This window comes from Archocentrus centrarchus, unplaced genomic scaffold, assembly GCF_007364275.1.
Source record: "Archocentrus centrarchus isolate MPI-CPG fArcCen1 unplaced genomic scaffold, fArcCen1 scaffold_68_ctg1, whole genome shotgun sequence".
Lineage (NCBI taxonomy): Eukaryota > Metazoa > Chordata > Actinopteri > Cichliformes > Cichlidae > Archocentrus > Archocentrus centrarchus.
In genome coordinates, this window is record NW_022060284.1 from 1 (window position 1) to 72,089 (window position 72,089).

General features: G+C 43.8%; 3 protein-coding genes across 3 annotated transcripts in view; 1 reads left to right on the plus strand and 2 right to left on the minus strand.

Annotated features, from left to right (window-relative positions):
• Positions 1–228: 228 nt before the first annotated feature.
• On the minus strand, positions 229–13,710 carry LOC115777724 (vimentin A2-like). Its single transcript, XM_030725686.1, has 9 exons — positions 13,675–13,710; positions 10,913–10,950; positions 10,330–10,446; positions 7,667–7,823; positions 5,754–5,918; positions 4,741–4,866; positions 2,474–2,691; positions 1,940–1,965; positions 229–1,034 (listed from the first exon to the last, which is right to left on the minus strand). Exons 1-9 carry the CDS (start codon positions 13,708–13,710, stop codon positions 919–921), a joined length of 999 nt encoding a protein of 332 aa, XP_030581546.1. The 3' UTR covers positions 229–918.
• A 30,104-nt stretch (positions 13,711–43,814) lies between these two features.
• Positions 43,815–72,089, plus strand: part of fam163b (family with sequence similarity 163 member B) — a 44,468-nt gene continuing 16,193 nt past the window's right edge. Inside the window, exons 1-2 of the mRNA XM_030725706.1 lie at positions 43,815–43,926; positions 65,882–65,997. Of these exons, the coding sequence (XP_030581566.1) occupies positions 65,905–65,997 (93 nt within the window). The 5' untranslated portion in view covers positions 43,815–43,926; positions 65,882–65,904. The remainder of the gene's footprint in view (positions 43,927–65,881; positions 65,998–72,089) is intronic.
• LOC115777725 (uncharacterized) lies at positions 47,644–53,841 on the minus strand. Its single transcript, XM_030725687.1, has 3 exons — positions 52,943–53,841; positions 51,048–51,141; positions 47,644–47,772 (listed from the first exon to the last, which is right to left on the minus strand). Exons 1-3 carry the CDS (start codon positions 53,839–53,841, stop codon positions 47,644–47,646), a joined length of 1,122 nt encoding a protein of 373 aa, XP_030581547.1.

Here is a 72,089-nt window from a genome sequence, read left to right on the forward strand (position 1 = left end):
ACTAAACAAGCATAGTTTCATAAACTAGAGATACCCTTACCGTTTAAATACAGTCTCTTGCATGCATAAAAATATTCATGATACTGAAAAATAACATTTTTTATGCATTTTATTTACAGAATCAGCTCCTAAATAATTATTTCTCAGACTGCAGAACTAGAATATGTTAATAATGAAATGCTATTTTAGAAAATAGTGGCAAGAATTTGATTTGCAATGAAAACAGGTTTAAAATTTCAAAGGAATTTTAGGAAAATAAGATTTTATTTAAAGGCTGTCTGAAAAGCACAACAGTGAACATCACAGTGAAGTCCTGAACTTTCTAATCTGCAGAGTGAAGCAGATCCAGAAGCTGTTATAAATTTTTAGTCAGGCTGAACTTTCATTTCATTTCAGTACATTTCCAAGATGAATCTGGCTGTTTCAGTGTACTGATGCTGACGATAACTGCAATATTTAAGATTCATCAAATATGTGCGTCATCACTGGTGATGATCCTAATCTTCACTCTGTGCTAGAAAAATCTGCCATTTTTGTTCTTTTCCAAATTACTGGATGGGACAAAAAAATAAAGTAATTAAGTAATATGCATCAAAGAAGTTATTTTTATATGTCTTCAGGACACAGAGTTTGGGTCACAGTTGGTGTTTTTGTTAACAATACGTGTGATTATGTTGTAAATTACTGTAATTCTTAATTTTCGTGCCTTTGTGTCTCAAACTTCTTAAATGTATTTTGAATGCAATTTTCCTCAAAGCACAAACTGCATAAACAAATATTTTTTTCTTTCTTTTTAAGGTGTCACAATAATGCCATTACTGTGAATTCTTTTGACCAAGATTATCATTTAGTGAAAATCTGATATTGTTGCCGCCCTACTTCAGACACAGTAAAGAGTAAATAAAAAGGACAATAATTTCATTTTTTGCGTTCCTCGATCTGCTCCACCTCACTGGACTCATCAACCACTTTGCCATTGATCATTGTCTGAGTGACGACCTTCACAATCTTCCTGGTCCTCACATCAGGGTCTTCTGTAACACAGGAGTTAACCAGGATTAGTCACATTAACGTTTCCAATCTGGAGCCACAAAAGCATCATTAACAGTGCAACACCTGCAGAAGTAGTTTATACTGAAGCTGCACTCTAGAAAAGGAATTCCAGCTGTGACTGAGTGAGTCATGATTTACTGTGTGCTGTTTTGGGTTTTATGATCATGAGTGGGTATTGAGTCGGAATAACTAAGGAAAGGATCTGATTTTTCTGGATTGTTGGCCTACTGGAGGGATGTAATATGACTACACATAACCAGCTTTACGAGAACAACATAAACGACTGTAGCAGAAAGAAAAGACAACAGCCCTCCGTTCTATGCTTCATACAGACTTTAAATAGAAACATGGAATCCTTGGAGCGATAATGGATCCTGGCCTCTGGTAAGACACTGAATACCATACAGCAGTGATTTTCAAACTTTCTGTGCCCAGAGCACACCAAAGGATGGGCCACAATTTCCAGGCTCACCATATTCAGGCGTATAGATTCTGTGGCCTGGGTCATATCTGCTAGTTTACATACACGCGCATGCAGAGAGCTGAGAATGCTGACGAGTACGCCTTTTTTTAAAATCTGGGTTTGTTGTTTATTGTGGGTGAAAATGAGAGGTTCTGAGTGATGATACATTTCATCATCAAAAGGGCTTCAACCTCCAGTTATTTGTCCATGCAGCACTACGCTACAAGCTACCGAATAAGCATGTGCTGAGCTGGAAACCTGTTAGACCCCGTTAGCCAACCTAAACTTACAGATGACACGCTCAGACTGAGGGAACCAGTCTTTGTGACCTGCAGCCCCACATGAGCTCATAAACAGAAGGTTCAAGTAGTTTTCCTTCTCTGCAAGAGATTTACTAACAATCATGGAACAATCTGAACTTACTTTTAGGAGGTGGAGTTTCTTTCACCCTGTAGGATAAAATGATATCAGATCATAATCAGTGGCAACAAAGCAGAAACCAGGTTCAGTCAATATTTGATATACACACAGTTCTACTTTGTGGGAAATTGACTTTGCTCTTATGTTTTTTTGTCTGCTTATTTATTGTATTTTAGCATCTATTCTTTCTCTCACTTTCTTTTTTGGATAGCATCATTTTTACACCTTAGCAACAGTTCACCTGTTATTCAGAGCTGAATATGAAACCACAGCTGCTTCTAGTTTAGCTTTAACTGTCCAAAGTTTAATCCATATAACACATGTACAAAAGCAAATAACAAATAAAGATATAAGGTGTTAATTATTAACCAGTCCATTAATATGAAGTCTAAATAAATACACAAATGCCTTCTGTGTAGCAGAAAGTATGAGTCACTTGTTTTTTCATTAAAAAAAAATCATTTGACTCAATCCTGGAAAGGCTGTTGTTATAAAACTGTGTATCCTTGAGGTTCCCTTTTCGTTTTACTTGCTTACACTTCCTCTCCTTCCAGCAGCCTCCTGTAGGTGGCAATTTCCATTTCCAGGTTCTGCTTGACACGCAGCAGCTGCTCGTAGTCGGTCTTGTTGCGCTGCATGTCCAAACGCAGCTGTGACAGCTCATCCTCCAGTTGCGTCAGAATGGCTTGAAGACGGTCCATCTCCACGGAGTACTTATGTCCCATTTCTCCAAGGTTTCCCTCCAACACGCTGACCTGGAAACACAACATACTGGTGATGAACGGCCATAGAAGATGCACTATGTCACCACAAGTATTCATCTCATTGACCTTCACGCACACACACACGAACTTGAGTGACATCCCATTCTTAATTCATAGGTTTTAATATAATGTCAGTCCACCCTTCGCAGCTATAACCGCATCAAATTTTCTGGGAAGGGTTTCCACAAGATTTGTGGCAATTTTTGACTATTTTTCCAGAAGCGCATTTGTGAGGTCAGACACTGATGTAGGCTGAGAAGGCCTGGCACAGTCTCCGCTCTAATTCATCTCAAAGGCGTTTTGTTGGGTTGAGGTCAGGACTCTGTGCACGCCAGTCAAGTTCTCGTTAATTCATGTATTTATGGCCTACTGCTTCGTGGCTGATTTGCTGTCGTTCCCAATCACTTTCACTTTGCTATAACCCCACTAACAGCTGACTGTGGAATATTTAGTAGCGAGGAAATTTCATGACTGGACTTGTTGCACAGGCAGCATCCTATCACAGTACCACACTGGCATTCACTGAGCTCCTGAGAGCGACCCATTCTTTCACTAATGTTTGTAGAAACAGTCTGCATGCCTACAGGTAGGTGCTCGGTTTGATTAGAACACTTGAATTCAGTGATTTGGATGGCTGAGTGAATGCTTTTGGCAATATAGCGTAACATCTTTTCCTCTGATATTCCACCTGGGTATAATTTCAACATACCTTCAACAGTAAGAATTCTCTGTATGCCATCAAGAACTGAGTTTAAGGAATAACATTTCCATCCTGGGAAGCAGAGATAACAGTCTACACAACTGAAGCACACACAGGCAAAATACACACTGAGACAACCCAGTCTGATCCCCAAGGTTCTCAAGGGAGATCAGAAGAACCCAAAGCATCATTAGGAGGCAGCATTATACTAAGGAATTCTGAGGCAAATGACTCAGTAAATGTGTTGCTATTTAATTTATTGCAATTTCTTAATCAGTGAGATGGACAGTGGTGCCTGTCAGACAACTGGCACAATGTGGTAATTTAAATAATGCATTTAGGTGGATTTTGATATTGTCTTTGCAAACTCCATGTTTCAAGTCAGTTATCTGATATGTGGTCCTTTCTTTACTTTATCTACGTTGGCACTGCCCTACCCCTGAGTTTAAGTGTAACATTAAAAGACAAAACAAAAATAAGCATTTTTAAAGTTTATTAAAAATGCTTATTTGCAATTTTTCAGACAGCCAAATGAAATGATCACTGTTCTCATGATCAGTGTGCTGAGGGGCAGTGACTATCAGAAGGAAGAAATAATGCTGTAAAAGGATTCTCAACACCAACAAGCAAATGTTCAGGAGATTAAAACGAACCAATCTAAGCATAAAGAAGGAAATACTCCATCTTGGGTTCACAAAACGTTGTATGGCAGTCTTAATTTGGGGAGAAAATATGAAGGTGTAACTTTAAAAACCTGACACCGCTCCTCTAAAATGTAATTAAGTCTTCAGGCAACAGCAGGAACATTAAGGATGAAGGTAAATACGATGAGGGTGAAATTTAAAGCATCGGGATTAACTCTCACTGTTCGCAAGCACCATGCAGAGTGCCACCACTGTCAGACAATCAGTCAAATGACTTTACCACCCAGTGCTGCTTTGTAAGTTTACCTGTTGAGCAGTTTACCTGTCAGCATAATATTATGTCTGCACCGACTGTGCGATCAGGCTGCACAAAAGTCTGAGAGCTACATCTCTGTATGCTGTTTGATCTGCGTTCACATGCTTTTTATGTCTTGTCACGCTGATTGATTATAGAAACATTATGAATTTGCCATGTACATTGTATCTCTATAAAGTAGCAGGTCTTTGCTGACAAAAAGAAGGCAGCTGTTACGTACAGCTAGTCCTGACATGTGTGCGATGCGGGGAGGACCGGTCATTGATGCGCCATCTCACAGGCTTTCTAATATCTCGATCTCACGGAAACCTTGAAGCTGAAGATGGCAAGGAGGTACAAAAGGAAATGATTCATATGCATGTGCACGAGCTGTACTGTACCTGTTTACGAAGGTTGTCGAGCTCGACCTCCAGAGCCTGCAGGAAACGTCGCCTCTCACTGAGCTCACTTTGGGCGCAACGCAGAGCTTCATTGCTTTCTTTGACCTCCGACTGCACTGCCTCTAACTGTAAACACACAAAATAATAATAATAAAAAATATTCAAAACAGTTCACCACAGCAGTCATTTCAAGGTGCGTTCTATTGTAAAGTAGAGACCCTACAACTAGATAGAGTTAGATAGAGAACCCCAAAAATCAGACGACACACTATGAGCAAGCACTTGGAAACAGTGGGGAGGAAGAATTTCCTTTTAACAGGAAGAGACCATGAGCAGAACCAGGGTCTGCTCCAGCTGGCTGGGGGGAGGAGAGGGGTGGGGGTGAAGGGAAAGAGAAAAGGGGCAAAAGTTAATGTAGTACCATAAAAATGCATGATGAGCAAAAAGGGGTGGTGGGAGGATAAGTACTTGATGTCGTCCAGCTCCAACTATAAGTTTTATCATAAAGGAAAGTTTGAATCCTAATTGTAAAAGTAGAGAGACTGTCTGTCTGCTGAACTCAAGCTGGGATCTGGCTCCACAGGAGAGGGTCCTGATGGCTGAAGGCTCTGCTTTTAAAATCTCTGGGAACCACAAGTAAGTCTGCAGTCTGAGAGTGAAGTGCTCTGATGGGATAATATGATATACTGAGGTCTTTAAGGATACAACAAGTTCAAGACTTTCTATGTGAAAAAGAAAGCTTTGACATTAAACTGTGTATTTAACAAGAAGCCAGTGAACAATTAAGTGAGACAAATTATCTCTATTGTACTCGCTGCAGTGTTTTAGACCAGCTAAGGGTTTTTCAGGGAGCTTCCAGAACAATTTAATAATTACATGGAGTCGTTTTTCAGCATCACCCTGAGACAGGATGTTTCTAATTTTGACAATATTGGATAGGTGAAAGAATACAGATATTTATTTATAGTGAAGAGAAGACAGAAGAGCAGGAGCTGCTTCATGCAGTGATGGACCTTCTTTAGGTACCAGGCCTCCGCCTCCTCCTTGTTCTTGCGAGTGATGCCTTCATATTGGACCCTGAGTTCAGCCAAGATGGCCCCCAGGTCAGGACCCTGAGCTGCATCCACCTCCACATTCACCTGCTCATTGGCCAGCCGGGCCTTCAGGGAGCACATTTCCTGCAGTAAATCAAAGAAGGGACAGAAGAAAAACAATATAAGGATGCAGCACACAGCTGGTATTTATCTTTATCTTACTTGTATACTTAACTTGCAACATAGCTTAAATATAGCACACTAACAAGACAACATGGACTGCACTTACAGCAGTAGCCCAACAGTTTTCTGCAACATCAGCTGATTGTTTAGCATTTGAAATCAGTGGTTACAGTAGCATGCAAACGATCCCTGTTTCAGAGAGATAGACACAGACTCTGTGTTCGATGGGTACAGTAAAAGCAGATTTCATCCGCTGTAGCCAGATAACAGCAACAGATTCACAGTTTTTCATCTTTCCATCAAATAATAGTTGCAAATGAAAAATTAAAGTTTCATTTTGTGAATTTAACTTTTTCAGTAACATTTTTCATGCGCTCCAAAGTTGCCCTGAAGTAAAATGTGAAGTCAAATTCATAAGTTAAAGTGCTTTTAATACACAGGACTGATATTTCAGAAGAAAACCACTAATATTGTTTACAGTTTATCATTTATAACCTCTGACGGGTCTGAGTGTGCCTCTGATGACTTAAGCTTGTGAACTGTGATGTTTAGGGACCGGTGTGAGTGTTGTAATTTAGAAAAAAGCCTGACATTCAGTTTAGCTCGTGCAGAAAAGCTTGTTGAGCAAAGTTTTTCTCACGCCACCAGCATGAGAGCAGGTAAACAAACTTTAACAGCATCCACTTTGCTTAATTTGCTCTTAGCTTTTAACAAGCTAGCCTGTCAGTGCAGCAGAAGTAGGTTAGATTCAGTTAAAATGCGAATGTACTTTGTCAGATTAGTTTTGCAGCTGCGTGTTTTTAGTGAAAACTTTTGCACACATTGTGAGGCAGCTTCCATGAAGGAGTGAACTTCCAATAGCTGCTGAATTGATGCACAACATGGACAAAAACCCCCACCTCTGTCTCCATCACTGTTAAGTAGCTGCATAATAATGTCTGCTATATGTTCAGCACTGATGCCACAAAATCAGATCAATGTTTCTAACACCGAAACTGAACTTAACAGCTCTTTGCTACGTTCTTCACTGTGTTTTAAATCTTTACTTGTAAAATTTGTATTCGCAACATGTGACGCCTCAAGGAAAAGCCAAATTGCTCCCTTAAAGAGCATCACCCCTGGCTGAGTTTCTCACATGCACCTCGCATCTGTTACAAACCAGTGGATTCATCTGAGATATTTATGTGACATTTATAAAGCAGATAAAACGGTGCCTGCATCAAACACACCTTGGGGTTCCTTCCTTCTTTTCTTTTGCAGTTATTAATTGCTGCAACAATTTTTTTTGTCCTTTTAAATTCAGGCTATGAGAAAAATTAGCTGTGTTGGACTTTAATTATTATAACACTATAATTACAGTCAATCTAATTTTATACATTTAAAACAACATGCAAATGACCTTCAACTCTACATCCTGCACACCACACCTGTGTGTCTAAACACACACAGTTGCCGGTTCCTTCTTTGTGTACATTGGCGTGATCCTGCTATCTTGAAGCCTTCTGGTTACAAAGATGAAGGGTGTGTCGCTGTGCTCAACACAATCGGTGCTTCAGACACTGAACACTGTTTAAAGCTTGTGGTGGAAAACAAACTGATCAGGTTTTATATGAACCTGTTTCATTTGAAAGGTGAAGATGATCAGAACTAAACTAATTTCACTGATAAGTAAACACTGATTAATCCGATTAATTTGTGAGCAGTCTCACCTCCTCGTGATTTTTCTTGAGGAAATAAAGCTCTTCCTTCAGGCTGTCTAGGTCTCCTCGCAGAGTGGAGATGATCTGGTCGTGGTCCGACTTTGCTCTCCTCAGAGCCTGACAGTCCCTCTCTACTGACTGGCAGAGGGTGGCCTCTGCCTCAAATCTGCAGATAAAAACGAAGAGGTTGAAGGACTAAATTAAATCAAATAAATCAGCTTTCACGCAGAGAATGTAAATGTAGTCAGACCAGGGTTATTATAGTTAACGAAAACGAACGAAATAACGAAAACTGAAATTGAAAAAACATTGTCGTTAACTGAAATAAATAAAAACTATAATTAAAAGGAAAAAACGATAACTAATTAAAACGGAATTGTGAGTTTACAAAACTAACTAAAACTAACTGAAATTATCGATAAGCTGACTTTCATTTACTTGTTTTTTTTTTTAAGCCTTGTGGATTGATATGAAATCATTTTTTCCGCTCTCCGAGTTTAAGCTGGGAGCGCCACAGGACAGCTGTGTGAGTGAGTGCGCATGTGCTGGTCCGCAAAGTAATGGCTGCAGTCTGCAGAGAAAGCGGCAGAGTCCCGTATGGAGGCTCTTTGAGTACAAACACCTGCACACGACCATAAGGTAATTAACACACACAATCCAGCTACACAAGCATAAATGTGGACATGAGGTCGGACACTTCCGTAGGTTATGTACAAAGACCCTGCAAGTCTAATCAGCAGCATCTAACCAAGCTAGCTCCAAACCAGAAGCAGCTTCAGGTGGTGAGAACATCAGGATGCAGCTGGAATTGAGCTTTGACTCCTTCAAAGAGTTTGTTTTTGTCAAACACCACATGTAGGTGTTATTAATCTGCTGCACTGATGCTGAACTTTATTGTGGAGTTTATTGTAGAATTTATTGAGTTTGGGAGTTCATGTTTTTCTTTGTTTCTCCCTGCTGATGTTCATGTGTGTCCTTAATATTACACACATTTAGCATGTAGTGCTTCTGTCTTGTGAACAGCTGGTTGTTGAATATATTTCTTTAAATGGTATCTTTTGTCAAGTTTTCATTACACAATAGTGTGGTGGCCACATATATGCACATTTCACACCAGAATGCCCCAAGCTCTTATTGCGAAGAGAGAGACCGGAATAGATAGGGAAAAGGCGGGAGAGAGAGGCCTAGGATAAAAGGGCTTGACTCCTCCTTTTGCAGGAGTTATATTTGGAGTTGTAGTTTGTTGTGAGTTTACCTAATAAAGCTGAGACTACATACCTGCTCGTGTCTCCTTCCACCGACTCCTACAATAGTCACTTTTGCGCGTTGAATCTTGCACCTGATTAGGTATGAAAATACTAAAACTAATACTGAAACTAACTAAACTAACTAAAACTACGCATGAAACCAAAAATAAAAACTAATAAAAATGAGAAAAACCACTCTGAAAACTAATTAAAACTAACTGAATTAGAGAAAAAAAAGTAAAAACTAACTAAAACTAAACTATAATGTAAAATCCAAAACTATTATAACCCTGAGTCAGACTGGACAGAATATGACAAAAATCAAAGACCCAGGTGTTGTGCTGAAGAAATTTATTGAAATATCAATTTGTACCACAAGATGGGGCAGCAAGTCAGCCGAGTAAGTCATTAAAAACACACATTTATTCACAATGACTAAAAAAAGAGTAAAAATGAAAAGAACAGAACCATACACCTGATAGAAAACTGGTGGGGTGGGTGTGGGTAATTTGCAGAGGGGTATCTTTAATCTGCCAGTTCCTTATTACAGTGTCAGTGTGGTGTTGAATTGCACAGATATGAAAATAACACAGCTAATATTGTAATGCATTCACCATGAGCAAGTGTGCTCCCTCCTTCCCACCTCATCCAGGTAACACCCTCATATAAACTGCACAGAACGTGTCTGAAGCCGACTTGTTCCTGCTATGTGAGACTTCTGTGACAAAGTATCCCAGCCTGATTCTTCCCATATTCCTCAAAGTTCAGCTTAATTTGTGGTCATCAACAGAAGTGCATTATTAGTGCAGGTTTGTACCTTTTGTGTACAGTCATATGATGATATCTGGAAATAACACAGCTCATTTAATGCAGTCTTTCTGCATGTGTAGATCAAAAATGTTCCTGCTTCTGCATAAAGAACCAAGTAGCAGATGTGGCACTTCCAGGTTGGTACCTCAGGTGGCCACTAGCTCCTGATTCAATTCCCATAAACTCCCATATTAAATGCTCAACTTTACAGCATTAAAAACCATATTTACAGCCAAAAAAGTTTTGAAATCGATGAATAGATTCCCTCTTTAAGACAACTCAGTGGAGGTGATTGTTTTTTTGTTTTGTGTTTTATAATTCATCGATCCTGATATTGGGGACACTTTGATTGACAGGTGTCCTGATACAGGCATCTGGAGCTAATCAGTGTCTCCTCTGTTAATTTGGTTCTCAGAATGGACACACAAATGTGAAAAATAGCAAGCAAACTCCTGCAAAGCTCTGCGCTACTAAGGTCCACACTCACTTTGCTGTAAACACCATGGATCACTGTCAGCTGAAGTATTTCTCCTTCACATCAGGCCACAGAACATACCATCAACACACTGTGAAAAACACCAGCAGCAGGTATTTCGTGACCACCTCCAGCTTTACCTTGCCGACGGGTGAATCTCCGGAAGGGGACGATTATCTTTCCGGCCCTCACAGAGATGTTGGAGAAGGAGAGCTGACGCACCGAGCGCACAGAGAGGGCGGAGGCCATGGCGTCCACTGCACAGACAGTTATCAGTTATCAGTGGTGTCATGAAGCTACAAGTTTGTGTTTTTATAATATATTATACTATTTTTTGTGTCAAAGAACGACAAAGACACCAGAATGCTCTGAAAAGGCTAAAAGTCACGGCACACTCTCATATCTAAAGTCTGTCATTAATCTTTAATATTCTTCAAAGAATATTATAGATTAATGCATGAGCCAAGACAAAAACTTAGAATGAAAAGTTTTATGACTGCCTTTCACCAAACAATTGTCAGAGATGTAGCAAAAAGACATTGAATCAGGGATACAAAGTAACGTTATTATTTCCTTGTCAGTGAGTTATTTAAGAAGAATCAGGATCTAGTAGATTTCAAGGCTCTGGGAAATTTAAATCTTCATTGTGAAAACTTTTTCCCTTATTCAGCTATACTTTGATCAGTAATTGGAACAGAGGAGAAAGACCTGAACAGTTCTTACCTGGAGCTCAGTTGTTCAGCAGGTTTCTCCTCGTTCTTCTGGTCAGGGTTTTACCGCTGATGGTAAGGGTGACTGTTGTTGCTGGAGCAGCTTTCACAGGTGAGTCCGGCTGCAGAGGATCAGCTGCCCTTGCCGGGGAGGAGCCACTCTTGTAACCAATCCCAGAGCAACAAAGAAGTGGATGAAACATGGATGACACCTTATGGAGGAGTTGAAAAAAAAAAAATCAGAGGTGCACATGAGTAAAACTAAATCAATGTTTCTTTTAAGAAAATTCACCCGGTCGGAGGTTAACCCCCCCAAACAAAAAACAAAAAGTAATGTAATGTTTGCTGGGGGGGGGGGGGGGGGGTATTTTCTCCATAATACTAATAATAATACTACATAACAAGAAATCAGTCCTACCCAGCACACAATTTTGCGTTTACTGCTATATTTATCCTCACAATAGCTGCCTCAGATTTTCATCTGATCGGTGTCTTTCCACAGTGGCTGTATTGAGGGCAGACACAATGCATTCAGAGAGATGTGAGAAGGCAGCTTCACCTGAGGACGGCCAGGCAGGTTGGAGAGAAACGAGAGGAAGTGGGAACAATGAAGACAGAATGAAAAGAAAGGGAAGACCCCTGAGAAATGCACAAAGAAGTGCAGGGCGTAGGTCTGGCTGAACTGGAAACCTGGCTTAAATGTACACACACACACACACACACACACACACTCTGCAGTTCTGTCTTAGTGTGTATAATCCTCTGCCGCTGCTTTGAAAACATGTATGACTTTTGATTTCTTTGTGCTTTATTATCCTAATCAGATCAGATCTCTCAGTGACGCTGACCTGATTTAGTGCTGTATTGATTACATCTCACTGCACTCACCTCCACTCAGCTCGCTTCTGCATTGGCCAGTTACATTCTGGGACAGGTCACGATGGAAACTTTCTTTTGTGTTGTTTCCAATCTAAATATAAAAGCCACCTATCACCTGTCTGCTTCCACAGGCTGCAGACACAGTAACACTAATGGCTTAAAGCTGTACAACACAGCCCACAATGAACCAGAAAATGGATAATTAAAGTAAACTAAAGGTGGTATTAACAGCAGGAAAACAGTGTCTCCATCACTGTGTCTCCATCCTAATGTAAGACCGCTGGATGCATACAGTATGTGCTACAAAAATAAATGCAGATTTTTTTCATATCTTTCTCATATCTGTGTGTGATCTTTGTTCCAATCACACAATGGCAAAAGAAGCCATAAAACTGACTCTCATAAGGACAAAAGCAATCTATAGTGAGGATACACCGCCACCATGTGGCTGAAAACACATACTACAGCGCAGAACTTAAGCGATTTTAATGCTAAAAGATAGAAGATGCCTGAATGATGAAATTATTGTACAAACATGGTATAAAGATTTGAAACTATATAAATATATATCTACAGCAAGATGAAAAACTCCTTGTCCTTGTACTTGACCGTTTTCAGAGGAATCTTTTTTGTTTGTTAAGCCACTCAACACCGACCCATGAATCATTCAAGCATAAAGAAGGTGCCTAACTCACAGATGATGCAGTGTTGTGTCTACACATAAAAAACAGTTCTATCTTTAGGCACTTTGTTACCAGCAGCCTGTTACTAAACACATCATTTGTTCCCATTTCTTTTGTTGAATCTATTAAAAAAAAGGTAAACAATAACACAGTTTGACAGACATGATCGTGAATACAAGCAGCAGAAATGAGTTTCCTTCGAAGGGTGGCTGGCCTCTCCCTTAGAGATAAGGTGAGGAGTGCGGCCATCCGAGAGGGGCTCAGAGTAGAGCCACTGCTCCTCCACATCGAAAGGAGCCAGTTGAGGTGGCTCGGGCATCTGATTAGGATGCCTCCTGGCTGCCTCTTGGGTGAGGTGTTCTGGGCATGTCCCACCGGAAGGAGGCCCCGTGGTAGACCCAGGACACACTGGAGAGATTATATCTCTCGGCTGGCCTGGCCTTGGGGTCCCCCCGGATGAGCTGGAGGAGGTGGCTGGGGAGAGGGAAGCCTGGGCTTCTCTGCTTAGGCTCCTGCCCCCGTGACCCGGCCCCGGATAAGCGGAAGAGAATGGATGGATGGATGGATATATTTTAGTCGACTAAATCGACTGTAGAATTACTCGTCTATATTCTCATGATAATTTGTCGACTAAAACTAGACTAAAACAAACTATTCAGATGACTAAGTTAGGACTAAAACTAAATTACATTTTTGTCAAAACACTATGACTAAAACTAAATCAAAATTTGCTGTCAAAATTAACACTGTCACATACAGTGTCACATCAAGGTGCTTTATATTGTATGGTAAAGACCCTGCACAAATATGCAGATATATCAGTAAAGTTGTACATTTCTTTGACTGTATACTGTATCTGAGCACATCTGCCAGATTAAGAAAGTAGTGATGGTACTTTCAGATGTGGGCATTTCAAACTTACATCTGAAAAATATTCAGTTCCCTGCTGTAATTTTATGTATTTTTTAAATGTTACAACAAAACATTATGTCATGAATCTCATCAGCTTTAAAAGTCGCCATATATTTCAGGAATATTTCAGCCTGTTGGCTCCACCCACTGACAGGAAGTCAGACAGTCAGTGAGCTTTTACCTGTCTCTAAACCTGCTGGGCCTTTGCCTCCTCCTCTCTGTCAGGCCTCTCTGTATCTTGTCCAGCTCATGAACATAATGAATGCTGACCTGGTGTCCCCTCAGGGGTTGATCTGCCCACTCTCTGCATGCCCTCTGATTCAGCTGTTTCCCTCATGCTGACATGTATGTCACTGGCTATGCTAATTTCCTGAAAAATATGCTAATATAGGTGCCAACGAATATTCATTAACTTGTTGGAATACATTCAGGGTGACAGTTGGGAGCTGAGACTACTTTGTCTAAATATGACTCACCAGGTAACCTCAGGGCAGATAATACAGTTGCTGGTTAGATTTCCAGAAAGGCTGGGGACACCGAGCTGGTGCGCTAGGACAGTGTTTTTCAACCAGTGTGCCGCGGCACACTAGTGTGCCGTGGGATATCGTCAAATGTGCTGTGGGAAATTATCCAGTTTAACCTGGATTATTCAAGATGGCGCCGGTGAGGTCAGCAGCCGTCGTACCTGCTCCTACGCTTTGTTTGTATATATTAGGTTTAGCTCTAATTTTGGACTTTATAATTCCGCCTGCTCTGTGTCATATCACGTATGACAGACAGACTCTTTTTAATATCAGAATACAGCACTCTGGCTGTATTCTGACACCTTTTTCTCCCGACCCGGCTTGGCCCCAGGAGATACTGCGTTTCCAGTGGGCCAGCTCAAACAAAGGACGGACCAGGTCACGGACAAGGCCCCGAGGGAAAAGAGCCGGCCTAAGAGAGAGGCTGAGGCGCAGAGCGCACCAAACGCCACTGCCGAGCATCCTGTTGGCTAATGTCCAGTCACTGGATAACAAGCTGGACGAACTCAGGACCAGGATACAGTTTCAGAGGGACATAAGGGACTGCAACATCATCTGTCTCACGGAGACATGGCTGAACCCCCTCATACCGGACCACGCCGTACAGCCGTCGGAGTGCTTCAGTGTTCATCGCACGGACAGAACGAGTGAGTCTGGAAAATCAAGAGGAGGAGGTGTGTGCCTAATGATTAATAACAACTGGTGTGACAGTAGGAATTTTGTCCCTCTGAAACAATCATGTTCACCTAACCTGGAGCTCCTAACCCTGAAATGCCGTCCCCACTACCTGCCCCGCGAGTTCACTTCGGTCATCTTCAGCGCCGTCTATATTCCACCTCAGGCGGACACAAACACTGCACTATCCGAGCTACATGAGGCTATTTCCACCTATCAGGCTAACCAGCGTGATGCGGCTCTCATCGTAGCCGGGGACTTTAACAGTGCAAACTTGAAAAAGCTGATACCGGAATTGATTCAACACATCGACTGCCCCACCAGAGGAGAGAGGACCCTAGACCACTGCTACTCTCCATTCAAAGATGGCTACAAAGCAAAGCCTCTTCCGCCTTTTGGGAAGTCTGACCACACCTCTGTCCTTCTCATGCCGAAATACAAACAACGGCTCAGGCAGGAACCCCCTGCTGTGAGAGAAGTGACACGGTGGTCTGATCAAACAGAGGCCGCTCTGCAGGGTGCGTTGGATTCAACCGACTGGGACATGTTTCGCAGCAGCGCAGGCGGAGACATCGAGGAGTTTACGGAAACTGTTGTGGGATTTATTGGGAAAGTTGTTGAAGACACTTCACTTAGGAGGACCATCAGGACTTTTCCCAACCAGAAGCCGTGGGTGGATAAATCTGTCCGCGACGCCCTGAGGTCCCGCACCGTTGCCTACAACTCCGGCCTCGCCTCAGGGAACATGGAGGACTACAAGGTTGCATCATACAACGTCCGCAGAGCGGTGAAAGAGGCTAAACATCGCTACGGCCGCAGACTGGAACAGCAACTACAACAGTCTGACCCCAGGGGACTGTGGCAGGGACTACGCACCATCACGGACTACAAAGCACCACACACACACCCGGTGAGTGCCGACGCTTCTCTGGCTGATGAACTCAACATCTTCTTTGCGCGCTTTGAGTCGGGAAGCCGACAGCCCGCTGCGCTCCCGGCCGGAGGGGCGGAGACACTCACTGTGACGGAGCGCGACGTGAGGAGGGCGTTTAGACGTGTAAACACCAGGAAAGCGGCTGGACCAGACGGTATTAGCGGACGTGTCCTTAAGACCTGCGCTGACCAGCTGGCACCTGTGTTTACACTGATATTCAACCTCTCACTGAAACTGTGTGGGATTCCCACCTGCTTTAAAAAGTCCATCATAGTCCCTGTCCCAAAGAAACCACACCCCAGCAGCCCCAATGACTTCAGGCCCATAGCACTCACCTCTGTGGTGATGAAGTGTTTTGAGAGACTCATCAAGACATTCATCACCTCCTCACTGCCCACCACCCTCGACCCACTACAGTTTGCATACCGGCCAGACAGATCCACAGATGACGCCATATCCTTCCTCCTCCACAAGACCCTTTCACACATAGACACTGGTAAGGGGAACTATGTGAGAGTGCTGTTTGTAGATTACAGCTCAGCATTCAACACCATAGTTCCCTCCAGGCTGGTCTCTAAGCTGCTGGACCTGGGCCTGGGCCCATCCCTGTGCAGGTGGGTTCACAGCTTCCTGACCAGCAGACCACAGGTGGTACGAGTGGGTCACCTCACCTCATCCTCCCTCACCCTCAACACTGGATTCCCCCAAGGCTGTGTGCTCAGCCCTCTGCTGTACTCACTGTACACCCATGACTGCGAGGCCACGTCAGAGTCCAACGTCATCATCAAGTTTGCTGACGACACTGCTGTTGTGGGACTAATCTCTCACAATGAGGAGACAGCCTACAGGAGAGAGGTCTCCCGCCTGGAGAACTGGTGCCAGGAGAACCACCTCCTGCTCAACGTCAGCAAAACAAAGGAACTGATCGTGGACTTCAGCAGGAAGCAGCAGAGGGACTACCATCCACTTGTCATCAGTGGTGCTGAGGTGGAAAGAGTGGACACTTTCAAATACCTGGGAGTGACCATCTCACAGGACCTGTCCTGGACTCATCACATAAACATCACTGTGAAGAAGGCCAGACAGCGTCTCTACCTCCTCAGGCGGCTGAGAGACTTCAAGCTCCCACTCAAGGTGCTCAGGAACTTTTACACCTGCACCATCGAGAGCATCATGCGTGGGAGCATCATCACCTGGATGGGAAACTGCACCAAGCAGGACTTCATGGCCCTAAAAAGGGTGGTTCGTTCAGCTGAACGGACCATCAGAACCACCCTCCCCAACCTGCAGGACATTTACACCAAGCAGTGCAGGCTGAGGGCCATGAAGATCCTAAAACAGCCCAGCCACCCCGGACACTCTCTCTTCTCCCTGCTCCCATCAGGCCGGCGTTACCGCTGCCTGAGGGCTAAGACTGAAAGGTTGAAGAAGAGTTTTTACCCACAAGCCATCCGTCTGCTCAACTCTGAGCCCTAACTGGACCATTATTGCACAATGTAAATATTATAATTTATAAAAGTGTGTATAGTGTATAGTATATAGAGTATAGTGTATAGTGTGAATTACTTTTAATTTTTATTCTTCTTATTTTTATGTGTGTGTATATATGGTTGCAGGTACAAAATACATTTCACTGTGCATTGTACTGCGTATAACTGTGCATGTGACAAATAAACACTATCTTATCTTATCTAATATTCCTGGTAATAGGATGCTTTTGGACAAAATAAGAGTTTGCTAAACACTGAAGTTTTCTACTATAAGATAATGTTGGTGTGGAATTTATGTTTCAGCTGTGTTTTTGAAGTGGACATGTTAAGTGCACTTTTTATTTGAAAGAAGATATATATTATATGATAAAGTTCTTTTTTGTGTTTATTTGATTCCTATTCAAGACACTTTGATAAGAATGACTATATTGTTAATATAGGCTACAGAATATCATTTTTTAACATTTTTTCCTGGTGGTGTGCCTCGTGATTTTTTCAGTGAAAAAAATGTACCTTGGCTCAAAAAAAGGTTGAAAAACACTGCACTAGGAGAAAGAAGGGTTCCATATCTCAACATGTACTGAATGGAGTGCTGAGAAATATTTAGTGAAAATTCATGTTTCTGAGAGAATAAGTCCACGTGACTGAAGTAGCACCATCTTGGCAGTTCTACATTGGTGTGTTCATAGTTTCCAAAGTATTAATCTTGATAATTATTTGATTTTTCCTCTAGCAGCACTATGAGGTTTGTCAACATGAACATATTCCCAGGGAGTCAGTGAATGCTGTATACATGGCTCATTCACACAGAGAAGATGTGCTTTAGCAGGTCTTTTATCTCATGACAATTTTGATGTATGAATGATTTAATGAACAAAATTAGTCAGAAAATCTACCATATTCAACAGTTTAACAGCTATTTTGATTTGAATTTAATATATATATATATATATATATTAGGGGTGGGACTTTAATTTCGATTAATTAATTACGGGGAAATTAACGCGTTAAAAATTTTAACGCATTTTAATCGCACTTTGCACCGTGGAACGTTTCTCAGTGCGCGAGTTCCCGGCGTACAGATTATATCGACGCACAATGTCCAAATTAGGGGCCGCATCCTGCGAAGGACCCGGCCCACGTCTTTCGCAGCCCACGAAGACCGCAAAGGCCGGAAGTGAGCGGCTAGCCTTCATATCAGCTGCCGTCACCTCTGCGTAGCTCATGTCGCCTAGCAACCGTGAGTGTGAAGCACAGCTGTGTAAAAGCAGCTGTTAAACGGAGAACAAACTTTTTCTCCTTTTTGTGGTTTAATTTTAAGTCTTTAATTCAAAATAAGCTGTTAAAACAAGCATAACACATTTCAACATCAAGGAATACAGCTGAGAGAATGATTAATTTCCAACTATAACAAGTGAGACATTAATGTTGAATAAAACTATCCAGTTATGATGCTTAACTTTAATTTCAGGAGTTTATCACAGGAGCACTTCCACCCTTCGTTGGTCTGTGTAGTAGACTGGTGGGAAAATAAACAACATTTAGAAGTTTAAGCTTATGTATATTGATTCATTCATCAACTAAACTTAACTTAATATTTATCATGTCAAATATTGAAATGCGATTAAAATGCGATTAATTTCGATTAATTAATTACAAAGCTTGTAATTAATTAGATTAATTTTTTAATCGAGTCCCACCCCTAGTGTGTGTATATATATATATATATATATATATATATATATATAATTTTCACGTGGAACAAAGCATTGCTAATGAAGGTGTATGCACTCAAAGTGCCAGTTGTTTCTTTGACCTTTATTTTTATGCAGTCTCCACCTTTTATGCATGGTTTGTTAGTGATCTCTTTTACACACACACACACACACACACACACACACACACTTTTCCACCTGGTCCTAATCTGCATATTTTAATAGCTTGACCTTGGCTGTGACAAAGTTTTTAACCTCCCTTTATTCATGGAAGACTTTTCCACCACTTTCATAATTCATACAGTACAATGTGCTTCCTTCTTCAACCTGTCTGCTAAATCTAAACACCTAAAATCTTTTACAGATAATGAAAATTATGGACAAAGTTTCTCCTTGACTTGTTTGTCATGATCATTTGAGCTAAACAACCACACTATCCTCTGGTTCTAAACATTCAGTATAGATACATACATACATACCTGTAGAGGTAAAATTAAACAGGTGAGCTCAGTAAAGTTCTTAAATTGAAATGCTGCAACTGATAGAGAAATAATACATATGGATGCAACCCAGGAAATTAAATCACTGAATGAAAAATAATAAACAGAGAACACTAAATCTGAGCTTTTAAACAAAGTCCAAAATGAAGAAAGAAAGGCAAAAGTGTGGTGTGGTGGCCTAGGGGAGAAGAAGAGGGTTCATCACTGAGAGGACCCTGAGAGGATCCTGGTTCAAATCCTCAGGCTGGCATCACTGTGGGTCCCTGAGCAAGCCCACCCCCCCAGGTTGCTCCCCGGGCGCCCTTTGGCTGCCCCCTGCTCCATGCTGTGCTGTGTGTACTACATACTCCATGTGTGTGATGGGTTAAATGCAGAGAATGAATCTCACTGCATGTATATGTATGTGACAAATAAAGCTCTTTCTTCTTCTTTCTTCTAAAAGGAAAAAAAGAGTCAGGAATCTACATAAAAGGGCATCAGAAGCACAAGGTGAAAACAAACAGGAACCAAACAGATGAACTGACAAAGGGAAAGAGAAGCCAATTACACAGGGAACTGAGCTCAAAGAGAGCTGTCTAAAGTACCTGGCTAATGAGCCAACAATGACTGAGGGTACCTTCCAGCTTAAATACCCGCTTAATGACTGCACTTGAGGAACAGGTGAGCGATGTCTGAGCAGCAGCAGGTGAATCATGGATCAGCAGGTGGAGTGATCAGGAGAGACCCGCCTCTGCACACAGGTAAAGAAACCAATGACACATCCACACCAAAGGGTAAAAGACAAAAAAGCAAGGAAGCATAACAAAATAAGAGGAAGCTGGACAGGAGAGCCAGGGACCATGACAGTCCTAATATGCTACCAACTCTGTTTTCCACTGTTGGAATTGCAGCTAATAAAACATGTTACAAAATCTATAATTCTATTTGGAAGCTATTTCTTATTAAGAATATCTACTCAATAAAATTTATTTCACTTTGATCTGGCCAGCAATTTTCACGTCTTCACGAGGCTATGAGGCTAGGGTCAGACCTGAGTGCATTGAGCAACCTTAGATGTGTAAATGGGCCAAGTTTAAAGTTTCAGGGCAGTCACTTCAGAAATAAATGGCAGCACTGAGACTGTAAGTGGTATTATTGCAAAGAAGAAGCATTTAGGAACCACAGCAACTCAGCCACAAAGTGTCAGAGGATATAAAGTACATACAGGTGCTGGTCATAAAATTAGAATATCATGAAAAGTTGATTTATTCCAGTAATTCCATTCAAAAAGTGAAACTTGTATATTATATTCATTACTCACAGATGATATATTTCAGATGTTTATTTCTTTTAATTTTGATGATTATAACTGACAACTAATGAAAACTGCAAATTCAGTATCCCAGAAAATTAGAATATTGTGAAAAGGTTCAATATTGAAGACACCTGGTGGCACATGCTAATCAGATAATTAACTCAAAACACCTGCAAAGGCCTTTAAATGGTCTCAGTCTAGTTCTATAGGCTACACACTCATGGGAAAGACTGCTGACTTTTGACACAAGGAGGGCAAGATACAAAAGGTCATTGCTAAAGAGGCTGGCTGTTCACAGAGCTCTGTGTCCAAGCACATTAATAGAGAGGTGAAGGGAAGGTAAAGATGTGGTAGAAAAAAGCGTACAAGCAATAGGGATAACTGCACCCTGGAGAGGATTGTGGAACCAAAGCCATTCAAAAATGTGGGGGAGATTCACAAAGAGTGGACTGCAGCTGGAGTCAGTGCTTCAAGAATCACCACACACAGACATATGCAGACATGGGTTTCAGCTGTCGCAGTCCTCGTGTCGAGCCGCTCTTGAACAAGAGACGGCGTCAGAAGCGTCTCGTCTGGACTAAAGACAGAAAGGACTGGACTGCTGCTGAGTGCTCCAAAGTTATGTTCTCTGATCAAAGTCAGTTTTGCATTTCCTTTGGAAATCAAGGTCCCAGAGTCTGGAGGAAGAGAGGAGACGCACAGAATCCACGCTGGCTGAGGTCCAGTGTAAAGTTTCCACAGTCAGTGATGGTTTGGGGTGCCATGTCATCTGCTGGTTTTGGTCCACTGTGGTTTCTGAGGTCAAAGGTCAACGCGGCCGTCTACCAGGAAGTTTTAGAGCACTTCATGCTTCCTGCTACTGACCAACTTTATGAAGATGCAGATTTCATTTTCCAACAGGACTTGGCACCTGCACACAGTGCCAAAGCTACCAGTACCTGCTTTAAGGACCATGGTATGCCTGTTCTTAATTGCCCAGCAAACTCGCCTGACCTTTAACCCCATAGAAAATCTATGGGCTATTGTGAAGAGGAAGATGTGATACACCAGACCCAACAATTCAGAAGAGCTGAAGGCCACTATCAGAGCAACCTGGGCTCTCATAACACCTGAGCAGTACCACAGACTGATGGACTCCATGCCATGCCGCATTGCTGCAGTAATCCAGGCAAAAGGAGCCCCAACTAAGTACTGAGTGCAGTACATGCTCATACTTTTCATGCTCATACTTTTCAGTTGGCCAACATTTCTAAAAATCCTTTTGTATTGGTCTTAAGTAATATTCTAATTTTCTGAGATACTGAATTTGGGGTTTTCATTAGTTGTCAGTTATAATCATCAAAATTAAAATAAATAAACATCTGAAATATATCAGTCTGTGTGTAATGAATGAATATGATATATAAGTTTCACTTTTTTGAATGGAATTACTGAAATAAATCAACTTTTTCATGATATTCTAATTTTATGACCAGCACCTGTAAGCACATAGTGTGTAAAACTCAGTAGCACTCTGCTGACTATAATTGCAGAGTTTCAAACATCCTCTGGCATTAACATCAGCATAAAAACTGTGGAGAGCTTCATGGCATGAATATGCATGGGTGCATGCAAGCCTTAGGTGCCGTTTACACGAGACCGTTTTCATTTTGAAACGGCGTCGTTTTGATGCGTTTCGGCCTTGAGTTTACACGACAACAGAGTGAAAACGATGTGTTTCGGAAACGGGGTCCAGAGTGGAGCGTTTCAGAAACGCACCGGGTTGCGTTCTCGTGTAAACACTTGAAACCGGGGTGATTTGAAAACGCTCGACTCGCACATGCGCACTATGGTTGCGACGGCCACAGTTTTTCGCGCACGCGCAAATTGATAAACAGTACTCGCGGATTCACGAGTGCTTCTTATGCTTTTCTTGTGTTTTTACCGTTTTGTAATTCAGCGTTGTGTGCAGCAGCGATCCAACCTCATTGTCAGTCCACACAAAACCTCTCACATTGGCTGTTTTGTAAGTAATGAACAATTTGCCGCACTTCCTACTGTGTCACTCCACGCATGCGCGTCTTGCATAAACAAACTTTGCAAAGAGAAAACCAACGCCAACTTGTGGACTGGCATGGGAACTACATCGTTTCCATCGTTTCCATCGTTTCACATGTCATTGTGTAAACGCGGATCGTTTCTGAAACGCCATCGTGTAAACGAAAGGCTAAAACACATCAAAACGACACCGTTTCCAGTGAAAATGGCACCTTAGATCACCAAGCATTGGATGAATAGGTGGAAATCCACTGGACTTGTGCAGTGGAAATGTGTTCTGTGGAGCAGTATGAACTCAGACTTTTGGAGAAATGTCTGTTCCTGTGCGGTGGTGAGAATGGAACCATGAAATTCAGATTATTGGAGTTTTCACCATTGAGGGTGCCCAGTGAGACTGTTAAGGCTGTCAGCAAAGTTATCAGTAACAGCCTGTACCAAAACAATGGTATTTATCTGGAATTTGGACCCCCTACCTGGCCTTGGGACAGCTGGGAAATCTCATTATCTCCTGGAGTTATGTAAACAGATGCTCTTCCCCCACCTATCCCGTCTCTTGTGAAATGTATGATCTGGTATCCTAGCAACCTGGCTACTGATAAACATTATTCCACTCTTATCAGGAACTGTTTAGTCAAGGACAGCTGGAAGGCTCCACAGTGTTCTGAACATACTCTGTTTCCCTTATCTTTCCCTTATCTTATCTCTTAACCAGCAGCGCCCTTGACGGTAGCAAGGCAATGGAACACTTGCCTATGTTTGCCGATTGTCTTTGTCTTGGATGGGTGTGCTGGAACGTTTTTTCATTACATGTTTCAAGTAATGATAAATTAATTCTGAATCACTCTTCTTTATCAGGTAGCCTAATGGACTAGCCTGTATTTGTCAAAAGCCAGGAGAACTTTACCTGTCTGACTGCACTGTGTAAAGTTTGGTGGAAGAGTGATAATAGTAAGGGGTTGTTTTTCTGGTTTGACCTGACTCCCTTGGTTCCAGTGAAATCTTAATACTTCATCTTACCAAGATATCTTGGGCAACTCTGCTTCCAACTTTGTGGGAACAGTTTAAGGAAGGTCTTTTTCTGTTCCGGCATGTCTGTACCCAGTGCACAAAGTAAGGTTCATTTAAACATGGTTGGATAAAGGAAAATAAAGAACTTGGTTGAATGAGTTTGTTGTGGTAGAAGTTGAAGCACTGTATATTATGTAAGCTACATCCTAACATTAAAAAAGAAAAGAAAAAAAAAATCACTGTACTGTGACTAGTGCCATATTAATAGTTTTGCTACCTTAGCATTAAGATCCATGGGCTTTTTCAGGAACAGTAACACTATTATCCAGAGAATTGAGGCCCTTATTGTTAAGATGTTTTTAAAATCTTAATTCTTTTCTCTGAAGCAGTTATTCTTTAATTTTCTGCTTCACTCCCATTCTTGGATTGTTTTACATAATTTTTCTCTAAGACAAGTTAAGTTGAAGAACTTTTTGAGTAGAACATTTAATCCTCCCAGCCTTGAATGTTTGAACTGTCTCCGGCTGTGTTAGTGGTGCAGAAAAAGGCTGAGATGGTGCAGGAAGATGGGGATGGCCAGGCGCTCTTAGTCTCCATATGCCATAAAAGCTTCTACAAAACAGAGATGCTCTTGGCGCGCTTCACTGGAGATGAGCTGAAATATTCTTTGAAAAAGCCTTTTTCATTTTTCTCAAAGTGGGGTCAGAGCATCACAGAGAGGGCCAAACCATCAAGTAGAAATCTTAGTGTTTCATTATTAATAGTACTGCTGGTTCTCTTCTGGGCACTGCAAGGGGAGGTTTGAGGTGGTGTCTCTGCAACCAGATGGCACTTATAAGATAGGTTTAGACAAAGAAACTGCCGTACACTTCTGTGTTACTACCAATAAATGTTACCTTTTTGACCCAGTAACAGGGTATTTGAAATTATCAGACAACCCTTTCTTTCAATCCCTATCTTTTTAGAATTTTTTTTTCAGTTGCCCTTTTTTGTTTTATACAAAGTTGTCCAATTGTCTAAAAATTATTTTCAGAAAGAGCTCTGCTGATTACTGTCAGTTGTACTTTGGTCTTTATAATCTTTTAGTGGCTGTCTCATTGTTGAAATGTTTCAAATCTTATTTTGTTACCAAACTCTGTTAACTTACAAATACATGCAGGAGCACTTATTGGTTCTCATATGTTAGCTTTTACTTTCTGCACAAACTAGTGAACTCTGCAAAAGCATAGCAATCACATTTTTACTTTTATCCTGTGACATAATTTAACCTGCAAGGTATATTTTAAACTGCAGTATCATCCAGCCTGGTTCAAATTAAAGTGCATAAAACCCCAAGAGTTAAGCAAAAAACTTAACTGCTGCTGAAAAAACTGGTCATTTATTTAATTTATTTAGTATCTTTTTTGTGTCTAGTTGTTTAAACATCTTTGTAGACATTTTGTGTCTCATTTGCTCCCATCTTGTGTCTTTGTTGCTGTTCTATGAGTCTATGCAGTTTTGTGTCACTTTGTATTCACTTGTTTAATTTTTCATATGGCCAAGGAGGTGCCCTGTTCTGTTCTCTTTGATGTCTCAGTAGGTAAGCAAGGTCGCACAAAGCAAAAAGGTTCAAAAGCAAAATTTTTTTAAAATTCATAAATTGCACAGACCAAGGTTATCATTAACAAAAACAAATGAAACTAATGAAAATGAATGAAAATTTAAATTAAAAGAACCTTTTTGTTAACTGAAATAAATAAAAACTAATTAAATGAGAGTTGATGATGAAAGTGGACTCCTGCCTGGCCACCTGGATCTCCAGCTACCTCACCAACAGGCCACAGTATGTCAGGCTGAAGGACATCATGTCTGACACTGTAATCAGAGCACCCCAGGGAACGGTGTGGGCCCATCTTTATCCTGTACACTGCGGACTTCTGCTACAACTCTGAGCTGTGTCACATTTAGAAGTTTGCTGATGACACAGCCATTTTGGGGTGTATCAGGGATGAGGAGATCAGAGAGGAGAAGTACAGAAGCCTGGTGAGGGACTTTGCTGTCTGGTGCCACAGGAACCACCTGCAGCTCAACACTTCAAAGACTAAGGAGCTAGTCATTGACTTTAGGAAGTCCAGACCAAGGTCACGATGAGTTCTAATTGAGGGAGTTGAGGCTGTAGACTCCTATAAGTACCTCGGACTGTGGCTGGACATCAAGCTGGACTGGACGTGCAACATGGCTCACCTGTACAGGAAGGGGTAGAGCAGGATGTACTGCGGAGGAGGCTGCGCAGAGCCTGACCACAAACATAATGTAGCATAAAGCAGTACTGGATAATTGGGGATGTTTTATCAGACTGTTTTAGCAATGGGCAATACCAAAGTGCAATACCACATCATCTGTTAGACATTTCATATCTTCTTTGGCTTTGTTGTCTTTAATTTCCCTGATGGAACCCTCCCAAAGGGATTAAGAAAGTTTAATCTAATCTAAAAAGAAAAAACTAAAACAAACTGAAATTATAGATAAAATGTCCTTCATTTTCATATTTCTCAGTTTATTCAACAGCCTTGTGGATTGATATGAAATCCCTTTTTTCCACTCTAGCAGTTTTAGCAGGGAGCGCCATTCCGTGTGTGTATGTGTGTTTTCACTGCACCAGTCCTCAAAATAATGGCAACAGCAAAGCTTGGGACAAAGCGGCAGAGCCCCAAATGGGATTTCTTTGAGTATGATAGTGAGACAGATAAAAGCGAATGTCTTGTTGTGGATAAAAGCAAAATGTGCAGAACACTTTTCAAGGGGAAAAAAACCCACCAATCTCAAAGTCCTCCCGAGGAGAGCACACAAGACAGCTCTGGAAACCCCTCTGAACCTACAACGAGTCCACGCAGCCCAGAACAATTGTGCTTGGCCTGTTTGGCACAGTTGAGGCCTCTTGTGCATGTCCGGCTCCTTTTCAATGCAGTTTTCGAATTTGTCACTGAGAATAATAATCAAAGCATCAATAAAAGGACTCACAAATGTCAAATTCCTAGAGGGAGACTGCTGAAACTATCGAAATTGATGCAACGGAATGAACAAAGTGGAAAAAATAAAAATTGACTGCAAGGAGCGAGGACCAAGGAGGTGAAAAAGTCCCAGGATTTTTGTTTCTGTTGGCTCACACCGCATATAAAACACCAGCATACACTTCCTGGCCAAAAAAAAAGTTGCCACCCAAAAAAAAAAAAAAGGTGGTAACGCTTTCTTTTAAGGCCCGCCCTTAGGCCCTAACTATCCTGTAAGTAAATTTTAGTTATGTGGAATTCCGCCATAATTATTTTTACTACGGCTGAATTATTTTTAATTCCACCGTAATTATTTTTATTACAGCTGATTTACAAATAATTACGGCGGAATTAAAAATAATTACGGCAGAATTAAAAATTAATTATCGCGGAATTCCACATAACTAAAATTTACTTACAGGATAGTTACAGCCTAAGGGCGGGCCTTAAAAGAAAGCGTTACCAAAAAGGTCACTCGCTAATATTTCGTTGGACTGCCTTTAGCTTTGATTACAGCATGCATTTGCTGTGGCATTATTTCGATAAGCTTCTGCAATTAGACAAAATTTCTATCCAGTGTTTAATTTTTTAAAAAACTTTCACCAAGATCTTGCAGTGATGATGGCAGATTCTGACCACTGTGCAAAGCCTTCTCCAACACATCCCAAAGATTCTCAATGGGGTTGAGGCCTGCAGTCTGTGGTGGCCAATCCATGTGTGAAAATGATGTCTCATACTCCCAGAACCACTCTTTCATAATTTGAGCCCAATGAATACTGGTATTGTCATCTTGGAATATGCCCGTGCCATCAGGGAAGAAAAAATACATTGATGGAATAAACTGAAGATGTTTCACCTCTCATCTGAAAGGCTTCAGATGAGAGGTGAAACATCTTCAAGAAACAAAAAGAAGTCCAGTCGCCTCTTTTTTCAAGCTCCAGAGACTACTATGACCTGGATGACTGAGAACCTATACAGACAAGTCTATGGGAGGTGATTCACTTTTAGATCCACCCTCAAGAGGTCATTAGAAGAATTACAGTTTTAGGCACTCCATTTGGCAAATCATTGGTAGTTGAGAACAAACCAAATAATTATGTACAAATATGGCATTATGAGGGACCAGGTTGGCACAAACAAACAGGCACAGGTGTATTTTTAAATTGTGGGCTTTATTATACCCCAAAAAGGCAAAAATGTCACAAACAAGCAATTCTTAAAATCACTGGGCCCGTAAAAGAGGCCAACTAAACAAAATTCACAGAAACCATTTACCAGAACTCAACTAACTGACCTCCCCAAATGAGAGACAGCTCAACCTATATAGTAATGGAATAAACCATTTTAAATGCAGCAGGGGAAACCAAAGTGTAACTATATTTGAAAAAACACAAAAAAGAACCCATTCCTCCCCATGAGGTTACAACAGATGGATAAGTCCACTTGATTGGCCTCAGTACTTAAACCAGCGCCACCCTCTGCATCCTCTTTTGCTCAAACAGGGAAGGACTGGAGCAGCAGGCAGGTAACTCAAAGGAAACAGAAGAGAATTACTGGAGCTTGTGATTCACTGAAATCAATGTTAGCCAAGTATGCACCATTATTTAAGGTCTCACATAACAGCACCACAAACTACATTCAACTTCAGTAAGTATAAACATTAAGGTACAAAACCCTACTATATTAAGTTTATACAAATATAAATAAATATTTCAATTGTGTGGTTGCAAACAACCATCACAGGCATCAAAAAACTACTGGGCCTAATGAGATTTCTAACAGAGATGTACAAATTTAGTTTACAAATTGCACAGAAGTCCAATAACAAAACACCATTCGGGTTCAGATCGGGCAAGCCGTTCCTCCCAGTCACGCCCCTCCAGGTCTCACTGTCATTGCCCGCATGAGTGTTGAAGTCTCCCAGCAAGACCAGATGGAGCACTCTCCAGCACCCTGCCCAGCGACTCCAAAAAGGGTGGGTACTCTGAACTGTCATTCGGTGCATAAGCGCAAACAGTCAGGACCCGTTCCTCAGCTCGAAGGCGCAGAGAAACAACCCTCTTGTCCACTGGTGAAAACTCCGACATACAGGCAGCAAGCCGGGGGGATACAAGAATACCCACCCCAGCTTGCCGCCTCTCACCGAGGGCAACTCCAGACTGGAAAAGAGTCCAGCCCTTCTCCAGGAGACTGGTTCCAGAGCCCAGGCCATGCGTTGAGGTGAGCCCAACTATATCTAGCTGGTATCTCTCAACCTCACACACTAGCTCAGGCTCCTTCCCCACCAGAGAGGTAACATTTCATGTCCCAATATCCAGTCTTGATAGTCGGGGATCGGTCCGCCAGGGTCTCCGCCCTCGGCCACACTGCACCCGACCCCTACGACGCCTCCTGCGGGTGGTGGGCCTACAGGAGGGCGGGCCCATGTAACCTCTTCGGGCTGCACACGGCCGAGCACCACAGGCTAATGCCCAGCTGCCAGACACTCTCCCTCAAACTCCCACCCCAGGCCTGGCTCCAAGGTGGGGCCCTGGTAAGATAAGATAAAGTGTTTATTTGTCACATGCACAGTTATACACAGTACAATGCACAGTGAAATGTATTTTGTACCTGCAACCATATATACACACACATATAAATAAGAAGAATAAAAATTAAAAAAAAGTAATTCACACTATAGACTATACTCTATATACTATACACTATACACACTTTTTAAATTATAATATTTACATTGTGCAATAATGGTCCAGTTAGGGCTCGGAGTTGAGCAGACGGATGGCTTGTGGGTAAAAACTCTTCTTCAACCTTTCAGTCTTAGTCCTCAGGCAGCGGTAACGCCGGCCTGATGGGAGCAGGGAGAAGAGAGAGTGTCCGGGGTGGCTGGGCTGTTTTAGGATCTTCATGGCCCTCAGCCTGCACTGCTTGGTGTAAATGTCCTGCAGGTTGGGGAGGGTGGTTCTGATGGTCCGTTCAGCTGAACGAACCACCCTTTTTAGGGCCATGAAGTCCTGCTTGGTGCAGTTTCCCATCCAGGTAGTGATGCTCCCACGCATGATGCTCTCGATGGTGCAGGTGTAAAAGTTCCTGAGCACCTTGAGTGGGAGCTTGAAGTCTCTCAGCCGCCTGAGGAGGTAGAGACGCTGTCTGGCCTTCTTCACAGTGATGTTTATGTGATGAGTCCAGGACAGGTCCTGTGAGATGGTCACTCCCAGGTATTTGAAAGTGTCCACTCTTTCCACCTCAGCACCACTGATGACAAGTGGATGGTAGTCCCTCTGCTGCTTCCTGCTGAAGTCCACGATCAGTTCCTTTGTTTTGCTGACGTTGAGCAGGAGGTGGTTCTCCTGGCACCAGTTCTCCAGGCGGGAGACCTCTCTCCTGTAGGCTGTCTCCTCATTGTGAGAGATTAGTCCCACAACAGCAGTGTCGTCAGCAAACTTGATGATGACGTTGGACTCTGACGTGGCCTCGCAGTCATGGGTGTACAGTGAGTACAGCAGAGGGCTGAGCACACAGCCTTGGGGGGATCCAGTGTTGAGGGTGAGGGAGGATGAGGTGAGGTGACCCACTCGTACCACCTGTGGTCTGCTGGTCAGGAAGCTGTGAACCCACCTGCACAGGGATGGGCCCAGGCCCAGGTCCAGCAGCTTAGAGACCAGCCTGGAGGGAACTATGGTGTTGAATGCTGAGCTGTAATCTACAAACAGCACTCTCACATAGTTCCCCTTACCAGTGTCTATGTGTGAAAGGGTCTTGTGGAGGAGGAAGGATATGGCGTCATCTGTGGATCTGTCTGGCCGGTATGCAAACTGTAGTGGGTCGAGGGTGGTGGGCAGTGAGGAGGTGATGAATGTCTTGATGAGTCTCTCAAAACACTTCATCACCACAGAGGTGAGTGCTATGGGCCTGAAGTCATTGGGGCTGCTGGGGTGTGGTTTCTTTGGGACAGGGACTATGATGGACTTTTTAAAGCAGGTGGGAATCCCACACAGTTTCAGTGAGAGGTTGAATATCAGTGTAAACACAGGTGCCAGCTGGTCAGCGCAGGTCTTAAGGACACGTCCGCTAATACCGTCTGGTCCAGCCGCTTTCCTGGTGTTTACACGTCTAAACGCCCTCCTCACGTCGCGCTCCGTCACAGTGAGTGTCTCCGCCCCTCCGGCCGGGAGCGCAGCGGGCTGTCGGCTTCCCGACTCAAAGCGCGCAAAGAAGATGTTGAGTTCATCAGCCAGAGAAGCGTCGGCACTCACCGGGTGTGTGTGTGGTGCTTTGTAGTCCGTGATGGTGCGTAGTCCCTGCCACAGTCCCCTGGGGTCAGACTGTTGTAGTTGCTGTTCCAGTCTGCGGCCGTAGCGATGTTTAGCCTCTTTCACCGCTCTGCGGACGTTGTATGATGCAACCTTGTAGTCCTCCATGTTCCCTGAGGCGAGGCCGGAGTTGTAGGCAACGGTGCGGGACCTCAGGGCGTCGCGGACAGATTTATCCACCCACGGCTTCTGGTTGGGAAAAGTCCTGATGGTCCTCCTAAGTGAAGTGTCTTCAACAACTTTCCCAATAAATCCCACAACAGTTTCCGTAAACTCCTCGTAACCCAGCAGGGTAAACTGTTCCCTTGCTGTTACAAACATAGGGGTCTTCTGAACCGGTCTTTGTCTGGGCCCTCAACCAGGACCAGTTTGCCATGGGAGACCCTATCAGGGGGACAAGCCCCTGGGCAACATAGCTCCTGGGATCACTGGGACACACAAACCCCTCCACCACGATAAGGTGGCGATTCACGGAGGAGTACAAAAAGATTAAAGCTATAAATTAAGAACTCTAAATGTCAAAACTTTAGTTTGCTTAACGGCAAAATTCACAACAGGTGTTTGATCCTCGAATTGACCGATAAATGTCCTGGTTCAGTTAGAGCTGGTGTTTAAACAGTCATCCTCATCATGAACCAGGACATTTATCGGTCAATTCGAGGATCAAACACCTGTTGTGAATTATGCCGTTAAGCTCCTCGTTAGAGAACAGCAACTTGTGCAAAAAGTTCTGAAACATTTAACAGTTGGACATGTGCATTCGAAAGCTTAGAGAAGGTCAAATTAAGTTCACCCGTAAAGGTTTGAATGCATTTTAGGCTCATCCTGAAATTTCACCCAAAAGCCACATATCCCTAACTTTTTGTGAGTAGTGTGTGTGTGTGTGTGTGTGTATATATAAATAAAATGTATTTAATATTGGGTGGAGGTGAAATTTCATTTTGGTGTTTTATGTATACCATATTCACAAGAACTGGATGCTGTGAGATTAGTGTAATTTTACTCTTTGACCTCCAAAATTCAACCAGTTCATGATTAAGTTAAAGTCCATGCCAAATGATCTGAAAAAAATGTAAGGGTTTATATAATGATGAGTAAGACACATAGAACGCCTACACGGCATGTATGTTTCAGTCTCTGGTCTTGCAGCTTGTGGTGATGCATTAGCTGTAAACAGATTTTGTGGGGAGATCCAGAGGGAGATGGAAATATCCTGTCAGCCACTGACTTGCTAACCCAAGAGCCATGTTCTGGATGATGCTCTGACTGAAAGAACAAGAGGTCAGATCAGTCAGAACAAAGAAAAATGTGGGAGATACCAAGGAGGACTGAAGACATCTGGTGGGTATCATGACGCAGTGTCACATCGAGTATTCTGCAGTGCCTCCGTGCCAGGCTTATGAACTGGAGTGGAACATGTCCTGGAGGACACACATACTTGCCTGCTTAGAAGATGAAAAGAAAAACAGAAACCAAACTCAGATTACTTTATTTTAGCACATTTTTAAAGTTTAACAGGGCTGTGGTATCAACTTAATCATTAATTTAAATTTTTTCTTTGCTCTTTTTTGTGAGAAACAAAAACACAACACATTTAACAGCCATACAGTTATCTAATCTATATACAGTATGGCATTTAACTTTGCATAGTTTAGGCCATCTTTTAACAATTATGCCTGTGACTACCATGGCTGAAGGCCTGTTTTCTTACCTTTCTATCAAATTATTGTGATTTTAATTTACCTTGAAACTGTTGTGGGGTTCTCTTCAGCTCTGTGACAAACACTGACTTTCATTTAAAGAAGAGCTGGTTAGCTGGTCTAAGGCTGTAGACACTGTGCCACTGGGGTCTTTGGCCTTAATGAATTAATATGCTAACTACAAGAAAATTTAATGAAAATCTGTAATGCAATGCAATTATGAACTGTTTACATTTTACATCAAAAATAATAGCTTCTCCATAACAAAAATAAACAGCCAAAAACCTACTGTCTTTTATTCAACATCATAGCCATGTGAACATATAGTTCACATTGCACTTATAGGTCTTTTCTATTGCAGTAGTGCATTAATGAAGGATCTTAAGTTTTTTTATAGCAAAAATGTTTTTGGGTTTGAGATTCACACTAATGGAACTTTTCATAATATTGTGAACATTAAATTATCCAAGGATTTCTCCTCTCCATGTGCTCTCTTGTTGGCCAACAGTTAGTGCTGTATCAGTTTTTGATGATTCACTATGTTTTGCAGTTTTGATTGGTTCATCTGAAGTTTGCCTTTACACAGCCACAGTGGTGAGTGGTGGTGGCTGGGGCCTGAGTAACCCCAGGTTTACCCATACTAAAATGAAAATAGAATTTAAAAAAATAGTAGTTAGATAAAAACTTTATGTATCTATTTTCTATTTTAACTTTTAGTTGTGGACTTAAATGCCTTTTACTCTGCCAAGGGGTGCTCCAGCACACACAGCACATGGAGCTGGGATGTACCCAAGATTCAGAAATGTATTTTACTGCAAGTGAAAAGTTTTTTAAATGGAACTAGATCTATTGTTAGACCTCGTGTTTCAGAGGTCATTTCTTGTTAAGGGGAGTCTGATTTTTAAGGTTTTCTCTCTAATATTGTATATTTTTACCTTGCAACATGAAGCCCCTTGAGTTTTGAATTAGTGCTAGATAAATGAAAGTCAACTCAACTGAAAGTGTGGACATATTACATACATTTACATTTATGTAAACTGCAGACTGACTGGTTGCCAACAGCATTCATTTTACTTTGCATATTTTTTGTTTGTTTTTGCCCAAAACACCCTTTTCCTCCCCAGTTTGCTGGCTTTCATTTGTTGGTTATTGTGAAGGAACTGCGTGACCAACTGAATTCCTCATCTGTAATGGACTTTGCCTCATCAGTGCTTCAGTGTCTGTTGCCTGACCTTGCCAGGTGTAGAAAGCACCTGCTGTAAACTAATCCATTGGCCTGATGTCGAGATCAATGGTAAGTGGGGGTCTTACACCAAGAGCCTGTTTGTCTTATTGAGTGATGCCACTGTATGGTTAGTGAGAAGAGGAGGAGGATGGCATGAGGCTGTGTTTGAGAGTGGCATCATGTGTCCATCCATTCACTGAGGGTTTAAAAAGTTTTATATTCACTGTTTAATTTAGTCAAAATGGAAGCAACTAACTCAGCTATGAACATTGCTGCCACTATGTTAGCCTGAACATTGGACCACTTTCATACCTCCTTCAGATGTGACTATTTAGGCCTGAACCCCCTCAGCCAGATCATTAACAAGACTGACTATGGAATGGAGCAAACATCAGCCATCTCTTCTACATGAAGATAAGATAAGATAGTGTTTATTTGTCACATGTGCAGTTATACACAGTACAATGCACAGTGAAATGTATTTTGTACCTGCAACTATATATACACACACATATAAATAAGAAGAATAAAAATAAAAATAAGTAACTCACACTATACACTATATACTATACACTATACACACTTTTAGATGGAATTATAGAATATTATAATATTTACATAGTGCAATAATAGTCCAGTTAGGGCTCAGAGTTGAGCAGACGGATGGCTTGTGGGTAAAAACTCTTCTTCAACCTTTCAGTCTTAGTCCTCAGGCAGTGGTAACGCCGGCCTCATGGGAACGGGGAGAAGAGAGAGTATCCGGGGTGGCTGGGCTGTTTTAGGATCTTCATGGCCCTCAGCCTGCACTGCTTGGTGTAAATGTCCTGCAGGTTGGGGAGGGTGGTTCTGATGGTCCGTTCAGCTGAACGAACCACCCTTTTTAGGGCCATGAAGTCCTGCTTGGTGCAGTTTCCCATCCAGGTGGTGATGCTCCCACGCATGATGCTCTCGATGGTGCAGGTGTAAAAGTTCCTGAGCACCTTGAGTGGGAGCTTGAAGTCTCTCAGCCGCCTGAGGAGGTAGAGACGCTGTCTGGCCTTCTTCACAGTGATGTTAATGTGATGAGTCCAGGACAGGTCCTGTGAGATGGTCACTCCCAGGTATTTGAAAGTGTCCACTCTTTCCACCTCAGCACCACTGATGACAAGTGGATGGTAGTCCCTCTGCTGCTTCCTGCTGAAGTCCACGATCAGTTCCTTTGTTTTGCTGACATTGAGCAGAAGGTGGTTCTCCTGGCACCAGTTCTCCAGGCGGGACACCTCTCTCCGGTAGGGTGTCTCTTCATTGTGGGAGATTAGTCCCACAACAGCAGTGTCATCAGCAAACTTGGGGGGATCCGGTGTTGAGGGTGAGGGAGAATGAGGTGAGGTGACCCACTCGTACCACCTGTGGTCTGCTGGTCAGGAAGCTGTGAACCCACCTGCACAGGGATGGGCCCAGGCCCAGGTCCAGCAGCTTAGAGACCAGCCTGGAGGGAACTATGGTGTTGAATGCTGAGCTGTAATCTACAAACAGCACTCTCACATAGTTCCCTTTACCGGTGTCTATGTGTGAAAGGGTCTTGTGGAGGAGGAAGGATATGGCGTCATCTGTGGATCTGTCTGGCCGGTATGCGAACTGTAGTGCGTTGAGGGTGGTGGGCAGTGAGGAGGTGATGAATGTCTTGATGAGTCTCTCAAAGCATTTCATCACCACAGAGGTGAGTGCTATGGGCCGGAAGTCATTGGGGCTGCTGGGGTGTGGTTTCTTTGGGACTATGATGGACTTTTTAAAGCAGGTGGGAATCACACACAGTTTCAGTGAGAGGTTGAATATCACTGTAAACACAGGTGCCAGCTGGTCAGCACAGGTCTTAAGGATACGTCCACTAATACCGTCTGGTCCAGCCGCTTTCCTGGTATTTACACGTCTAAACGCCCTCCTCACGTCGCGCTCCGTCACAGTGAGTGTCTCCGCCCCTCCGGCCGGGAGCGCAGCGGGCTGTCGGCTTCCCGACTCAAAGCGCGCAAAGAAGATGTTGAGTTCATCAGCCAGAGAAGCGTCGGCACTCACCGGGTGTGTGTGTGGTGCTTTGTAGTCCATGATGGTGCGTAGTCCCTGCCACAGTCCCCTGGAGTCAGACTGTTGTAGTTTAAGTGGCTGGAATCTATATTCACGTTTGATACAAGTGCGGATGAATCTCACTGGAAAATGGAGGACATATGTTCACAGGCAAACCTTAAAAATACATTCAACATGCCATGTTGGAAATATCAAAAGTATAACGGTCACTGAACATCTTCACAGATGTTCATTGAACGTTCAGTGAACGTTGTCAGTAAACGTTCACCAGACGTTCAAGGCGACGTTCACTGAACGTTGTCTGAACGTTCATTGCTAGCTGGGCAGGCACATTCCTTGTTGGTGGCTAATGATGTAAAGGTCACACCAACAAGCGACACTCTTAATCTTGATTTTGGTGACAGTCCTATATCGTCCCAATTAAAAGAACACATACGACATAGAATCAATGCTGAAGTTGCTAATGCTTTTTCCAGGCATGATTTGGATGTTGGTAGTGTTACAGGTGTCTCTCATCGCATTGAATTAGTGCCTCATGTGCCATTCAAAGAGCGGACAAGATGTGTTTCACCTGCAGACTTCAATGACTTGAAACGGCATCTTCAAGATCTTCTGGCTGCAGGTGTTATTGAAGAATCTCACAGCCCCTACTCCTCTCCAGTCCTTCTAGTCCGGAAAAAGAATGGAGAGCTGCGAATGGTGGTGGATTACCGCAGACTGAACAACTTAACTAAGAAAGACGCTTACCCAATAACTCGGATAGAGGAGACATTCTCCTTGTTGTCAGGTTCAAAGTGGTTCACTGTGCTGGATCTTAAAAGTGGGTATTACCAGCTGGATGTTGAACCCGCAGATCGGCCAAAAACAGCGTTTACTACGCCTTTTGGTGCCTGGCAGTTCCGCAGAATGCCACAAGGTCTGACTAACTCTCCAGCCACCTTCCAGCGAACTATGGAGAAAGTGATGGAAGGAATTAACCTCCAGGAGGTTGTTGCTTTCCTCGATGATCTTATCATGTTCTCCAGCTCACTTGAGGAGCATGAGGAGAGGTTAATGAAGGTCCTCAGACGTATCGCAGATTTTGGCCTCAAAGTGTCCCCTGCCAAATGCAAATTTTTTCAGACTTCTGTGAAGTATTTAGGGCATGTGATATCTGCACAGGGGATAGAACCTGATCCAGAAAAGGTGGCGGCTGTAAAAGAATGGCCCCGCCCTCAAACAACTAAGGAGCTGCGGTCATTCTTAGGTTTCACTGGTTATTATAGATGTTTTGTGAGTGATTATGCCAAAGTGGTGAGACCCTGAATGATCTGTTGAAAGGAGACCGGAGCCCCAGGCATAAAAATTCCAGTCATTGGCCTCGTAAACAGTCACATCTGCTTGGAGACAGATGGACCCCTGCATGTCAAACTGCATTTGAGCTTATCACTGAAAAACTAACATCAGCTCCTGTGCTTGCTTTCTCTAACTGGCAGCTCCCCTATTTGCTCCATACAGATGCTAGCATGACAGGTTTAGGTGCAGCCCTTTATCAGGTTCAGGATGGTCAGACCAGAGTGATAGCTTATGCAAGTCGTGGTCTCTCTAAAAGTGAAATGAATTATCCGGTGCATAAGTTAGAGTTTCTCGCTCTGAAATGGGCGGTCAGTGAGAAGTTCCATGACTATTTGTATGGGGCTAGTTTCAAAGTACTGACAGATAATAATCCGCTAACATATGTGTTGACCAGCATTAAGCTTGACGCCACGAGTCACAGGTGGCTGGCAGCGCTGTCATTATACAACTTTGACATTCATTACAAGTCAGGTCAACATAATGTTGATGCTGACGGGCTCTCCAGGACACCCCATGAGCCACCTCAAGACGATGACGAGTCCCAAGAGACAGACAGGAGAATCACTACCCTTCTGGATCGTGCCAGACCATTCTCTGATGAGTTTAAGGTTTTGGATGAAGAAGCAGTAAAGAGCTTGTATGTGTGCCTTGGTGTGACCAATGTTACAGACTCAAATGACAGACAGGAAATGGATAGGGAGATACCTGCAGTTGAGACACTCCTGTGTGATGAAGATGCTGTCCCAGAGGACCTGGAAGACCCAGTCCTAGAGCCAGGTCTCTCTGCATTACCTGAAATGTCAGGGGAGGACTGGTATCATTTACAGAGAGAAGATGCTTCTCTGGCGAGAGTCATCCATATTCTAGAGAATGAGCCCTGTACTAAGACATTTAAAATGGTTGATGGGCCAGAGGTGACTTTACTTTTAAGAGAGAAGTCGAAACTAGTTCTGATTGAAGGAGTGCTATACCGTAAGGTTTTCAACCAAAGAGGTGAAGCTTTTAATCAGCTGGTTCTTCCTAGCAGCCACAGAGAGAGAGCATTTGAAGGTGTCCATATTGAGACGGGGCATATGGGCATAGAAAGAACTCTGGAGCTTGCTAGAGCAAGGTTTTTCTGGCCAAAAATGGCTAAGGATATTGAGGCGAGGTGTAAGACTTGTGAGAGGTGTGTGAGGAGAAAGGCAAGGGTACAAAGAGCATCTAAATTAGTAAACGTCAAAGTCAGTGGTCCTCTTGAGTCGGTTTGCATGGATTTTTTATCTTTGGAACCTGACTCCAAAGACACTCGAAACATTTTGGTGATAACAGATCACTATACTAAATATGCGCATGCATATCCAACCAGAGATCAGACTGCAAAAACTGTTGCAGCGGTGTTGTGGGAGAACTTTATAAGTCACTTTGGTTTTCCCAGCTGGCTGCATAGTGATCAGGGAGCCTGCTTTGAGTCAGAAGTGGTGGCAGAACTTTGTAAGCATGCAGGAATTTCTAAATCTCGAACTACACCCTACGACCCAAGAGGGAACCCAGTAGAAAGATTCAACAGAACTCTGCTTGATCTCTTGGGAATGCTGGAGGACAAAAAGAAAGAGGAATGGAGGAAATATGTTAGGCCTCTGGTGCACGCCTATAATTGTACCAGAAATGATGTGACTGGGGAAGCTCCTTTTCTTTTAATGTTTGGCAGAGAACCGCGTCTCCCCATTGATCTCTGTTTTGGCATCAGCCCTCGAGGTTACAACCACAGAACACACTCACAATATGTGAGAGAACTAAAGAAAAGACTTAGACATGCATATGAGTTGGCATCTAAAAATGCAGAGAAGAGACTGTTGTAAAACGAAAGGCGTTGGGATGCCAAAGTGACTGCCCTGCCTTTAGGAGTAGGTGACAGAGTCCTTATAAGGAATCTGAGCCTAAGAAAGAAACACAAGATCTCCGACAAGTGGGAACCTGTTGTTCATATTGTTGTCAAACAGCCTGTCGAAAGTATCCCAGTCTATGTTGTCACACCAGAGGATGGAGGGGGCAGAGAGAGGGTTCTGCATCGAGACATCCTTCTTCCCTGCGGATTCTTACCCGTAACCTGGAGATTTGATGCTGGAGACAGTGTTGCCCAGATTTCCCCGCTGCAGTCTTCAGTGACAACTGACGAGGAGGACATTGTGACAAACACATCTGCTGTGGAAGAATATACTGAGCAGGAACCACAGTGTGAGGCCTCAGGAACTGCTATGTAGAGCATACCATCATCTCAAAATGCATTGAATCTTAATGCTTCTGAGTTCATTTCAGAACAGACAGATTTGGCAGGGTCAGTGACTGAGGCTAGTTCAGTTTTACCAAGAACCAGACCTCAAAGAAAGCGAGCCCAACCAGCCTACCTAAGTGACTATCAGGTCGGCTCTAAAGTCCATTATCCAATTCAAAGTTTATCTTCACCCACACAGCATACACTGGTTTGTAGTTTTTTGGTGTCCTTACAACAGCAACTTGCAGGGCTAGTGCAGTCCCTGGCTACTGGTAGTGATGAGGACGTCACATTTTAAGTGGGAGAGGATGTAACCCAGCAGTATTTTGTTTGTTCTGTTTTGTTTGCATTTCTATATCATTTTGGTTTCATTGGTACTGTCACTTTAAGAGCTAAGCACGACATCACTTTACGGCAGCATTACGACTGCAGTTACTAGGGGAACTCCCGGGCTTTAGAGTGTTAGAGCGGCTGCAGAGCAAAGACATGCCAGTCTCTGTCTACCTGCTGCATATCTACTGACTGCTTTATGCCTGATAATGTGATGTTTTCCTGCTAGTCCATTATTGTGGACAACATTGGCGAGAGCAACCTCGCTGAAGTTTACCTGTGCCCTTTTGGAGGAGGACAAAGAGGCTGCTGATCTTCCGGCATCGTCAGACAACAGCTACCATCATCTTTCTGGGTTGCCATTTCCAGTCGGAACAACCCCGCTCAACTTATTCGTCTGTATGCACCACACACACACATAAATATAGAGCTCTATATAAACATTTGCTTGTTAGCTGGCCAGCACTTTATTTTTTTTGCTAAGGACCCCAAAAAGGAATATTTGGTGATTTTATTTTTTATTTTACTCTCATATAGAGAGAAGGACTTGGTATGCATCAAGGAGACAAATATAATTTGTCCCACATAGTTCTGAAGCGTGTTCGAGTGAAATAAGTTGGTTAACTGTATTGACTGTACTGTTCTGTTGTTTTCCTTTTGTGTTGGTAATTTTATTCCCAAGTTGAGATGAGATTGGATGTGTTTCAGTCCAGTGAATTCTAATAAACAGAACTGGTTGATAGTAAACTGCTATCTGAACCTGAGTAAATTCAATTCATTGGTTACAGAAGGACAAGCGGCATGTACCACCACCTGATTGAAGAAGTGGCAAATATCAAAAAATCCTACCAATGGCTGGACAAAGGTGGACTGAAAGATAGTACAGAAGCACTAATCATGGCACAACAGGCACAAGCTCTAAGCACAAGATCAATAGATGCTGGTTTCTACCACACAAGGCAAAACCCCAGGTGCAGACTGTGCAGAGATGTCCCTGAGACAATCCAGTACACAGCAGCATGGTCTAAAATGCTAGCAGGCAGGGCATATGTGGAACACCATAACCAAGTGGCCAGCATAGTATACAGGAACATCTGTGCCAAGTGTGACCTGGAAGTCCCGAGGTCAAAATGGGATATGCCCCCACAGGTGGTTGAAAATGACCAAGCTAAGATCTTTTGGGACTTCCAAATAAACTAGTGATGGCTAAACAACCGGAGATAGTGGTGGTGGACAAGCAGAGGAATAAATACCAATAGCTGAGAGAAGAGTTAGAGAGGATGTGGAAGATGAAGGTAACAGTGGTCCCCATGGTAATCAGAACACTCAGGACAGTTTTGCGATCACAAAGTGGATCATCAATCTGCATCCTGGTGCCATGTGCACTTATGAACATCTTTATGCTTGAACATGGTGTTTGTTATGGACAAGCTGTGATTAGCACAGAATTTCAACAAAAAATATTGCTTGGGTTCAGATGAGGCAGGCTGTTCCTTTCAGTCACACTCCTCCAGAACACACTGTCATATCCCATGTGAGCACTGAAGGTTCATTTACACACAAAATATCATGACACACTGGATCATGGTGTTAGTGACAGATCTGTCACTCCTAACTTATTATTTGTCAGTGAATGAAAAACTAAAAAAAACAAGCAAACCAAAAAAAGAAAGAAAGTAAAGAGAAAAAAAAAGCCAAACTACACAAACTACACAAAACACAAAAGTAGCAATGGCCACAAACCACATTCTCCTGACTCAGAAACCTGCAACTTATCCCAGCATAACCCCAACTGTCTACTGTGAAATATGTAGGTAAAACTGGACCATTATCACATTACTTCAAGGTAAGGACACTAAAGGAGACCTTGAGTTCTTTTGAGCACTGAAATGCCAGCACCATAACCAAAATAGTAAATTGTTTTGCTACATTCTCAAAACAAACAATCAACAAACAAACAAACAAACAAAACACTGAAAGCATGACTTCCCCCACCTCTTATGAATGGATGGATGGATGATAGCATGATTTGAACATAAGTTTTAGCTCACTGTATCAAAGTCTATAGGTGCTTTACAACAAGAGAAATGTTGCCAATGTTAAACTCAACATCTGTTCTCATCTTGCGTGAAACAACCTAATAAAAGGCTTAGTTTTTCACTGTGCTGTCAGTGTTCTGCAGCTTTGACCCAAAAATCTTCACTTTTTGCTGCTCTGAGCAGCAGCTTCCTTAGAGAAAGGCTGCATGCTGAAAAGAAAGAAATATTGCAAGACCACGGGAGTAGGAGAGAAAGAGGAAAAATAACCGCTAACATCTCAACTCCATTAATATTACACGCTCTTGTCTGTACAATACAGTGGAATCTCAGCCTGCTTTATCCTCTAAATAATTCACACAATAAAATCTTTTCTTTCTGTGCTGCCCTTAAACTCATCTCTTCTTGGTGCTGCCCAGAGTGTAGCGGCAAACGAGAGAAATGAGACTGTAGACTGTGAACAAAGAATAACACAGCATCAACAAAAATGCATTCTATTTGTAAAAAGGGGTTACAGCTACAGAAGACAGAAATATTCCAAATTTGATTTTAATTGCTTACTTAATATCTAAAATTGTTTCTTTTTGAAACTTCTTTATCTACACACTGAGTATGAAATTATCTATATACATACTGGATGAATGTTCCTTTTGTGGGATAATTTAAAAACTCAAAACAAGAAAATGCTTCAGGAAACAGAGAAATCTTACTTTTGTTTATGTCATCATTTCTATTCCTGGTATCCACATATAAGGTATGTGGATATGTTCAGATAATGGTTTATCTTTGGATTAAAATCTATACTTTTGACTGTTGGGGTTAGAGAATCTTTGTTATCATAAATAACTGGTTTAGACCAAAAAGTAAAAACACTGACACAGTTGCTCTTGGAGGTGGTAGATGTTATTTTTCATTGCCTCCATAGCTAATTTACTCCTTAACAGCTGTGGAAATGTGTCTTTTTTTTTTCTATGACTAAAACTGTATTATGACTCAAACTTTAGTATTAGTAAGGGTTTGGCAACTTTGACAGTTGCATGCTGATAAAGGCAGATATAGCAGTGTGCTAGACTTCACCTCAGTTTCAGTTGCACCCATACATTTTATGGATACAGCCTACCAACGAGGCTTATGTTAGCCATTTACTGAGCACTCAAACCTCTTTAGACATGGCATCTGTTTCCAGAAAACTAATGACAACAGCCATAAAGTGTGTGCTACAAAATGCAGAGTCCAGAAATGAAGAGGATATGTCATCTTTTATAGACAGTATATGCTATTGTTCTAACCACCACAAAATTATAACATAATTTAAGCTACAATTACTTAGAAAATGGGAAAAGTAATTTACGGCAGTGTTTGTTCTGAAGCTACCTGGACGTTACCTATTTCTGCAGCGCGCTGCTGTGACGTGCGTCGCATCCTCTCGGGTTAGCAGCTGAAATGCGCGCTGCAACACCAACAGGATGAGACCGGATCCAGTGTGCCGAACATACACCCCCAGTTACTTAGAAGCGTTTCTCCTAACAGCTCGCCTTCCTCTCTCGTCCTCGGGACCAGCTGATTTTTAAAGGATTTTTTTTTTTGGACAAAAGCCAAAAGAAAATCTGAGGACCTGAAACTCGCAGTGGGAGTATTTCCAATATGATTCAGGGATTTTTGAGTTCATGTGCGCTTTTGTACCTCCAACTTGCAACACTATCTGTCACTAAAAAGTAATAGAAGAAAAAAATTAAAAGAAGAAAGTGTGAGAAGATAGCTCCTCGATGAAAGAGAGTTTTATTGTTTACAGATTTGCGTTTTTACGCACAGGCGTCTCAAACCTCTCCAGCTGTGGAGTGAAATTACAGAAGAAATTTGAAAATTTGTCTTTCTTTCACTGACACACAGAGACAAATCTCTACTCCCGGCTCACCTAGATTACATTGGCACGTGGATGTAAATAAAGAAAAACTAACAGAATTACAGTTCGGTTAAATCTCTTCCAGCTTAAACTCGAGTTTTCCTACCTGCCACCTCTGTTCACATACCGGGACATCCTGAAGCGGAGGTGCCGTGGGTAACGCCGTGAGACGATCCAAATACTAATGTGATGGGTAAGATTACCACTTTATGCAGACATCCTCGTGCTAGGAGACCCCTACGGTGCATTGAAAATTTAGTGAATGTAACTGTTTAAAGTATCATCAAAAATCCCATGAAACACACTTAATTAAATCAATCACGATCCATAGACGTCTGTAATAAGAGCTTCCCGTCCACCATGGGAACGTCTGACAGTTAATTGTATAAGTTTTAGTTATGTTTAAATGAGGTTTGTTCCCCAAATTTGTGGGTAACTGTTTTTTTAACACATAAGAATTGATCTGCAAATGCACCTCAAATAGACGGAATCAAAGAATGTTTAATGAAGAGAACCTGATCAGTTTTAAACTGCAGCCCTAGGCATACTGCTGGGTAATAAGTGTATTATCAACTTCAGTTATCTCCACATTGACACCACATTCTACAAACAGAAAAGCAACCATTAGATGCATTTATGCTGTATAAAGAAAACATATCAAATTCTTGACCCTGCTCAACTATTTTTTGTCTTTGTAAGAAAAGGTGAGAAATATATCCGCTTAGTAATGTCCACCATTACTAATCTGTCTTTCAGATTCTTACATTTGGACTTGAAACTGTTTTCCATATTCAAGTCAAACATTTAACCATGAATTTACTTTTTTCAAAGACTGATTGGCATGAGAATGAAAGTTTTTATAATAGAGCTTTATACGTACCTGCTTCACAATGACCTAAATCTCCACAGTATGAACAAAATTTAATAAAAGATAAGTAATTTAACATTGTGAATGAGCTTATTACTCACTGTACCCAGTTATTATTCAAGAAATCTCCTGTCTTGCTGAGTGTTTTGTCTTACTGGACCACTAGTTTGATGACAAAACAGCAGCCTTTTCTATTACAAGTAAACTTGTGTAAAGGATTTTCTAAAATTAAGTCCTACTCTTCATCTTTATAGTGAAGCTACAGGGTTTGTCCTGTCTTGTTTTATGATGCTATGTCTTTCTAGAAAATATACACAAAAATAGATTTAAATATTTTTATTTTACTGTCAGATATTTCTCGTTTTAAGAAATTTTCACTTCTCCAACCCATTTAGTGTTAAGAAATATTTATGAAAACTGGGATAACATATCAGATTTACTGAAAAATTAAACATTTTTAGTCTAATGAGGGAGATAGTTTGTGTTTAGTCAGACTGAAGAGCTCAGTAAGCACTGGCGGATGGACTGATGGCTGTTGACCTTTGAGTGTGTCTGTGTGTTTTGTTTGGTCATTTGTATATAATGCCAGAGGTGGGAAGTAACGAAGTACAAATACTTCGTTACTGTACTTAAGTAGATTTTTCAGGTATCTGTACTTTACTTAAGTATTTATTTTTCTGAGTACTTTTTACTTTTACTCCCTACATTTTTACACAAGTATCTGTACTTTCTACTTCTTACATTTTCAAACAGACTCGTTACTTTTTAACACGTCAGAAGAAGTTTGCATTTCCGGTCAGTGCGCCGTCAAACATCAAACGATCTGAGCCTAAACAGAGGAATAATAACACATAAGAGACAATCGTACTGGCGTATCCTTCATCATCGGGGCTTATCTCGTACAAAGGGATTAAATACGCAAACCCATATAATTAATGTATCATTTATAGCGCTATAATCGGGCCGGACCGAGTCCGTAAGTTGCGCTGCGGCACATAAACAGCTTAGCTAGCACTACTGAAGAGGAGCGAGCATGAAGGGAGTAACGTGTGGCAGATAAATGCAACGTTTCTAAATGCTCAACAAATATCAGCAAACACACAAAGTGTGTGCAGTTTGTCACACAGTGTGTCTGCTAGCTAAAAGAAGAGCTGCTGTATTTCAGGGAGAGCAAAGAGAGAGAAGTTCACTCAGAGATGGAGAAAGAGGACAGGAGAGGAAGAAGAGAGGTTAGATTTAAAGGTAAGGACTGGAAAATAAACTGAAGTATGCTGACTTTGTGTAATTCAAAGATTCTATGAAAATACTGCAGTTTAGTGTGTAATAAATAGGTTAGCTTGTTGTACTGTATTTACAGTAAAGCTCTGTGTTGGACTGGAGCACAGTGTTTGTGTTCATAGTCAGAGTTACAGGTTACATCAGTGCAGCAGAGATGAGTTTGAATCAAAGCTGCTGATGCTGAGATTCATTCACTGAATCCAACATTTCTACAGCCTGTATGCTGTCAGTGTAGGGATGGAGATCAGCTCAGATAGCTGTGAAATACAGGGTTACATCTTTGTGAATTCAGTTCATCCACACAGAGCAGTAAACCTCAGAGCAGCAGCAGCAGGTCAGCTGATCACAGTCTGCATAGCAACATCATTTACTGCAGCTACAATAGAAAGTTGTGATTCTTCTCCCCATGCAGAGCCACTACAGCTGATCTTAGGGTTCCTCCACCTTCTGAATCCCACTGTAACCCCTGAGTATCCTCATGTTTGTGTTTAGGTGGAGGCACAGTCACCCTCTACTATGGAGGACATGGAGAATAGAGCTGTGTTTAAATTCCCTTTAACAGTTTGTGTCCTACATAACAGATTCAAGCTGAGTGCATTCATTAGGATTAAAATTTAGATTGGAATAATGTTTGCATTCTCATGTAATTTTATTTTATATTATTACAATAATATATAACGAGGTTCGGTTAGTTTTACACAAAAATAGCAGGTAGAAACGTCCTCCAAAGAACTACTTTTACTTTCTTACTTTGAGTACATTTCAGAGCCTGTACTTTTTTACTTTTACTTAAGTAGAGAAGTTGAACCAGTACTTCGACTTTTACTAAAGTATTTTTTAACACAAGTACTTGTACTTCTACTTAAGTACAGAATGTCAGTACTTTTGCCACCTCTGTATAATGCTGACTGGCTGTGTGGGTGTAAATGACTCTCCAGCCCTCAGGGGTGACAGGGTACTGTCACTATGGAAACCCAAGGCAATGGCCATTGATGAGTTGATTCTCAGTGTACTGATGAGAGGGAGCTCATCAGCTCAGACTGTGTTGTATAAAATTTCTGAGTGTCTCCAAGTAATACAGTGCCCAACACTGATCATATCACAATGCTGCAACATACTCTCATCTTATGCCTGGAGCCTTACTACATATCATATAAAAATGAGAGTCTAGATGGAGTACCGTGGCAAAATATATGTAACATGAAAGTGTGGTCAAGTGCTTTTCTTTGACATGGGGTTACAGAGAGTTTGGGTTTCTTTCAGTGTCCCATGAGGAATTATCAGACTTGGACAATTTATTTCACACATTAGTGTTTGGTTCCATCAATCACACAACACCTTTATACTTTCTAACTTGGTAACTGATCCGAAGAACTTTCAGCACCTGGACTGGAAGAGTCAGGGAATCAACCCATCAGCTTTCCAAAAGGTAGACAACCCGCTTTACCACCTGAGTCACAGCACCCACCTGAGTTTTACTCTTCATATAAAACATGAAGAAAACTTAAAGTCACAATGCAACATCATGGATGACTGAAGAAGTTGTGCAGCAGCCTGCAGGGAAAGCTTGTCAGAATGGTTGAGCAACATTTGCTAGTGACTTTATGGTGTTCATTTTTCTTTCACTTCACTAGTGCACACTTAATTCTGCTTTGGGACTGAATTCGTTGCATTAAACCTGAATAAAAAGTAAATAATACAATTCATAATATCCATCCATCCATTTTCTTTTGCTTATCCAGGGCCAGGTCGTGGGGCAACAGCCTAAGCAGATCCCAGATCTTCTCCCCAGCTACCTCCTCCAGTTTGTCCAGGGGGGGCCCAAGGTGTTCCCAGGCCAGCCGAGAGATAAAGTCTCTTCAGTGTGTCCTCGGTCTGCCCCAGGGCCTCTTCCTAGTAGGACATACCCAGAACATCTCACCCAAGAGGTGCCCCGGAGGCATCCTAGTCAGAGGCCAGAGCCACCTCAACTGGCTTCTTTCAACATGGAGGAGCAGTGGCTCTATTTTGAGCCCCTCCCAAATGGCTGCACACCTCACCCTATCTCAAAGGGAGAGGCCAGCTAATTTCTACCGCTTGTATTTGCAATCTCATTCTTTCAGTCACTACCCAAAGCTCATGACCATAGCTGATGGTAGGGACATGGATTGGCGCATAAATCAACAGCTTCGCTTTCACACTCAGCTCTCTCTTTACCATGACATGCAGCATCCACATCACTGCAGACGCTGTCAATCTCCCTTCTCTCCTCACAAGTGAACAAGACCCTGAGATACTTAAACTCCTCGACCTGGGGCAGCAACTCATCCCTGAGCCAGAGTGGGCACTCCAGGGGTACAGGCCCCCAGACAACATAGCTCCTGGGATCACTGGCACACACAAAGCCCTTGATAGGTTCAGATCATTTTATAAAACATGGAACAAAGCACACAACTCTTATTTTTACATGCAGCAAGGGGAAACTGTCCTCTGTGCTCACTCCGAACAGAGAGGAAAAGATCTCCGAAGGACGGCCTCCTTCGCAGCTGTTTTATTTCACTCGCTCACATAATTAAATCACATGTTTACACAAGGCTCAGGTTGCAACATCACTCACTTCACAGGATTAAATCACGTGTGTGTGTGTGTGTGTGTGTGTGTGTCCATCAAGATAAAAGGGACAACAATATAACATAGAAAAAAAATTATCAACTTATAAAAACAGAAGCAATGATAATTCATAGCAACCAAAATAAAGTTACATACAACAATTCCAACACCCTCGACCACGATTTATAATGTTTTAATTTTCATCCTCCCATGCAATATAAAGCAGGTGGATATTGTCATCATACCATCTGTCCATCCATCCATGTGTGAGTCAGTCAGTCAGTCAGTCAGAATACTTTATTGATCCCAAAGGGAAATTACTACTGTTACAGCTGTCTGTGTAGATTCTCAGTCATCCAGGTCATAGTAGTCTCTGGAGCTTGAAAAAGGCGACTGGACTTCTTTTTGTTTCTTGAAGACGTTTCGGATGAGAGGTGAAACGTCTTCAAGAAACAAAAAGAAGTCCAGTCGCCTTTTTCAAGCTCCAGAGACTACTGTTACAGCTGCAACCGTTTCATTTAAACGAGTAAACCTAAAACACAATAACATACACTAAAGGCATAAAAGTATAAAGACTAAAGAGATATTTTGACTATATACACATCTAAATCTATACACATGTGAAAATTGAGTGCAAAAATTTTTAAATAGGTGTCATTATATATATATGCACAGTCCTTTTTTGTACAATGTATAAGTGTATGTACAATGTACAATGTATATAGTGTATGTACAATGTATATGGAAATTTAAACAATTTTATGTACAATTGAATACTGATAAGTGAATGACACTGATGAACCACAATGTCACCTATTAAGGGAGGAGTTATAGAGTCTGATGGCCACAGGTAGAAATGACCTCCTGTGGCGCTCTGTGGTGCATTTTGGTGGGATGAGTCTTGCACTGAATGTGCTCCTGTGTCCCATCACTGTGTTGTAGAGTGGGTGGGAGCCATTGTTCATAATGGCCTGCAGCTTAGACAGCATCCTCCTCTCCGACACTGCCATAAGCGAATCCAGCTCCACTCCCACCACATCACTGGCTTTGTGGATCAGTTTATTGAGTCTGTTGGCGTCTGCCGCCCTCAGTCTGCTGCCCCAGCATGCAACAGCATAGAGGATGGCACTCGCCACCACAGACTCATAGAAGATCCTGAGCATAGTCCGGCAGATGTTGAAGGACCTCAGGCGTCTCAGAAAATAGAGGCGACTTTGGCCCTTCCTGTATAGGGCATCAGTGTTCTTAGCCCAGTCCAGTTTGTTGTCAATGTGTACTCCCAGATATTTGTAGTCCTCAACGGTGTCCACACTGACCCCTCCGATGGACATAGGGGCCACCGGTGCCTTGTCTTTCCTCAAGTCCACCACCAGTTCCTTTGTCTTTGTCACGTTGAGCTCTAGATGGTTCCGCTTGCACCATGTGACAAAGTCCTTCACTGTCCTCCTGTACTCATCCTCATCACCCCTGCTGATACATCCAACTATTGCAGAGTCATCAGAAAACTTTTGAAGATGGCAGGTCTCTGAGCAGTAGCTGAAGTCTGTGGTGTAGAGGGTGAAGAGGAAGGGAGAGAGGACAGTCCCTTGTGGGGCTCCAGTGTTGCTAACTACTCTGTCAGACACACAGTGCTGCAGCCGTACATACTGTGGTCTGCCAGTCAGGTAGTCAACAATCCAGGACACAAGGGGGACATCTACCTGCATCGCTGTCAACTTATCACCCAGAAGAGCAGGCTGAATGGTGTTGAATGCACTTGAGAAGTCAAAGAACATGACCCTCACAGTGCTGGCCGGCTTATCCAGGTGAGCGTAGACTCGGTTTAGCAGGTAGATAATGGCATCCTCAACTCCCAGGCGGGGCTGGTAGGCGAACTGGAGGGGGTCCAGAAATGACTGGACCATGGGCCGGAGCTGATCCAGGACGAGCCTCTCCATGGTCTTCATTATGTGGGAAGTCAGTGCCACTGGCCTGTAATCCTTGACGTCACTGGGTCGCGTCATCTTCGGGACCGGAACGATGCAAGATGTCTTCCACATCACAGGGACCCTCTGAAGATCCAGGCTCATATTGAAGACATGGTGCAGTACTCCACAAAGCATGGTGGCACAGGCTTTAAGCACCCTGGGGGAGACCCCGTCAGGGCCTGCAGCCTTGTTTTTGTGGAGTCTCTTAAGTTGTCTTCTCACCTGGTCAGCAGTGAGACTAACTGTAGAGGTGGCGGGTGGGGGAGGGGTGGAGACGTCAAGAGGGCCATCACAGGAAGGAAGCAGGCTATTGTGAAGTGTGGGGGTGGGTGGGGGTGGAGTGGACTTCTGGAGACCGGCAGCAGAGCTGTCTGGACGAGGGAGGACAGAGCCTGCAGTGTCAAACCTGTTAAAGAACAGATTTAGCTCATTGGCCCTGTCCACACTGCCCTCCATTCCCCTGTTGTTGCTGGTCCTGAAGCCAGTGATGGTTCTTATTCCACTCCATACCTCCCTCATGTTGTTCTGCTGGAGTTTCAGCTCCAGCTTCCTCCTATAATTGTTTTTAGCCTCCCTAATTGTTGTTTTGAGTTCCCTCTGTATCGTTCTCACCTCTCCCCTGTTGCCAGCCCTGAAGGCCTTCTTCTTATTGTTGAGAAGTGCTTTAATGTCCTTTGTTACCCACGGCTTGTTGTTTGGGTAGCATTTTGGGTAGCATCTGTTCACACAATAACCGCTACTACCTTTGACCACTTTGAGCCCGTGTCTCTCTCACTGCTGAATGAAGTAGTCAACCAGTTGAAACCCACAAGATGTCCTTTAGATATTATTCCATCTCGCCTACTAAAGGATGTTTTTTACACAGTGGGAAAGAGTGTGCTGTCTATTATCAATAGCAGTCTTAATTCTGGTTGTGTCCCTGCTGATTTTAAACACGCTGTGGTAGAACCTATTCTTAAAAAACAAAACCTTGACCCAACCATTTTATCCAACTTCAGACCAATTTCTAAACTGCCATTTCTTTCAAAAGTCTTGGAGAAAGTTGTCCTCCTTCAGCTCCAGACCTTCTTAGACCAAAATGGTGTTATTGAAGTATTCCAGTCTGGGTTTAAAGCATATCACAGTACTGAAACCGCACTTTTAAAAGTTTTAAATGACCTTTTAACTATTACTGATTTGGGGGACTCTGCCATTTTAGTACTCTTAGACCTTAGTGCTGCCTTTGATACCATAGATCATGGTATCCTTTTATCTCGACTGGAGCACTTTGTTGGTATTAAAGGGACTGCACTTAAATGGTTCAAATCCTATTTAACGAACAGAAGTTTTACAGTTAGGCTGGGAGAGATTTCTTCCTCTGAAAGCCTGCTCTCATGTGGGGTGCCCCAGGGGTCCATTCTTGGCCCAGCCCTCTTTTCAATTTATATGCTCCCCTTGGGCTCAGTCTTTAAAAAACACTGCATCCCCTTCCACTGTTATGCAGATGACTCGCAGATCTATCTGCCACTGAAAAAAAACTCAGTGAGTCCTTTGAAGGCCTTACTGGACTGTCTGGAGGAAGTTAAAACATGGATGGCTCAAAACTTTCTTAAATTAAATGAGCAGAAAACCGAGGTCATTGTGTTTGGTACCCCTGACCTCTATGACCTTGGCCCCTTAAAGATATATAATAAACCCTGTGCAAGGAACTTGGGGGTGATCCTTGACACAAATCTTAGTTTTGACAAGCACATTAATACCGTCATCAAATCTAGCTTCTTCCATCTTCGTCTGCTTGCAAAGGTGAAGCCATTTCTCTGTTCCACGGATTTTGAGAAAGCTATCCATGCTTTCATTTCATCTCGACTCGATTACTGTAACAGTCTCTATTCAGGTGTCAGTCTGTCGCTACTTCGTCGTCTGCAACTGATTCAAAATGCAGCAGCACGATTACTAACCGGCACCCATAAACGAGACCATATATCCCCCATACTTGCATCCTTACACTGGTTACCAGTCAGTTTTAGAATTGATTTTAAGGTTTTATTATTTGTTTTTAAGGCGTTGCATGGGTTAGCACCTACCTACCTCTCTGATCTTATAAGCCTGCACACTCCCATCAGATCACTGAGGTCTGCTGAGCAAATGCTCTTAACTGTACCGAGGTCAAGATTAAAACATAGAGGTGATCGGGCTTTTGCAGTCGTTGCTCCAAAATTATGGAACAAGCTGCCCCTTCACATCAGGACCTCCCCTACAGTTGACATCTTTAAATCTCGTTTGAAAACCCATTTTTATTCTTTGGCTTTTAAATCAAAATGAGTACTGGATACATTACTGATGTTGTTTTCTTTTATTTTTATTTTTGTTTTTATAATTTTATGCTTCCTGTTTTAACTATCTCTTTTACATTGTGTTTTAAGTTATTTTATTTATCTTAAATGTACAGCACTTTGGTCAACTGCTGTTGTTTTTAAACGTGCTTTATAAATAAACTTGACTTGACTTGACTTGACTTGACTTGACATTTTACAATCCTGGTAGGAACAATGGTGTCCACACAGAAGTTAATGTAGTCTGTGATGCATTCTGTGAGCCTGTCGATGTCCTGTCCATGAGGCTCACAGAGTGCCGGCCAGTCTGTCACCTCAAAGCAGTCCTGCAGTGCTTCATAAGTGTTGTCAGACCATCCCTTAATTGACCGTGTGGTCACAGGCTGACTTTTCACCAGTGGCACATAGCGGGAGCTGAGCTTCACCAAGTTGTGGTCTGACCTCCCTAGAGGGGGGAGGGGGGAGCAGCTGTATGCATCCTTAACATTAGCATACAGCAGGTCCAGTGTTCTCTCCTCTCTGGTGGGACAGTTCACATACTGGGTGAAGTTTGAGAGTGTCTTTTCCATGGTGACATGATTGAAGTCACCTGAAATTGCAATAAGGGCAGTTGGGTGTTGAGTTTGTAAACACGCTAATGTTGAGTGAATGACGTCACACGCCGACGTCGGGTTGGCAGAGGGGGGGACGTAAACAGCCACAATAATAACATGGGAGAACTCCCTTGGTAAATAATATGGCCTCAGTCCCACAGCCAACAGCTCGATATCCGGGCAACCCACACGTTCCTTGATGGTAATGTGGCCAGGGTTACACCAGCGGTTATTAACTAGAACAGCTAGCCCTCCTCCTCTGCGCTTACCGCTCTCAGTGTAGCTCCGGTCAGCTCGAATAGTTTGAAAACCATCAATGGAAACGTTGTCATCTGGAATATCCTGGTGTAGCCATGTCTCTGAAAAGCACATTAGGCTGCATTCCCGATACTCTCTCTGACTCCTGACTAACGCTGTAAGCTCGTCCATCTTGTTAGCCAGCGATCTTACGTTGCCCATGATGAGAGAGGGGAGACGCGGCTTATATCCCGTCTTCTCCATAAGTCTCCGACGCTTGGCCCTGAGGTTTACCTTTACAGTATAGACTCCAAAACTACAAGGAGTTGTGCCATGAAACATTTTTTTTTTTTTTTACTCTTCAAAAACGCAAAACATGACATTTATATTCCTGGATGGTTAGTACCCTTGGAGGATTTCAGGCTGCCATGCTATGATAATATATGCTAATGATATTCAGCCTCTTTCTCATGCCTGATTGGCTTAGCCTCATTGTGTGTGTCATGTGATTGTCTATACCTACTTGACCATTATTGACTGAAATGGAGAAAATGGAGATTCCCCATATCTACCAACTGACCTCAGTCACTGAACAGCCAGCAGTAGCTGATAGTGAGAAACTGGGGAATCCCAGATTTCCAGGCAAAGAGCCAGTCTGTTTATCATAACATTGGTTCTAGACTGCAGCCTTACTGATTAGCCTGTGATGTCGACTTCTGATTGGCTGAGCATTGTCTCGCATTGCTCAGGAATGAGCCATGGCCATAAATAGTACAGACTATGACTCATCATTGAGCAACATTAAAGCCATACCTACTGCTCAGCAATATTGCCCAAATGTAAACAACATGGTTGCAGACATAAGGCGCACCGCATTATAAGGTGCATGATAAAACATGTCAAGTAAATTGAACTACTCATTCACAATAACTCAGAATATTGTTCAGTTGTAACAAATACAGAAAAATACCCTCCAATTTTAAATCATTCATCTTCCACAAATCCATCAAATTCCTCATCTTCAGTGTCTGTGTTGAACAGTTGGGCGATTTTGGCATCAAGCATGCCGGGTTCCCTCTCATCATTATCCGAGTCAGTCTCATTGCTACCATTTTGTTTTGGTTGCGGCACCATTTAATTGTTAATAAAAGGGCAACTTTTGCTGGCAATCTCTCACCATCTGCGTCAACGTCTTAACAGGTGCTACAATATATTCTTTATTAATTGAGGTAAGAACAAATAATTTCTTCATTTTATATATAAGCCCTTCATAAATCCTGTGCACCAGTATATTTACCGATATAAGCAAAGAAACATTTATTTAAAAAAAAAGGAAATCCCTTTTTTACTCAACACCGGAAACCTGAAAACTTCGCTGTCACTGTGTTTTGTGTACATATAGCGCTCATACTGCATCCCTTCATATGGCGGGGCGTCGCCCGGACCTCTCTTTGGCACCGAGGGGGACAGCACACACCCCCCCGGACCTCGATTTGTCCTTTAGCAACTTTTGAGACAGCCGACAGCGAGTTTTGTTACACAAAAGTTGGCTGCAGTGCCGGCCACCAATCGTCAGATTACGCACAAATATCCAGGCCACCATAGATTAAAATAGGCCAGGAACATGTAGAATAAAATCCATCATCGTTTTCTGTGGTTACCCTAAAGTATTTGTATAAATATTAAAGATCATCACAGATAGTCAAAGAAAATAATCTCTAGCAGCATACTTATTTTTTTTTCCATTTAATGAGTATTATTAATAATGAAAAAATTTTTTTCTATATCTTATCTAACTCAGGGGTGAATAAAAGTATTTGGATAAATTTTTAGGGCAAGGCCTCCAAATTAGGGCAAAGTCTTGTTAAAGAAGTTATTAAGATCTCTTTTGCCAAAATCCATGGTTTGCGTCCAGTACTGAAAAGATTTTTGCATTTGGCATCTCTGCAATGACTTCTTCCACTGTTCGAAGTGGGAAGTGTTCCCTCTTTATGGCTTTATTAAGGTCCCGGGGATCAATGCAAATTCTTATTTTTTTGTTTGTCTTTTGTACTGTGACCATACTGTTAACCCAGTCAGTAGGCTCTGTTTGTTTTTCAACTACACCCAGTGCCTCCATTCTTTCCAGTTCAGCTTTGATATTGTTTTTTAGTGCTAGGGGTACTTTTCTGGGTGGATGCACTACTGGATTAACAGCTGGATCAATCTGAATGTGATGTTCTCCAGGCACACACCCTAAACCCTCAAACACATCTTGGTACTCTTTCAGGATATCTGTTTCTTCCTTGATGTCCACTTTGTAGACTCTCTGTATCAGTCCCATCTGTGTACATGAACCTCCTCCTAGGATAGCAGGCAGGTCAGCCTCTATTATCTGAAACTCCAACGCACGTACATTGCTTTTGTACTGACAATTCAGCTTTATCATGCCCAATGGCACCATCTTCTGGCGGGAATATGTCAGTAACTTAACGCTGGACCCCTGCAACGAAATGTTATTTTTTTTAGTTACTTTTCTCAAGGCCGTAATAGGCAGAACATTGCAGTCTGCGCCAGTGTCAAGTCTAAACATGAGCTTTTGGCCATTAACTTTAATAACTTCTGTCCACTTTTTCCTTCTTTTGTGAGTGAAGTGCTCCTTTGGGTTTATGTTGGTCTCAATTCTCCAACAAACATCTCTTTGTCAGTCTTTCCAATCTCGTTGACACTTTTCTCCCTTTTTTGGAAGCCTTCACTTTATTTCTTGGTGCGACACATTCAACCAAAGTGGTTTCTTCGTGAGCATACTTTGCACCTTTGACCATAGGCAGGACATTTACGAGGCTCATGCTTGTATCCACATTTACTACAGTCACTTTTTTCACAGAGACTGCCTTCTTTGGGTTTTTTACTTAGCTTAACTTTACTGAGCTTATGTAGTGCCACATCGTTTTTCCTCCTGTAGGGCTTTCAGATGACTTTGAATGAATGAATGAATGAATGAATGAATGAAAGTTTATTGCCATGTGGGTGAACAGGTTCACACATTGGAAATTGCAATTAACAGAGCACCCATCCAGGAATACAACAAACACAAACACAACACGGGGGGACAGGTGTTCTGAGGTTATGCAGCCGACTTGCAGTGCTACCTTTACAGTTCCCAGAAAAAGAAAACAACACACATCATGGGGTAGTTAGGTTAAAAAAAAGACATCTGGTACGGTGCTCAAAATGAGCACCATACCAGGGTCCAAAAAAACCACCTTAGCAAAGCATATTTGCACATTTAAAGCCAGGATAGCAGTATGGTGGGTGAGGTCAGGTCAGGAGGGGATGCAGACGGAGACGAGAGGGTGGGGGCATTGTGGAGCCCAGATGCCAGCTCCTAGCCAAAACAGTTCGCTGATAGTGATGGAATTTCATCAGTGGCCGTGGTACACCAGATCCAGCTTCACAAATCACAAAGCGGAGTGGGGGGAAGAGCGACCGTCACACATAGTCCTGGAGAGATATGATTTCCAGCCCAAGGCCGGCAGGGGAGCCGAATTCCTGATAATGCGGATGTTGTTTTGGAACAGGCTGCTTGTTTTTTTTCCAACAGCCTTCAGTCTCACTGGGGAACCATTCAGTAAATCCAATATTCCAAATTCATTAGTTACCGTCCTCACTGTGCAGAACTGAACCTTATCTCCAGATCTAACCCCTCTCGCCTGCGAGCACGTTAACTTTACGGCTCAGGTCCAACAGGCTTTGAGTCTGAGTCTGTACGGCTCTGGACAGGCCGTCCACCTGGGTCGGCAGCCTCTGCAGATGTCAAACTGCCGCCCAGATTTTCTTTTCGCGGTAAATCAGGTATCCTCCGAGCCCAAACAAAAGAGATACCGCTACCAAAAGGCCGAATATGTAGGCATCTTCCACGTCCTCGACCTCCAGGGCTGAGAAGCACACAGGTCTCCACAAGCTCCAAGAATCAATGACGTATCCAACCGGGTCTGTTCCACTCGGACACGCAGGCTCCCCTTTCCCCGATCTCATAGTGGAAAAAATTCGATCAATGATGGTGAAGGCCCAGTTTGCCAGATCCATGTTGCTCTCAATCTTATTCTTATTCAGACAGTGTGTAAGAGACGCTCTCACAGCAAGCAGCAAGCGGAGAGATGGGGAGGGCAGGGAGAGAGAGATGTTATGTTATGGCAGAACTCCATCTTGTTTTTCTTTATTCTTGCTCTGCATCCAATACACAGGATAATACCAACGCAGGCAACTCAATACTGCCCTCTACAGGCCAGGAGGGTATAACATACATCATCGATACTGCAGCATTTTACACCTTTAGTGTTATTTTACACTCTGGTTTTTGGACAAATTGAATACACTGACTCTAACATGTTAATAGTAAACTTCAAAGGTGTTTTTCTTTGAAAATATCCAGACTACCTTTTTAAAAGAAAATGGTAAAAGGAACCATTTCCATTACCTTAGCATAAATCCTTTGGGGGCATAAACAAGGACTTTGTTACCTCTTCATTAAGCTTGTCAGCCATTCAATTTTTAATAGAGTCTAAGCACCTGTGCAAGATCTGTAGCTTATGAACAGCTTACAGCTTAAAATAAATATATAATTAAATGTCATCTGCATAGCAGTGATGAGATGTTCTTAAAAGTGTTCAAAATGTGCTGAAGAGGGAGCAGATATAACATAAATGATAAGATAAGATAAGATAAGATAAGATAAGAGTGTTTATTTGTCATATCTACAGTTATACACAGTACAATGCAAAATGTATTTTGTACCTGCACCCATATATATACACACATATAAATAAGAAGAATAAAAATAAGTAATTCACACTATACACTATATACTACACACTACACACTTTACATGGAATTATAGAATATTATAATAATTTACATTGTGCAATAATGGTCCAGTTAGGGCTCAGAGTTGAGCAGACAGATGGCTTGTGGGTAAAAACTCTTCTTCGACCTTTCAGTCTTAGTCCTCAGGCAGCGGTAACGCCGGCCTGATGGGAGCAGGGAGAAGAGAGAGTGTCCGGGGTGGCTGGGCTGTTTTAGGATCTTCAGAGCCCTCAGCCTGCACTGCTTGGTGTAAATGTCCTGCAGGTTGGGGAGGGTGGTTCTGATTGTCCATTCAGCTGAACAAACCACCCTTTTTAGGGCCATGAAGTCCTGCTTACTGCAGTTTCTGTCATGGTCCTGGGCCGGTGGCCCAGTGTTTTGGTTTCTAATTGTGAAGTTCTGTTCTATTTCTAGTTTTGGTTATAGTTTAGTATATGAATCTTAGTTTCTTTGTTTTCTGTTTTGGTTTCTCATGTTCTGTTTTTCCCTATACTCCCGTGTGTGTGTGTAAGTCATGACCCTCTTGTATTTAGGTTCCCTTTGGTTTAGTTCTGTGTTTCTTAGTGTCTCTCCTTTGTCCCAGGTCTGGTTTAGTTGGTCATGTTCTCACTCCCTTTGTCAGTCTGTTAAGTCAGCATGTTTTTGGTTAGGTCAGTTCCTGTTTTATTTTGACAGTCTTGTGTTCCTTGTGCTTTGTGTTTAGTTTTGCTTCCCCTTTGTCATTAGTTTCATTTGGTTCACCTGTCTTCCCCAGTTGTTTCCACTTGCCCTAATCCCCTTGTGTGTATTTAAGCCCTGAGTCTTCCTTTGTTCATTGTTGCGTCATTGTCATTGTTTCCCCCTAGTGTTCCCCTCCTAGCTGTGTGTTTTGGTTTTTGGTTTCTCCCAGGCTTCTAGTTTGTTCCTGCCCTGGTGGAGATTTAGAGTTTTGTATTTTTTGTATTTTTGAAATAAAGTCGTTTTTAGTTTACATCTGCGTCAGTCCTGCACTTGGGTCCTTTCCCTCCGCACACAGCCCCTCATCGTGACAGAACGACGCAACCACTATGGACCCAGCGGACTACAGTTTTTTCGAGCCCGACGTGTGTGAGCCGTGGCTCGCTTGTGAAGACGAGTCACGGTTCGTCGGCACGCGCCTCGCCCTGGGAGGGCCCGGCTGGAGGAGGAAGCCTCGCCGTCGCCGCTCCCCACCTCCGTCGCGAGCTCATGCTTTGTTTCGGCAGCTGCCTGCTGCAACAGCTGCCTATACTCTGCCCGCCATGACGGAGATTAGAGAGGACGGTTATTTCTCCTCCCCACCTCAGTGGAATATGCCGCCTTCGTCATCGGCACCAGCCTGCTCTTCACCCGCTGCGTTCCTGGCACATCAGTGGGAGGAAGAGCCTGCCGCTGCTGCGCTTCCTGTTCATATAGGCAGGAGGAAGCGTGGCTCTCCGCAGCAAAAACCACCATCATCTACCGCCCCTGTTAGTGAAACCACCGGACAATTTGTGAGTGCCATACATACGGATCTCTCTGATAATCACACCTCATCCGGGATTATTTACACACCAGAGGAATTTCAACAGGAATTCACTGACTCTGTATCGGCACTCTGTGCACAATGGTTCGAGCTGCCCGATGAAGGGACTCGGGAAGCAGTGAAGCATATTGTTCACAGACTGGTGTCCGCCCACCCAAGGTTTTTGGATTTCCTACCGGCATTAATAAAGGACTTCGTTGTGGAAATAATCCTCCCTGGTTTCTCACCCTCTTCTGTTTCTGCTCCCTTAGCTCCTGCTCCCTTAGCTTTAGTTTTAGCTCCAGCTCCCTCTGCTCGCCCTGCTCCCTTAGCTCCAGCTCCCTCTGCTCGCCCTGCTCCCTTAGCTCCAGCCCCCTCTGCTCGCCCTGCTCCCTTAGCTCCAGCCCCCTCCGCTCGCCCTGCTCCCTTAGCTCCAGCTCCCTCCACTCGCCCTGCTCCCTTAGCTCCAGCTCCCTCCGCTCGCCCTGCTCCCTTAGCTCCAGCTCCATCCGCTCGCCCTGCTCCCTTAGCTCCAGCTTCCCCTGCACCCGTACCTGTTCCGCGGGTGGGGGCAGCCACGGACGGGCTGACCTCTGCACGCCCTGCTCCTTTAGCTCCAGCTTCCCCTGCACCCGTACCTGTTCCGCGGGTGGGGGCAGCCACGGACGGGCTGACCTCTGCACCCGTACCTGTTCCGCGGGTGGGGGCAGCCACGGACGGGCTGACCTCTGCACCCGTACCTGTTCCGCGGGTGGGGGCAGCCACAGACGGGCTGACCTCTGCACCCGTTCCTGTTCCTCGGGTGGGGGCAGCTAGGTCCAAGCCTTTGTATCAGTTTTCAGCGTTAGCTGCAGCAGCAGGGACTCAGTCAGCCTCTGTGGCTCACCCTCTATCCCAGTCAGCTGTAGCTCCAGCCTCCGCTCTATCCCAGTCAGCTGTAGCTCCAGCCTCCGCTCTATCCCAGTCAGCTGTAGCTCCAGCCTCCGCTCTCCCCAGCTCTCAGTCAGCCCCTGTGGCTCTGCCTCGCACTCAGTCAGCCCCTGTGGCTCTGCCTCGCACTCAGTCAGCCCCTTTAGTTTTGGTCCCAGCTCCCTCAGCCTCAGTCCCAGTCCCTTTGGTCCCAGCTCCCTCAGCCTCAGTCCCTTTGGTCCCAGCTCCCTCAGCCTCAGTCCCTTTGGTCCCAGCTCCCTCAGCCTCAGTCCCTTTGGTCCCAGCTCCCTCAGCCTCAGCTTCAGTTCCTTTAGCGCCCTCAGCTCCACTTCCCTTAGCTTCGGTCCCTTCAGTTTTGGTTTCTTTAGTCCCCTCACTCCCTCCTATCACCTCAGCTCCTTCCCCTTCGGTCCCTTTGGTCACTCCCTTAGCTCCCTCCTCTGCTCCGCCTCAGCCTGCACCTGCACTTCATCTGTCTTCACCACCACCATCAGACTCACCCGAACAATCCCCAAAGCAGCCCCAGCCGTCGGAGGAGACGACTGCGCGCCCTGCAAAGCAGCCCCAGCCTGCGCCACAGCCCGAGTGTCCGGAGGGTCCCGTTCAGCCAGAGCCTGCACTGGAGGGTCCCGCTCAGCCCGAGCGTCCGGAGAGTCCTGAGGGTCCTGCGCCAGAGCCCGTGCGTCCCGCTCAGTCCGACCGTCCGGAGGGTTCCGCTCAGCCCGAGCGCCCTGAGTCAGAGGGTCCTGCGCCAGAGTCTGTGCGTGCTGCTCAGCCAGAACCCGTGCTGGAAAGTCACGCTCTGTCCGAGCCTCCTGTCCTGTCTCGCCGCCGCCGCCGCTGGGAGCGCGGCCGGCCTCCTGTCCTGTCTCGCCGCCGCCGCTGGGAGCGCGGCCGGCCTCCTGTCCTGTCTCGCCGCCGCCGCTGGGAGCGCGGCCGGCCTCCTGTCCTGTCTCGCCGCCGCCGCTGGGAGCGCGGCCGGCCTCCTGTCCTGTCTCGCCGCCGCCGCTGGGAGCGCGGCCGGCCTCCTGTTCGGCAGCATGGCTCTTTCGAGTTTCCTGGCTCCTTTAAGTTCCCTGGCTCTTCTAGTGTTTCTGAGCCTTTCAAGTGTCTGGAGCCTTTTGAGTACCTTGAGCCTGCTCGCCTTCGTCCTCGTCGCCGCCGCTGGGAGCGCGGTCGGCCTCCAGACTTGTTTTCTTTTGTTTGGACTTTTTTCCAGCCGTGTGCTGCCGCCTTCTGTTTCGTTCCTGGTTTGTTTTTTGGACATTGTTGCTCCTTGGGATTTTGTTTTGTTTTTGTCTCGAGCCCTCCGTCCTGGTCCCCCGCCGCCCGCCCTGGTCTGGCTTTTTGTTTTCGGGTTTTGGGCCGTCTGGAGCCGGCCCTTGAGGGGGGGGTACTGTCATGGTCCTGGGCCGGTGGCCCAGTGTTTTGGTTTCTAATTGTGAAGTTCTGTTCTATTTCTAGTTTTGGTTATAGTTTAGTATATGAATCTTAGTTTCTTTGTTTTCTGTTTTGGTTTCTCATGTTCTGTTTTTCCCTATACTCCCGTGTGTGTGTGTAAGTCATGACCCTCTTGTATTTAGGTTCCCTTTGGTTTAGTTCTGTGTTTCTTAGTGTCTCTCCTTTGTCCCAGGTCTGGTTTAGTTGGTCATGTTCTCACTCCCTTTGTCAGTCTGTTAAGTCAGCATGTTTTTGGTTAGGTCAGTTCCTGTTTTATTTTGACAGTCTTGTGTTCCTTGTGCTTTGTGTTTAGTTTTGCTTCCCCTTTGTCATTAGTTTCATTTGGTTCACCTGTCTTCCCCAGTTGTTTCCACTTGCCCTAATCCCCTTGTGTGTATTTAAGCCCTGAGTCTTCCTTTGTTCATTGTTGCGTCATTGTCATTGTTTCCCCCTAGTGTTCCCCTCCTAGCTGTGTGTTTTGGTTTTTGGTTTCTCCCAGGCTTCTAGTTTGTTCCTGCCCTGGTGGAGATTTAGAGTTTTGTATTTTTTGTATTTTTGAAATAAAGTCGTTTTTAGTTTACATCTGCGTCAGTCCTGCACTTGGGTCCTTTCCCTCCGCACACAGCCCCTCATCGTGACAGTTTCCCATCCAGGTGGTGATGCTCCCACGCATGATGCTCTCGATGGTGCAGGTGTAAAAGTTCCCGAGCACCTTGAGTGGGAGCTTGAAGTCTCTCAGCTGCCTGAGGAGGTAGAGATGCTGTCTGGCCTTCTTCACAGTGATGTTTATGTGATGAGTCCAGGACAGGTCCTGTGAGATGGTCACTCCCAGGTATTTGAAAGTGTCCACTCTTTCCACCTCAGCACCACTGATGAGCAGTGGATGGTAGTCCCTCTGCTGCTTCCTGCTGAAGTCCATGATTAGTTCCTTTGTTTTGCTGACGTTGAGCAGAAGGTGGTTCTCCAGGCGGGAGACCTCTCTCCTGTAGGGTGTCTCTTCATTGTGGGAGATCAGTCCCACAACAGCAGTGTCGTCAGCAAACTTGATGATGACGTTGGACTCTGACATGGCCTCGCAGTCATGGGTGTACAGTGAGTACAGCAGAGGGCTGAGCACACAGCCCTGGGGTAATCTGGTGTTGAGGGTGAGGGAGAATGAGGTGAGGTGACCCACTCGTACCACCTGTGGTCTGCCGGTCAGGAAGCTGTGAACCCACCTGCACAGTGATGGGCCCAGGCCCAGGTCCAGCAGCTTAGAGACCAGCCTGGAGGGAACTATGGTGTTGAATGCTGAGCTGTAATTTACAAACAGCACTCTCACATAGTTCCCCTTACCAGTGTCTATGTGTGAAAGGGTCTTGTGGAGGAGGAAGGATATGGCGTCATCCGGTATGCGAACTGTAGTGGGTCGAGGGTGGTGGGCAGTGAGGAGGTGATGAATGTCTTGATGAGTCTCTCAAAACATTTCATCACCACAGAGGTGAGCGCTATGGGCCTGAAGTCATTGGGGCTGCAGGGGTGTGGTTTCTTTGGGACAGGGACTATAATGGACTTTTTGAAGCAGGTGGGAATCACACACAGTTTCAGTGAGAGGTTGAATATATTCTGCAAAACATGTCCTAGTCGACTGAATCCAACACACCCTGCTGAGCGGCCTCTGATCAGACCACCGTGACACCATCGTGTCACTTCTCTCACAGCAGGCTGTGTTTGTATTTTGTTTGTATTTTGGCATGAGAAGCACAGAGGTGTGATCTGACTTCCCAAAGGGCAGAAGAGGCTTTGCTTTGTAGCCCTCTTTGAATGGAGAGTAGCAGTGGTCTAGGGTCCTCTCTCCTCTGGTGGGGCAGTCTATGTGTTGAATAAACTCCGGTATCACCTTTTTCAAGTTTGTACTGTTAAAGTCCCCGGCTACGATGAGAGCCGCATCACGCTGGTTAGCCTGATAGGTGGAAATAGCCTCATGTAGCTCGGATAGTGCAGTGACCGTGTCCACCCGGGGTGGAATATAGACGGCGCTGACAATGATCGATGACGGCGCTGAAGTTGCCCCCACTACCGGGGCAGGAAGTGGGGGCAGCATTTCAGGGTTAAGAGCACCAAAACAGAACCTAGCAGCACACTATAGGCAAGAGAAGTGGAAGATTACCTGAACTTGGAAGCAGCCACAGAAAAGGATTGTTCAGACAGATATGATGAGAACCACTCCAAAGCAGACCCAGATACATCCACCCAGTATCTCAACCTAATGCATAATGTGGTTGTCAACAGTATTAAAGGCAGAGAGAGAGCAGAACAGAACATTCCCCTGCATTACTATGCATCAAATGTCATTGAAAAATCTTAAGAATGGGATTATATTTGATCAAAAATGTTTTATTATGCTACACCAAGTTAAACTGAGCTATCCTTAGTTAATCCAAAGTCTAAATTAGGGGTTGGGGGCACTTCCTGCAGTGGACTTCCCTATCATTGGCCAGCTTCTGGTCAGCTCTGTACTGTGAGTACACTTTCTGACAGATTAGATTACTGCCAAAAATGAAAAAGATGAAATACAAAAATCAATAAGCAGTATTTTCTGTAATGGCTGCTGGCAAGAGTTCAAACATTTTAGAGCTTCACAGCAGAGTCGTAAAGTATAGTTGTAAAATCTTTAGAGCAATATCATTATCTTTCTTACAGCCTCCCCACCCTCCATCTGCATCCCTTTTCTTCTTATATATCTTCATCTCTTTTAATTTTCCTTCCTCCATCACTATGCTCTGTCCCCATAACACAGTTTTCCTCATTACCTTCTCTTTCTTTGACCTTCTTGCATCCACCCATTTATCCTTCCTTTTCCTTCTTTCCCCTCCTCTCATTATCTTCTTTCCATCTGTTCCTTTGCTCCCCTGACTGGCCTGCGCATCTCTCTCTTCTCCCTTTTCTTTCTCCATTTTCATTGCTTCTCTAATAAGTTTTTTCCTGCATTGAAAACACTCCCCTCTCCCCAATGAGCTTTCAGGCAAAGCCAAAGGAAAACTGCAAGCGGTGTAATAAGTTTAGGTTTTTAAATGAGTTATTTTAATGATGGTTTCAATTATGGAGAACAAACATTCTTGTTTACTGAGAACTGCCAGTAATAACAAACAAAGCACAGATGTGTCAAATAACATAACACGGACTCATTGCAGTCTGTGTTGTTATTTGACAGAAATCTGTGTTTTATGCTGACTAATTGTGCTTACATGGATAGTCACCAGCCAAATCCCAAAGTGAGCCAGGAAAATGCTGCTAATATTCTTTCTATTGTTTCCTTCTTCCCTTCCTTTCCTAGCCCCCCCCCCTTTTTTTAAATTACTTTTAAACTTAACACCTACGTTCACTCTGACTTTTGATTGAGTTTGCTTTACAGACATTATACTTTATTGCTTTATAATGTTTTTTCCTCCTTTTTAAATTTAGTTTAAGTTGCTTATGTTTTCTTTTAGTAATTTCTCTGTTTTACTACTTTGTATTTTGTCTTATTATTGGATTCTTGGTCATCTGTGAAGTCATTTGGTCTGCACTAACCAACAAATAAACTGTGATCCATTGCTTTGATTGCAGGGTGTTGATGGAGAGGATTTCGAATGTCAGCCGGGACAGTGGTCATTGCAGGAGGAATTTTGGCTGCAGTCATCTTACTGACAATCGTTGCTGTGCTGTGTTTATGTAGGTTGCAGGTATGACTGTCTCACTGTTTACACAGCTAAAGTTTTACAAAATATGTACCAGGGTGTGCACCTCAGTACCATATTTGTGAAAACAAGAAACTTGCATATGCAAATGTTTTTATGTAACTTTCCACAACCTCCAAAAATACTGCCACAGGTTCATACATGAAAACAAATGGGTGTGCGCAGTGCAATAAGCTGGTGGTGATTTGCTGCCCCAAATGGTAATCTTTATTATCAAAGTATTCATTCCAAGTGGAAAATGTTTGTTTGCTTTTAGTTAGACTGAAAACAGCAGCTTTTTTTGTATAATAATCTTGCTTTTCAGAAAGCTGCAGCTCACAGCCAAATCTCTGAATAGTGCAAAGTCAACGATATAGACAATAAGACATAACCCATATGGAAATAAACCATAATTGCTCTTTAACAAGCTCTACTGAGCCAGATTTAGTGTGAAAACTCTGGAATGGGCAGAAACTGAGACTTTTGGAAGCACACACCCATGTTTGCCTCCTGATTGGATCTCATCAGTCAGAAAAATTAACAGTAAGTCCACATACCTTTATTGATTTCCTCCTTTGTGATTATGTGGCATGGATTTTCTGTACATGTATATGTAATTTGTAGTCATAATTGCTATGCAACTACTCCAAATATGTGAGGGTCTTATGCAGTATGAGCGTGCTACATTCAGTGATCGTTCTACCTTATCAGTTAGCTATACAGCACTGACGAGATGGTTTTGTGTGACAGAATGCACGACAGTAATCTTGCTTAGTATCACGCCTAGTATCATAGCTTCATGGCTGAGGCTAGGCGTAGAGCGTTCCAAACGCCACTGCCGAGCATCCTGTTTGCTAATGTCCAGTCACTGGATAACAACCTGGACGAACTCAGGGCTAGGATACAGTTTCAGAGGGACATAAGGGACTGCAACATCATCTGTCTCACGGAGACATGGCTGACCCCCCTCATACTGGACCACGCCATACAGCCGGCGGAGTTCTTCAGTGTTCATCGCACGGACAGAATGAGTGAGTCTGGATAATCAAGAGGAGGAGGTGTGTGCCTAATGATTAATAATAACTGGTGTGACAGAAGGAATGTTGTCCCTCTGAAACAATCATGTTCGCCTAACCTGGAGCTCCTAACCCTGAAATGCTGCCCCCACTACCTGCCCCGCGAGTTCACTTCGGTCATCTTCAGCGCCGTCTATATTCCACCTCAGGCGGACACAAACACTGCACTATCCGAGCTACATGAGGCTATTTCCACCTATCAGGCTAACCAGCGTGATGCGGCTCTCATCGTAGCCGGGGACTTTAACAGTGCAAACTTGAAAAAGGTGATACCGGAGTTTATTCAACACATAGACTGCCCCACCAGAGGAGAGAGGACCCTAGACCACTGCTACTCTCCATTCAAAGAAGGCTACAAAGCAAAGCCTCTTCCGCCCTTTGGGAAGTCAGATCACACCTCTGTCCTTCTCATGCCGAAATACAAACAAAGGCTCAGGCAGGAACCCCCTGCTGTGAGAGAAGTGACACGGTGGTCTGATCAAACAGAGGCCGCTCTGCAGGGTGCGTTGGATTCAACTGACTGGGACATGTTTGGCAGCAGCGCGGGCGGAGACATCGAGGAGTTTAAGGAAACGGTTGTGGGATTTATTGGGAAAGTTGCTAATGACACTTCGCTTAGGAGGACCATCAGGACTTTTCCCAACCAGAAGCCGTGGGTGGATAAATCTGTCCGCGACGCCCTGAGGTCCCGCACCGTTGCCTACAACTCCGGCCTCGCCTCTGGGAACATGGAGGACTACAAGGTTGCATCATACAACGTCCGCAGAGCGGTGAAAGAGGCTAAATATCGCTACGGCCGCAGACTGGAACAGCAACTACAACAGTCTGACTCCAGGGGACTGTGGCAGGGACTACGCACCATCACGGACTACAAAGCACCACACACACCCGGTGAGTGCCGATGCTTCTCTGGCTGATGAACTCAAAAACTTCTTTGCACGCTTTGAGTCGGGAAGCCGACAGCCCACTGCGCTCCCGGCCGGAGGGGCGGAGACACTCACTGTGACGGAGCGCGACGTGAGGAGGGCGTTTAGACGTGTAAACACCAGGAAAGCGGCTGGACCAGACGGTATTAGTGGACGTATCCTTAAGACCTGCGCTGACCAGCTGGCACCTGTGTTTACACTGATATTCAACCTCTCACTGAAACTGTGTGTGATTCCCACCTGCTTCAAAAAGTCCCTCATAGTCCCAAAGAAACCACACCCCAGCAGCCCCAATGACTTCAGGCCCATAGCGCTCACCTCTGTGGTGATGAAATGTTTTGAGAGACTCATCAAGACATTCATCACCTCCTCACTGCCCACCACCCTCGACCCACTACAGTTTGCATACCGGCCAGACAGATCCACAGATGACGCCATATCCTTCCTCCTCCACAAGACCCTTTCACACATAGACACTGGTAAGGGGAACTATGTGAGAGTGCTGTTTGTAGATTACAGCTCAGCATTCAACACCATAGTTCCCTCCAGGCTGGTCTCTAAGCTGCTGGACCTGGGCCTGGGCCCATCCCTGTGCAGGTGGGTTCACAGCTTCCTGACCAGCAGACCACAGGTGGTACGAGTGGATCACCTCACCTCATCCTCCCTCACCCTCAACACTGGATCTCCCCAAGGCTGTGTGCTCAGCCCTCTGCTGTACTCACTGTACACCCATGACTGCGAGGCCACGTCAGAGTCCAACGTCATCATCAAGTTTGCTGACGACACTGCTGTTGTGGGACTAATCTCTCACAATGAGGAGACAGCCTACAGGAGAGAGGTCTCCCGCCTGGAGAACTGGTGCCAGGAGAACCACCTCCTGCTCAACGTCAGCAAAACAAAGGAACTGATCGTGGACTTCAGCAGGAAGCAGCAGAGGGACTACCATCCACTTGTCATCAGTGGTGCTGAGGTGGAAAGAGTGGACACTTTCAAATACCTGGGAGTGACCATCTCACAGGACCTGTCCTGGACTCATCACATAAACATCACTGTGAAGAAGGCCAGACAGCGTCTCTACCTCCTCAGGCGGCTGAGAGACTTCAAGCTCCCACTCAAGGTGCTCAGGAACTTTTACATCTGCACCATCGAGAGCGTCATGCGTGGGAGCATCACCACCTGGATGGGAAACTGCACCAAGCAGGACTTCATGGCCCTAAAAAGGGTGGTTTGTTCAGCTGAACGGACCATCAGAACCACCCTCCCCAACCTGCAGGACATTTACACCAAGCAGTGCAGGCTGAGGGCCATGAAGATCGTAAAACAGCCCAGCCACCCCGGACACTCTCTCTTCTCCCTGCTCCCATCAGGCCGGCGTTACCGCTGCCTGAGGACTAAGACTGAAAGGTCGAAGAAGAGTTTTTACCCACAAGCCATCTGTCTGCTCAACTCTGAGCCCTAACTGGACTACCATTGCACAATGTAAATTATTATAATATTCTATAGTTCCGTGTAAAAGTGTGTGTATAGTGTATAGTATAGAGTGTATAGTGTGAATTACTTATTTTTATTTTTATTCTTCTTATTTATATGTGTGTATATATGGTTGCAGGTACAAAATACATTTCACTGTGCATTGTACTGTGTATAACTGTGCATGTGACAAATAAACACTATCTTATCTTATCTATCTTATCATGCTATATTACCTTTTCAGGTAGTTGCAGAAGAATCCATCTGAAGTTAGTAAAGTCCAATCGTTGAGGTTTCTGGTCAAGATGAGGCTATTGTGTATGGCCTGCCGTCAGTCGCTGAGGACTTTGCAGGGGTCTAGCCAGAATTTTTTTCCGGGGCGCGGGGTTCTAATGCTAATTAGTAAGCTAATGGTAACCCTAAAAGCTGCTCCCACTTGTTAATTGAGTGAACGGGCCTACATATGTAACCAAAAAGGACCTCTAATGCCTAGGCAGTAATCAGTCTTTGTGCACATGTAGTTACATTTCTTGAGATGCATATCAAGTTAGGTTCAGAGAAGATTTTCGGTTATGCACTTAGGACCGACGCAGAACGCTAAACCAGGCAGTGTTGTAGTCAAGACCACCTAACCCGAGATCGAGACAAGACCAAGACTAGAGTGTATCGAGACCGAGACAAAACCAAGACTTTTAGGGTCCAAGACCGAGTCAAGACCAAGAACGAGGGAGGGTGAGACTGAGACAAGACCAAGACCAGTGCTTGACGCTATATGACACAATAAAATGTGAAACATGATCAAAATCACTTCTCAAATTGATCTGAAAGATCCACATTCCCATAAAATCACCTAGATATTAAACACTCAGAGCTGAAATTAATTTAACCATCTTTATTTAATACTCCTGGGTGACTTCCATCATTTATCACAGAATGTAAAACAATTATTCATAGTTTTTTTTTTGTTTGTTTGTTTTTATTAAACCTGTCATGTCTGGCAGATCTTGTAAACAGAACTGTGATCTGAATGCATTGTTCTGTCTGTGTGACCCTTTATTTTATTTGAATTATTTTTAACATGCTATTTAACAAATAGTGCCAGAAATGACAGGCTTAAGAAATAGAAAAGAGAAAAGAAAGAAAAGAGAAAGGGAAAGAGGAAGAAGAAAAAAAAAGAAAGGAAGAAAAAAAGGAGAGAAAAATAGAAAAAAGAAATAGGAAAGAGTGCAAGTAAGTAAACCAAATAGTTCGTCACTTATTGAACATAAGATATTGACAATATTTGCAAAATTAAACATTGTGTGGGGAAAATAAAATAAAAGAAGAAGCATAGTTACACAAACCAACCATTTTGTGTTATTATGTGGGTGTATGTGTTTGTGTCATGAAATGTGCTTACCAATGAAGGCAGAAAGCCGCAGCCCCGCCCATCAGAAGCTAGAGGCAGGCAAAGAGAACCCCAGGAAGCCCAGGCCACCAGCAGCCCATCAAGACCTACGAAGACCTGCGGCCACTCATTCCAAAGACAACTGTACACCCCTCCCAGCAGACGGGGGAGGGAGGTCTCAGACGGAGTCCCCGCAGCCAAGGAGCAAGGACACCAGAGAATCTGAGGCAACAAGAAGCCAGCCCACCCCCAGCGGCCAGCCCCCTGCACAGCCGGCAGCAGGGCCCCAGGGCCCCCTCACCCGAGGGCCGCCCGAGCCCCCACAGAGACAAATACAAAGACACACATTCATCCATAGCTACCCACCCTCTGAAGATGGGGCGAGTAGAAACCACCCCAGGGCCAACAGTGACCCCAAGACGCCGCCAGCCCGGTCCCCAAGGAACCACCCGACCCCCACCCCAGGCGAGGTGTAAGAAATCGGGGTGTGAGATGACCCACCCCCCCTCCCCCCGCCCAACTTGTAAGTGTATGTGTTTATGCTGTGAATGAATGAGGTGTATAGGGTGCAGTTAAAATTGAGGGGGCAGATGTGCCACAAGCACCAACTGCTGGACGTCAGTGCTCGCCCACACTGCCCCCCCAAAACCCTCCATGTCTAAAGTGCAAATAAAATTTGGGGACAGACAGTAATGAGGATCTGAATGGGGCCAGCGGCCCCATCTCATCAACCTCTGTAACATGCCTGCCCCAAAGGTCCTATGTGTATCGTGTAGTATGTGTGTATGTGTGTATGTGTTGTGAATTATAATGACTATAGTGCAATTAAAAAGGAGAGGCAAGTGGCCGCATGGCTCTGCACATAGCCTCTCCACCCTACACACTATGTGTGTGTGTGTGTGTGTGTGGGGGGGGGGGGGATATGATCAGGAAGAGTGGAAAAAAAACACCCAACCTGGAAGAAGAGAGCCAGCTATCCACTGGCTCAATAGGCACCCCGACCTCCCACACCCCAGCACAAGGCAGGGAGGGGTGAGCCCGGGGCCGTGGTGACAGCATCCCAGAGCACTGCAGCACCTGAGACTGGTGCCACCGCCCCACTCACTCTGGTAGCCCACTCACACTAGACGCCCATTCACTCAACAATAGACCCAAACAAGCGACAGGACATGCTGGCCTGAGTTAGAAATACGGTGCCCTGACCCCACCAACCACCCCACCGCGCCCCCCCCCCCCCCC

What these genes read in the sequence shown, in the direction of transcription:
- LOC115777724 (XM_030725686.1), bottom strand. Translation starts at nt 13,710, where the DNA reads ATGAGGGAAACAGCTGAATCAGAGGGCATGCAGAGA. An exon ending in GAGATTCACCCGTCGGCAAG is followed by an intron (nt 7,824 to 10,329) that starts GTAAAGCTGGAG and finishes TTTTATCTGCAG; the next exon opens with ATTTGAGGCAGAGGCCACCC. An exon ending in TCGACAACCTTCGTAAACAG is followed by an intron (nt 2,692 to 4,740) that starts GTACAGTACAGC and finishes TTGTGTTTCCAG; the next exon opens with GTCAGCGTGTTGGAGGGAAA.
- LOC115777725 (XM_030725687.1), bottom strand. Translation starts at nt 53,841, where the DNA reads ATGGAGAAGACGGGATATAAGCCGCGTCTCCCCTCTCTCATCATGGGC. An exon ending in GTTCCTACCAGGATTGTAAA is followed by an intron (nt 51,142 to 52,942) that starts ATGTCAAGTCAA and finishes ATGCTACCCAAA; the next exon opens with ATGCTACCCAAACAACAAGC. An exon ending in GGGCTGGCAACAGGGGAGAG is followed by an intron (nt 47,773 to 51,047) that starts GTGAGAACGATA and finishes ATGTCCTACTAG; the next exon opens with GAAGAGGCCCTGGGGCAGAC.